Here is a 72089-nt window from a genome sequence, read left to right on the forward strand (position 1 = left end):
CCATTTTTGTATGTAAAATTATATTCAGACACAAATATTTTCCAAACTGAAATAACAAGTGTCATTTTCCCATGCTGTTAACTTACTAGAAGATACAAAAAAATAAACAAATAAAAATAAAGAATAGAGCAGATGGCTCTGGCCGTGGCTCCATATCATGGAAAAGCAAGAATCACAGACTGGATCAGAGATGGGCACTCCTACTACCGAGAAGGCCACGGCAGCAGATGGCCATTGCCACTGGCACTGTCTACACACAGACCCTCAGGAAATTTTCTGTGTTTGTTACCTGGAATAAGACTCCACTCCTAATTCTTTAATTTGTTCCTTAACATGGAATTTTTAGAATAATTTATACTTTTTATTTAATCTTTAGAGACTCTCCCTAAGGAATTGCTGAGTACTTTGTGGATTACCCTAGAGTATTTCATATGGTCTAATAATTGTCAAGGACAATTATTAACCAACTTATTTCTCTCTTTACCTCTTTCTTAAAACTTGTTTCTGCCGGGCGGTGGTGGCTCACGCCTTTAATCCCAGCACTCGGGAGGCAGAGCCAGGTGGATCTCTGTGAGTTTAAGGCCAGCCTGGGCTACCAAGTGAGTTCCAGGAGAGGCACAAAGCTACACAAAGAAACCCTGTCTCGAAAAACCAAAAAAAAAAAAAACTTGTTTCTGAGTTTTATCCAGAAGTATTGGCAGTTTCCAATAGACTGTTACTCAACTTAAAGCATGATGTCCTGCCACTTGTAACAACAAAGATAATCTTATGGATAGGACCCTGAACAAAATATATCAGTTACAGGACAAATATTCCTGGCTGCCATCTACATGAAGAGTCTAGAATAATGCAACCTTATAGAATCAAATATTGGGTTTAAAGGAAGGGAGGTGTGAGAAACTATTATTCATTAACATAAACATGGAATCTCAGTTATACAAAAAATTGTATTGCCACAAACTTACAAGAAGCATTTGTCCATAGTACTCTAGTGTGTATTTGAAATAGTAAGAATACCAATTTGATGTTAGCACAATAAAATGCAACATCATCATTTAGTAAATTTATTAGTAAAATATCATTAGTAAAAAATTTTAAACTTCTTGCGCTTTTCATGTTAATCATCTTTGAAAAAACAAAAGTGAAATCAACATTCATTTTAGAGGTTCCACATTTAAGTATGCACATTAACAGCATATTTTTCAAATAGAGATATTCAATTTTTTTCCATAGTTATGCAAGTTATTGGCTAAATATGACCTATGGAAATATAAAACATTTTTAAATGCTATTTGTTTAAACAGTTCCAGGCTGTGTGTAGAGACATCATTTCATTGTCTAAGGCTAGAAGATTACAGATAAAGGTGAGCTTTGACATTTTTCAAAAAGAAAGAAAAAAAGACATACAGAAAGAAAGGAAGGATCGAAGGAAGGAAGGAAGGTAGATAGATCTTAATATATCATATCCATTAAGAGTAAAATTTAATATTTCTACATTTTTCCAACCATATATTTTTTGTGGTCTGGGGAGATGGTTCAGTGGGTACTCTATGCTCTACAATCATGAAGACCTTAGTTCACAGCTCGAGATACACATAAGAATCTAGGCATGGTAAATCATGTTTATAATCCTTGAATTTCTAGATGTTTATAAGCAGACCCAAAGAGAACACTGGCCAGTCAGCTATGATGAAGTGAGAAGCTTTCTGTCACCGAGTGACCCTGCCCCATATGCAGTAAGTGACTCCATATGCAGTAAGTGTGCATATGGAGAGGAAGAAAACCAGAGTCTGCTCTGGCCTCTGCATAGGCGTGCCTATGAGCATACCCATACTGTGCAATACGTGCACCAAACATATATATCACATACAGAAATGCACTTGTGAACACACACACACACACACACACACACACACACACACACACCCCATATATATATTTTCTGTGAAATTAAAATATTTCCTTTTTTACATGAAAATGTGTTATGCAATTCTAAATAAAAATAATTGATACTAAATAGAATAATTGCATGATGATTTAGTAATATTTTGCACAAGGCAATATATGTATTACTTTAGTAATATAATAAAGTATATGTATTAGTATTTGATTTGATATTCTGATGATTTTATTGCAAGATAATAATAAACACTATTCTCTTTATAGTGTAAATTAAAGAGTAAGGATGTTAAATAATGATGAACATTGGAAGACAGGACAGAGCTTAGATAGGTTGCTGAATATCCAATGTTCCAAAGACACAGAAAGCATGACCATCAATGCATCTGACACTGCAAACTCACTAGAAGAGAAGCATGGAGCAACCGATAGTATTGCCTGTGTTTGCTCACATTTGGTTACTAAATGATATACTCAGAAAAAGTCCTCTGTACATTGGTATACAGAGAAAACATTAGGAAAGTAGACAAAATGTGTTCCCTCTCTACACATTCAACACAGAGTAGCTATATTCTGCTAGTTTGTGTAAGAAAATAGCCGGGCGGTGGTGGCGCACGCCTTTAATCCCAACACTCGGGAGGCAGAGGCAGGCGGATCTCTGTGAGATCGAGGCCAGCCTGGTCTCCAAAGCGAGTACCAGGAAAGGCGCAAAGCTACACAGAGAAACCCTGTCTCGAAAAACCAAAAAAAAAAAAAAAAAAACCAAAAAAAAAAAAGAAAATAGACCATCCCAAAAATGAGGTGTTATTTTCCCTTTGATAGCAAAGATAGTGATTACCCACTAGAAAAAAAGTAGGCACTAAGGACATAAAAACAAGTCACTACACAAGAAAAAAAGCATAATTCTGGAAGTTCCTATGGCAGAACTCAAGAAGTATATTATAATGAGTTTATTCACTAATATGCACAAGTACACTGCATTAGACAAATTTAGATACTAAATTGAAGCAATATGTTACCAAAAGTCAGTTGTGTTATGTTAGTAGAATCTCTTGAGCTATATATGAAAGCAATTATGCTTCCAAAAACAAAACAAAACAAAACAAAAGAATCAAACCAAAACTAAACAAAACAAAAACCTTAAGATTTCCAGATAGCATAGGGACATTTGAGCCTATGTATATACTATAGTTTTTCTAGTCATTGTGTGACCATGAGTCTGCTGACAACATACCAGAATGTGTTTTTAAAACAATCTACACAGGAACATAAGAAGTATAAACAGAAGTATTATACTGACTGGAAAGAAGAAATATATAAATAAATACACATAGATGATAGAAATCCCTTGCTAAAGGAATGTCACAAAGAGCAAATCAATTTCTCATAAGCACCCACAACTGTTTTTCACATGCATATAGCATACACACACAATGTTCTTCATGTTATAATGTATAGAGCTATTACACGAGATACATTTCTCTATTATTATGCTACAGTTCATCCCTCTTGTTAAGGGGAGCCAAGGAGATGGCTCAGCAGTTTAAAAGCCTTGTTGTGGAGTTCTACCCTGAGGGTTCATATGGTAGAAGTAGAGAAATGAATTTTGCAAGTTGTCCTCTTTTTCTTCACTTGTGCTGAGATATGTATATATATATATATATATATATATATATATATATATATATATATATAATTTTTAAAAAGGCAAATACGTTTTACTGATGTATTTATAACATTATAATATGTGTTAGTACAAAGGAAGGCAATTTTTAAATATATAATATGTTCGTTTGTGCATGGTAAACATTCTGACAAAAGACAACAAATGTTTGTCCAATTGTGGTTGGTAGAACTCAAGTATGTAGTATTTAAGAAAATATGCTATCTATCTTTCTCAATGTCCTCTGTAGGGCATATTTTACATCTTTGTTCCTCAAGCTGTAGATCAAGGGATTCAACATGGGGATGATCAGGGTGTAAAAGATGGAAGCCACTTTGTCAGTGTCAAAGGAGTGACTGGATTGGGGCTGCACATACATGAATATCAAAGTCCCATAGAAGACAGTGACCACTGTCAGATGAGACCCACAGGTGGAGAAAGCCTTGCGTCTTCCCTCAGCAGAGTTCATCCTGAGAATGGCTATGAGGATGAACAGGTAGGACACAAGAACAACTAGGAGAGAGGAAATCAAATTAAAAGCTGCCAAGACCAGAATAATCATTTCAATTTCATGAGTGTTTGAGCAGATCAAAGATATCAAGGGGAGACTGTCACAGTAGAAATGACTGATGACATTGTAGCCACAAAAAGACAAAGTGAAAATCTTTATGGTGACTAGAAGGGAAACAAATGTGCAATAGCAGTAGGGGATTGCCACCAGTACATTACACACCCTTTGTGACATGATGACAGTGTAGAGCAGAGGCTTACATATGGCCACATAGCGATCATAGGACATTGCAGACAGAATAAAAAGTTCACTAATTATAAACACAAGAAAGAAAGCTAGCTGTGTAGCACAAAAATTATAGGAGATTATGTTTATATCTACAAGAAAATTTATCAACATCTTGGGTCCCACAGCAGTAGAATAACCGAGATCTGTGATAGCCAGGTGTCTGATAAAAAAGTACATGGGTGTTTGTAGCCTGGAGTCCACTGTAGTGAGGATGATCATGCCCAAGTTTCCCACCATTGAGCTCATGTAGATGACCAGGAATAGTCCAAACAATGGGGCCTGTAGTTCAGGGCGCTCACTGATACCCATCAAGATGAATTCAGTAACCACTGTGAGATTTTGTTTTTCCATCAAGTTTTATTAGAAAATCTATCCTGGACAAAGACACAACAACAAAATCAGTACATTCCATTAGTATCACCTGACAAGTTATGCAAGGTAATGTTTTCAAAACAGAGCCAAACTTTCAAATTTAAAATATTTGAAATTAAACATACCTTTATAAATGAAAATATCTAGAAATAGTGTAAAATACATCAGATTTTTATGCAACTAATGTGACTTTACTCTCAGAATCAAATCTTTCAATATCTGTACATGTTTTGATTATAATCGGTGAGAATCTAATCCTATTGTTTTCTAATGGATAGATAATAGGTGAAGAAAAGATACACACTCACCTGTATACAAAAGAATATTGATAAAAAGTCAACAAGTTGTGACAACCTTGTTAGGTGAGTGAGTGCCCTAATGTGGATCATGGCATCAGTTATGAAATCTATTCATACACAAATGAAGAGATAACTGCTATTTTCCAGTTTAGCATCCTAAACACTTTACTAAAGTAACTAAAAATAAATTACTGTGCATTTGAATTCCCTGCATGTGCATGTGTATGTCTGTGAACATATGTTTGTGGATGCATTGCAGGTGTGTTGGTAGATGAGTGCTTGGAAGGGAAATGTTGGTGTCAACCTTTCTTAGTCACTTACACCTTATTTTATGAGACAATGTCTCTCACTGAATCTGAACTCCTCAATTGGATAAACTGGCTGGCCTTGAGCCCCGTGGGCCTACCTACCTTTGTCTTGTCAAAGCTGGGATTATGGGACACTGCACTTAGCTTTTATGGGCCCTGGGAATTGAAATCTTGTCCTCGTGCTTGCACAGCAGGCTCTTTATCAGCTGAGTCATGTCCCCAGCACCTTAAAATTCATGACTGAAAGAATACACCGGGACTCTGAAATGCTACAGCTCAGTTGCTTATTCCTTTTGAAACCATTTCCTCTTCCCATGAGGTCATTTCTATCAAGCCAACACTTGGCCTCATTTAGCTCCATTCTGTGGCTAATTTTACCTATAAAATAGGTACACAAGTATATTCATAAGGCTCCAAAAGTTCTAAAATTAATTTCTGGTGGATCAGTAATGTACATGAGAAATGATTTCCTTTTTATTAAAAAAAAAGCAGTCTACAGTTACAAAAACATGGGTAGAATAATATAAAAAAATATGCTGGTATATCTAGGACACAGGCTGTGGAGCAGAATATTGTCAAGAAACTGAAAGCTCCAAAGTCTCAAGGACATTCACATGCTTCTCTTATTAGAAGCAACCAGCAACCATCATGGCTTGTCATCCTGACACAGCTCCCCAGCTTCCTACATGGTACAGCATATATTCTGAATATCTGTAACGCTGTTTCAAGCAAACATCTTAATCTTCAGCATAATGGCATCAATCTCTAGGACTTTATTTCTTGCTCTACTTTATATTTGTGACCATCATCCACAGTGACACCTACAAGTTGACTTACTTTATGTTCAACATCCATAACATTATATGAATGTTATAACTACTCAGGAGTGCCTACTGCTTCAAATGGCTCCTAGGTCGAACGTACTATGTGTCAGCCACTTTCTATAACATTTCCTAGAACACCATAGCCACTTCATGCAGAAAAATAAGTCACACTAGACTAGTGGCTTGCAACCTTCTTAATGCCAAGGCCCTTTAATACAGTTCCTCATGATGCCCAACTATGGAATTATTTTGTCATAACTTCATAACTATAATTTTGCTACTGTTATGCATCATTATATAAATGTCCAATATGCAGACCCCTGTGAAGGGGTCATTTGATCCCCTAAAGAAGTTTCAACCCATAGATCGAGAAGCAGTGCACTGGACCACTTAGATACTTTGAGCCATTACATATTTTTAAAAGACAAGAGCAGGTAGAAAGGGGGCTTAAAGGTTATCTGAGAAGATATGTGACAGAAATCTGTTTTGTTTCTTCTTAAACAAATTCACTGGAAATTCATCAGTGTCCAGGTGTGTATTAAAGACAAGTGTCTGACTTAGACAAAAGTGCCTGTGAAATCTTTTGGGTCATTCCCAGATTTTTACAGATGATAAGTTACCTCAAGATAAACTGCAGGCCTGCTTAGCTTCCTTTGGAGAAACACTTTATGCACATAATCAAAGAGCAGGGAGAGGGCAAGTGATGATGGGAATCTGATACTGTAACAAGTGGTAAAGGCTGAGTCTACGAAGATTCAAAAATAGCTTCTGAGAGAAGTTCCAACTTCTGCTCATTCTAGGAGTCATGGGTATGGTTCCATTTTCACAAGGCTGGGATCAAGCCCACTCTGCCCTCCATTTGGCCTTCTTCAAGAACTGCAGCTTTAAGTCCAGCCCTGTTGTTCTGGAGAAAGCCCAGCTTGCAATGCGGAAGAGCCATCAGAAAGAAGAGAAGGTGGAGACCGACAGGACCAAGAAGACTCAGAGAGGCCCAGAGAGACTCAGCCCAGGTCTAGGCTCTTGCCAAAACCCTTATGCTCTAAGCAGAACAATCTCTAGGAGATGTATGAGTTTAGCCATCTAGGACTCCTAGCAAAAGAAAAGCCTTCATAGCACCAGGACACATGACTGCCACCATGTTTCTATTAATTAGTCTCTCTGGGGAAGACTAAGGATGTCTCCTATAAGTGAGGCATTCATAGCTAAAGAGTATCTCTGGCCTCTTCCACTCAAAATAAACAGAAAGAAATGAGCTCTGATGTTTACTGGCTATGAGCAGAGAAGGAGCCCTGTCAACTCTAAAGGGACTTAGATGGCTTATCTCCAGGAACCCTGTTAAAGTATTGGCTACAGCATTAAGTACAATTTCTATATGTAGTAGTTTAGAATATAAATCACTTTATCACAGTATCCATAAGGTATCTATTACTTTCATCCACAGATTACAGAGTAGGCAGCTGAAGCATAAAGAGATTATATTCAAAGGATGAACCCAACCTCATACACAGGGCTTGGGTTTGGAGTCAGGGATAGAACACTACAATTGATGGATGTATGCACAAAATATCCATATGATGCTGTGATTGTATGAGAGAGAGAGAGAGAGAGAGAGAGAGAGAGAGAGAGAGAGAGAGAGAGAGAGAGAGAGAGAGAGCTGAGAGAAGGTTCAGAGGGAAATAATGTGTCAAAGTGTCTGAGGAGGGGAGATTGACAGGTTAACTCCTTTTCTTACTAGCCCAGGAACTGCTATAGGGTAAGAGACAAGAATGAAGAATCAGAGGGAGAAGTGGAGAAGGTCTAGAGGAGGACAAGAAGAGGCCTTTAGAGAAGGAAGAAAAGTATAGGAAGAAGTCCTAAGCATTAGAAGGTGCATGGAGCACTGGCTGACCACAGGATGTAATCATCCACCATGAACACCATGACTATTTCTCACTGTGTACCTGAAAGTGTGCAGGTGGCACCTTACTCTGGAGCCACTGTTGTGGTCGGATAGCTGAAGTACAGGTTAGCAAAGCCCAGGAGGCCCAGAGCCAATGCATCTTAAGGGACGTTTTTGTGATAGGAGTAGAATATGACAATATGAGTAAGCCACTGCCTTAGGCATGTGGTGGGATCTTGCTGGAGTGCTTGTGGAGGTAACTACACAGTCATGATGGCCCAGGCATCCTACTTCCCAATATGGTCCTTAAAATTCCTTACACTGACAGGTGTAGATCTGAACATTTTAGTACTCATAATAGAATCAGATCTCCAAGTTTCATCCCTAGCTTTCTGCCAGATGACATACTGTGGCCTTCCCCTTTCCTGTGCCCATTCTGCTTGCCACTGGGTCATGCATAGCTTCCCTTGGAGCCTTCTTACCACCCTATCCTTTTATCTCAACTGCCAGTTCCCACAGGCGTTCTCTGTGAACCTGACACATGGAAACAGGTAGATGATGTCCACACTCTCCCTACTCTCCTCCAAATGTAACCTCCCAGTTTTCCCACTCTGTGTCTACCATCTGCCGTGGCCTCTCCTTCCTCTCTGTCCCAGGGGGACTAAGCAGATCCTGGTGGCACATCCTGCTTTCCTTTCTCCTGTAGACCACCTCAGCCCTTCCCACTTCTTTCCCATCTCCATCCCTGTCAGCTTCAATACCAAGAAACACATTCCAACAGGAATCCCCAGTGGGGATTCACACCTGGCAGGATCTCAGAAGAATTCTCTACCAGACAGCCCACAGCCACAGCACTCTTCTAAGAATCAGACAGGGAACTGAAATTTCTAAGAATAGAAACTAAGGAATGGAACACCTACCCAACAAAGACAAGAGAAGATATCACCATCCAGAACTAGGAGTAACAGAGGGAGGGGAAACCATAATCAGAATATGTTGTATGAAAAAAATATCTTTCAACAAAAGAAAAAAATGTGTATCAATAAAAATCTATAATGCATTATGATGGAAACTGTCTTTGCTATGTAAAGTGACAAATGAGGGTGTATACTTAAGAGTCTATGCTGTACCATAACTAGGTGTACACACTGACCTTTCTTTGTCCAAAGGATTGACAGAACCCTTATTCAATTCTAATATGACAACATTTCCTTGTTGAGTTGTAGAGAAACAAGGAAGATGATGAAATGATTCAGATACCTGTGACCCTTAAGCATATTTCTCAACCATCATGCGTATAATGGTTCTTGGTTTCATGTCTTTTCTAATTGATAGTAACCTGAGGAAACTTTCTTTAACCAATGTATGCATACATGCTTCTGCAGAGGGATGCTACATCCTTGTCAGGGCTGCAAAAAAGCAAATGTGAGAAACATGTAAAGCCAGACATTACATGCATGCAGCTTAAGCCCACAGCAAACACCAACCCATGCTCCCATACTGGATGACCAGAATTGGGCGGCTTCTTTAAAAAAAAAAAAACACTTACCTTTCCTCAAATATTTGGATATTATATAATGCAAGTTACGTTAATATAAAATTACTTTAAAATATTAACTTTTCCTTTGAAGGCATTTTAACTATATATGAGCTATCCTTCTCTGTAGATAACAGATGCATGTTATAGATATGAACCTTGAGGAATATGGAGGAATCAGAGGAAGCTGGGGGAAAAACAGATCATTATCAATGGACTGTTGAAATTCCCTTTGGACAAATTGGTGCAACATTTCAAAGACCAAAAAAAAAAAAACACCTGAAAATATATCTACTCCATTTCTGCCTCTCAATAGAAAACAAACAGGCTCATAAGGGGTAATAATAAAATGTAATATAATATCATAAGATAAAAATAGAGATCATAACTGGACAAAACAAGCAAACTAAAAGAAAAGAAGCACAAGATAAACCATAAGAAACAAAGACTCATTCAGTAGCATACTCAGGAATCCCATAAAAACACTAAACTTTTAAAATTATTTTGAAAAGATCACTAAAGAAGAAAATTCAGTAGCTTAATATTAGGAGAAATATAAAAATGGAAGACTGAAATTTACAGCTTTAAATTTTACCACATATATACACGTGCATGTGTGTGTGTGTGTGTGTGTGTGTGTGTGTGTGTATAAAAATAAAAACGCACAGTGGTTTCATATGTATATGTATGTATACACACATACATACATGTATAAAAACATATGACATTTTTGCATCAACTCTTCCTATCCTTTTTTATTTCATGATAAATAAAATAATTTACATTTATAAGCACACATATGTACGTGTATGTGAGCTTAAATATTTTCTAAGACAACACAAATTACATGTTAACGTGTTGCTCACTGTCTCATCCTATTACAATATGTTCAAATAAAATCTGAAAAGGGAGGCATAACGTGAAAAGAAGACAAATCCAGTTGTTCCTCAGATATCGTGGGGAAACAGAATCCACAAAACCTTCATCAGAAACAGTGACTTACATATGATGGCAAAACCAGTGCGAACTCAGGATTGCTTTAGATTCTGGACATGTAAACTGTCTGTCATTGTGACTTGTAATGCAGCTTCTCTTGAATCATCCATGTGTTCTTTAACAGGGCACTGTTGAGCGCAATTTAAAGATTTTTTTTCACCTTTTGTGACTCCCCCTAAGGAGACACCACACAATTTGCAGATTATCCCTAAAGCATTTGAAATCCTAATGAAATGCCAGGATGTTAGCCACTAATTATCAGAAACAAGGTATCTTCATCTGTGACTTTGTGCATTTAGTAATTGTGTATGCCAGCGATCCAATTTTCTTTGTCCAAAAGAAATGATATTGATATCATAAGATGTTAATATGCTATATTCATTGTAGAACATTTTTGAAAGTCTGAAATATGGAAAGTGTATTATCTATCGACATATGACTGGATAAATTAAATGTAAATACAGACAAAGAAATATCACTTATCTTTTAAAAAGTGCAATATGTGATAACAAGGACGAACCTGAACACTATGATGCAGAGCAAAATAAACCAGTGCAAAAGGTCAGGTACTGGGTGACCCTATGCAACAGAGGGCTAAAAAAAAAAAGACCCAAACTTGCATAATCTGAAGTTGAAGTTTATAACACGGCAATGAAATTTCGATTTAAAATACATTATATAGTGAAGCAAATCTCTACTGTTTTATAATAAAAGTAACATGAAGCCGGGCGGTGGTGGCGCACGCCTTTAATCCCAGCACTCGGGAGGCAGAGCCAGGCGGATCTCTGTGAGTTCAAGGCCAGCCTGGACTACCAAGTGAGTTCCAGTAAAGGCGCAAAGCTACACAGAGAAACCCTGTCTCGAAAAATCAAAAAACAAAAACAAAAACAAAAACAAAAAAGTAACATGAAATGGATTAAAAATATTTAATAGGTTATCATAACTTTGTATTTATATAAATTTATATGTAATGAGAATTTATATTTATAAGTTACCCAAGTTTTTCAAAAATATATTAAACTTAAGAAATTATGAAATTATGAATACTGAAAGTTCTGATAAATTTTTGAAATATAATAATGTGTGCATGTGTGTGTACTTGTGTATGTGTTCATATGTTTATTTATGTATGTGTGAGACTACAGGTTTGCATGTGTCAGGGCACACATATGGAGCTATTCATATTTCTCCTTGATTGAAACATTCTTCATATTTGTTCCCCATTGTGCATGCCAAACTAGTTTGTCCCTAAGTGCCTGTGTCTTCTCCTCTCTCTCTCCTTCCCATATCCCTGTCAGAGGAATGAAATAATATGTTGTCTAAGAAACAATCTACCCCGAGTCACCTTCTCAAGTTAATTTTAACAACACATTTGTATTGTCTCCTAGAGTAGAATAAACTTGTTTTCCACAATGAATAAGAATAATTTGCTATTTGTATTAGTCAGTCCATGTTTTTTTTTAAATTTATTTTAATTTTTGTTCTGTATAGGTATGTGGATATGTGGATGTGAGTACAGGAAATTTCAGAGGCCAGAGGCATCACATCCTCTTGGAGCTAAGGTTAAAGATAGTGTTCATCTGCCTTACAGAGATTCTAGGAACCAGACACAAATCCTCTGCAGAAAAGCAAGAGCTCTTAACCCCTAGTCTATCTCTCAGTCCTCTTGGTCTTTATTTTTAGATGACTATTTAAATCACAATAATAGCCATAAACATTAAAATCGTATTTTTAAATATAGAACTGTTCATAAACACTTTCACTAATTACATACTAAGCAAAAAATACTATAATTAGCAGAAATTTAGATAATGTTTGTAATGTACTCCCTAATGTCTTTCTCTATACATGTCTTTTTCTTCCCTGGATACCATTTCCTGTCTTTCATATGTTTGTTTGCTTTGTTTTTGTTTGTTTTGACTCTGTTATAATTCATTTATCTAGACACAATTTTCTAGTTCTGCTAAATGCATGCATTTAATAAAATTTTCTTACTTTTTTTTGAAAATATTTGTTGCAGTTCTGTTCCTACTAGAAAAGTTGAACTATTTTCTTTTTGCCATTTTCTCCTTATCAGTAAGTAGTCATCAACTTTTAATTCTATCTTTCTTTTTTATTTTCTTTCTGTCTGTCTGTCTTTATATTGTTGAATAGAGTTGGGATTTATTGAAAGACATCAATAGCTATTTTAAGCATAGGGATTAGGAGAAAGCAAGAAAGTGAAGCATAACTAAGAACTTTCCTACAGGCTCCTCAAAAGAGAGTCATTCAGTCTTAAATCTGTATCAATTCATGTCTAAATAAGAATGCTTATATGATGTTATATTTGTGGTTGGTAAATCATACTGAAAGTCCGTATATGTTGTATGTATTTGTGATTCCATGTTCCATAGATTAGCAACTTCTCATTTATTGATTCAATGTGTATATACCAATAAGTATTCTCTTAAATCATTGTCATTCATCATATTTCTAATTCATTTTAATGATGCAGGTTCTTAAATCATATATGTAAAAACTTCATTAGTCTTTATAATTTTGAATTGTCAGTGGATATCTTACATTTTAAAAGTATTTATTTGCATGAACTTCAGACGTTCATGAAATGAAATATGATCACAGCCACATCTCATTTCTCTTGCCCAACTACTGTCATATCACCCCAACATGCTCTCTTCCAATGCCGTGACTTTATTCTCTTTTCTTTAACCTACTAAATCCAGGTACTGTTGTCCATATATGTATGGATGTGGGGTCACCAACTAGAGCATGGGAAACCTAGCAGAGGTCACTTCAAAAAAAAAAAAAGAATGATTCTCTTTCCTCTATTATCTATTAACTGCTAAAAATTCTCATGAAAGCGTGGCTCCAGACCATTCACACCATCTTGCCAGCACTTTGTCTGGTTTGATCTTACATAGGTAATTATAACTACTGTGGCTTCAAGAGTGTCATTTCAGAAGACGGCATTCTAATTCATCCTTCTGTTCTTATGTTCCTTACTGCCTCTTTTTCCTCAGTGTTTCTTGAGTCTGGGTGTTGGGTGCTTAACATATATGTTCCATTGTTGTTGAGTACTCAGTATCATATTCTCAACATTTTGACCACTTAAGTATCTCTGCATTTGCTGCTGTTTACCACAAAAATATCTTCTCTGACTAAGGTTTACAGCATCCAAGGTGTACAGGTAAAAATATAAAATTTTATAAGTCAAATTGGAAGCATAACGACTTAGTGAGTGTATGACAACAGGTTCTACCTAAGGTCTATGAATCCATCAGCCATGGATTTTGGACATGAGTACAGGACCAGGCATAAAATTTCTTCCATGGATCAGGAGTCATATCCAATTAGAAAACAGTTTTTTTTTTGTTCTGATAGTCATTTTTCTATTGTACCACTGGGCAAATCTTGCCTGGCAGGTCATTGTTGCTACATGCAGTGTCGAGCTCTGTTTGATCACTGATTTCATTTTCTTCCTATCACCCTATATAATATTTTCTGATAGTGTAGAATTAGCCATCTTGAAGGGAGTTTCTCAGTCCATTTGAGATTGATTTACATATAGCATAGAGCTTATACATTTGATACTTTCGGCAATAGGATTGCCATGTAATCACAGCTGGCAACCAAGGGCAATGACAATAGCCTTTGTTGTTTTAGAGTACTGAGACCTCCCTGATCAATTATTCATAAGGAGTGTCTTATAACTTGTACTGTGATTTCCATTTCCTACATCTTCTCAGTTTGATAATTCCTGGCTAAATAATGTTCAAATTTCTAACTTGGAAAATCTTTTCCTCTGCTCATAATTCTGGGAGACAATCTCAGAGCAAACTCTTTGATCTTCTCACGCATAAAATCATTTCATGCCTTCTTCACCAATGTTCCCTGAGTCTGAGGTGAATGAGTTGTATTATAGATATGTGCATTGGAACTGGGCTCCACAACTCTACATTTTGATTAACTGTGGTTTTCTGCAATGTTCCCTTCTGTTTCAAAGAGAAATTTCCTTTATAAGGGGTTAACACTACACTTATCTGTTGGTATAAGGACAAATGTTTATAGATTGGTGTTAGTGATTATGCAGGATTAATAAATAAGTAACATGACTGCCCAAATGTGAACCGAACAAGGATGAATCCAGTAAACATGCCAAACTGAACAGAGAAAAGCTCAGGAGGCATTAACCATTCACTAAGAACTATAGGCAATTGAGGAAACCTGGGGTTAGGAGAAATAATCTTTCTCAGAAAAGAGCATACTAATTTGTTATCCAGTGCCAAATTGTCATCCCTGAAAACATACAGATAAGGAACATTATATGGACTGAACAACTTATATTTAGGAATATCTATGTATATAATATGTATATATACAGACATAGACTTTGAAAGAAGAAGGCATACACAGAAGTTTTGGAAGGAAGAGAACAGTAGGGAGATAAAATGTAATCAAATTATAATCTCAAAGTAAAAAATTTAAATAATGTAAATACATATACATATGTATAAAACAATATACACAGTCAATTATAACTTTCATTTTTTAGATATACACAAATAGTAGGTATCTATGACCATGGTTTACTTTTGTCACTATAGGGAATGAAATAATGCTCATTAGTCAACCCAGTGAAAACACACTATGCACATGACAGATTGCATAGGACAGAAGCAGGTAATTATAACTTGCTGGAAAATGACCTGTGATACTGGATCACTGAGCTTACTTAGGATTGCACATATGATCAGATTCAGTTTGTTAGAACATAAAACTTATTCATAATTTCAGTCAAAGAAACCAATAATATTAAAGATTACAGAAAATCATTTCCAGGATTTTGAAGTAAAGACTGCCTGAACAAATCCACATGCAATTTTGTGTTGTTTCCTATCAGCATATATATGTGCAGAATTTGTATATAAGCATATTAGTATGGACATTATAGAAATCTAATGGCTGAAATGGACTCTACTTCAATTAAAACAGCAGAAATGATAATTACCTATTATATTTACTGAAAATGTTCTACAATATTGTTAGATAAATGAACTTCAACAAATATTTTCATTATTACCCCATAATTGACAAACTTTTCCACTATTAGGTTTAAAGTGGAAACATAAGTTATAAATAAGTCATTTTTTCAAAAAGTTTTTCATTGCCTCCTTTACAACTTTGTTCCTCAAACTGTAAATGAGAGGATTCAGCATGGGAATCAAAATGCTATAAATTATCTACACTACCATGTCGTGCTCAAAGATGTAGTTGGGATTTGGTCTCATGAACATGAACATATGAGTGCTGAGACAAATGGACACTGCAGTTAGATGAGAACCACACAGAGAGAAGATTTTTCTTTTATCTTCAGCAGAGCATGTACTCAGAAGAGTGAACAGAATGAAGCTATAGGAAATTAGGACAATCAGGATGGTGACTGTCTCAATAAACAAAGCACAGAAGAGGAGAAGCTGATTGAATTGAATGTCAGAAGAAGAAATTTCCAGTAAAGGAGGGATGTCACAGAAAATATGACTAATTTTATTGGATACACAGATGGACACACTGAAAGTGGCCACAGTGTGAATAAGAGCATACAGAACTCCATCAGCATAGCAAGTGATGATAAGTGGCACATATACTCTTGATGGCATGCTTAGTACATACAACAGTGGGATGTAGATGGACACATAGCAGTCATATACCATGGTGGCCAACAGGAAGCATTCCATGGTTCCAAAAGTAACAGCCAGAAACATTTGTGCAGCACAGCAAATGAATGATATTACTTTCTTCTCTGACATTTATGACAATTATGGAACGGTAACAGAGGAATAGCAGACATCTCCTGAAGACAATGCCCTGAGAAAATAATACATGGGCTTGTGCAGCAGGGAATCCCCAATGATCAGAGCAATCAGTCCTAATTCCCCATGAGAGTGAAAAATGTAAATTGTTAGAAACAGGAAGAAGAAGATAACCTGCGCTTGAGCATTGCACATGAAGCCTTTCAACACCAGTTCAACGACTTTGGTGATATTCTGCAAAATTAACTCTAGCAGTAGTTGAATGTATCTCTAAACTATAGCTCTACAATAATGTAAATAAAGGAAGAGGAATGTAGTGAGTCTGAAGGACATGATCTATATCTACACTTGTGTTATATTGTTTGACGGTGGCTAAATTTCTCTGGACTGATTACAAGAAGGTGATATAATTGCACCTTGAATGTTTATAGCACTCAATACAGAAACAAGCACAATATATAGATGTCTATATAATATGAATTCATGCCGTTTCTCAAAACATCAGGATACCTTTAAATACACATAATAAATATGTTAGCTTTCCAAATCAATCACAAAAATACAAGTATTAGTGGCTTCTGACATCAGGAAAATATCAGCATCAGTACATTAAAAAGTAATATCAATGTCATATAACAATTTCATGGAGTCTATTCATCTATGGAAAAGAACAAAAATATTTTCTTTATGAGCTTGAAACAAATGTTAAAGTCAAATTATGTTTAAATGAATCTTTAAAATAATGCTAATTATAGGATTGATGAACCAATTGATTCTACTCAATCTATATATACTAAATTCAGTGAAATATATTTAAATTATGATTGTTTCTTAAATACTTTTATATCCCTGAATTATTCTTTAAAGTCTTTTTAAAGCTATATTTATCTTATATGAATAAATGTCTTTTTTTGTGTGTGTGTACCATATACATTTTTGGTGCATGCAGAGGCCACAATGGGGCATCAGATAACCCTGAAACTTACATTAGAGATGGTTATGAGCCCTTATGTTGGTGCCCTTAATACACAAACCCACACGCATACCCACACCCACATCTCCACACTCATACATACAAGCATGTGCATAGGTGTGCATGTGCACACAAAATACACACACACGCACACACACACACACACACACACACACACACACACACAAGCTCAGCTCTCTTTTAAATATGACACCTGTCTTTAAATACTACAGTGTGATATTGGTGGGTTATGAATCATAAGAGTTAAGATTTTCATGAGAAATATATTTCTCTCATTTGCTAATTTAAGAGCTATACTGAGTGTAGTTGGGAAGATAGTAGTAAAATTTTAAAGGATTTAAAATTATCTGTAGAAAATCATGAATCTTGAAAAATTGAATAACAGGGTTTAGTCCTAAAATGAGCACAAATATATTTTCATAAACCCAATTTGAACAGAAGAAATAAAACTCCAAGTACATTGGCATTCATTGACATAAAATAAGCTTTCAAGTATAAGAAGAATTCTAGAAGACATTATAGAACAATTACTTTAGGGATAAAATTTTGTGCAAGTTTTAGTAATTTATCTTATAGCAACTTCCATAGTTCATAATTGTCAAAGATAAAGTCTTGATAGCTGTCAATTTGCCCCAGAGTTCATTGAATTTTTCATTTGCCCATACCTCAGAAAATAAATAAAAGCATGAGCCTCAGATGTATCTGAATATTTATAGCCCATCAAAATGTACAAATATAATGAAATAGGAATTAAGATGAAAAAATTGCTATGTTAACTCAGGCATAGTTGATGTTCTGTGGTTATTACATCAAAATTTAAGAACATGGATTGGTGACTATGACAAATACTTCCTTACTCTCTATTGATATATGTGTTATTATACTTCTTTTGAACTCACTATGAATAGTAGTAGAATAAAGACACACAGGAACCTTTTTGTTTATTTATAAGAAGAATTGAGTACTCAGAGGCTGAAGATATTGCTTGGTTATTAGAATCACTGCCTGTCATACTATCATTACCTATCATACATAGAATCAAGCTCTGTGTTTGAGATTTAATATTTCAAAACAAATCAATACATATTTTTTATTTGTACTACTTCCCAAGATCTCTTGGTATAATATATAGGCAGAATTCTGAATATACCTGATTTTAACATATTCATAGAACTAGCAAGAATTCAAGTGGGCAGTAACCAAAATAGCTAGTAAATAAGATGTTTTACTTGAAATTTTAAGAATTTTGAAAAATATCCATTTAAAATTTTTCAATTAAAAATTTGGACAGAAACAGCCAGTTCTGATTGGATCAAGAGGTGAGTCTTATTCTCTTAGCCTATCACCCTAGCCTCTAGGCTTTAGGCCCAGGGACACAACAAACACCCCCATACCCCAACCCATTGCAGCCCTAGTTGCAGGCCAACAGGCAGGGCTCCTCAGGGAGGCTGGACTACCACTATCCCCCACTGGACCCACTAACCTATATGCCCCACCCCACCCTCCCAAATCCACTTAACCTCCAAGCCTGCAGCTGCTCCCTGAGACACAGACTTAACCAGCTCTTATTGGACCAAGAGCTCCTATAGGATCAAGAGCTGCTCCCTGAGACACAGACTCCAGCAGCTGCTATCTGACCATTTTTTCCAATTGGACCAAGAGCTCAGCTTGGACCAAAATCTCTGACTGGACCAAGAGTATTGATCAGACCAAGAGTGGCTCCCTCAGACATAGATAGTACTTGCACTGAGTGGAGGAAGAGATGGGTAGATTCTAGTACAAAAATATAGTTAACAACATAAAGATCAATACAGCACCACCAGAATCTAGTGGATTAACATCAGCAAGACCTGAACATTCCAATGCAGAAGAAGCAGAAGTAATTGACCTTAAAATGACTTTAAAAAGATGATAGAAGTCTTTAAAGAGGAAATTAAAAGTTCCCTTAAAGAAATAGAGGAAAAGACAAACAAAAAATTGGAAGAAACCAATAAATTCCTTAAAGAAAGGCAAGATAACCAAGAAAAAGCAATTAAGCAGGAGAAGGAAACAGTTCAAGACTTGAAAACTGAAATAGAGACAATAAAGAAGACACAAACTGAGGGAATACTAGAAATGGAAAAGCTGAGTAAATGAACAGGAACTACAGATGCAAGCATAACGAAGAGAATGCAAGAGATAGAAGAGAGACTCTCTGGAGTTGAAGATACAATAGTGGAAATAGATTTGTCAGTCAAAGAAAACATTAAAGCCAACAAAGTCATAACACAAAACATCAAGGAAATCTGGCACACCATGCAAAGACCAAGCCAAAGAATAATAGGGATAGAAGGAGAAGAACACCAGCTCAAAGGCATAGAAAATATACTCAACAAAATCATAGAAGAAAACTTTCCCAACCTAAAGAAGGAAATGTTAATGGAGATACAAAAACTTACATAACACCAAGTAGACTGGATGCAAAAAGAAGTCCCCTCATTATATAATAACCAAACCACTAAACATACAGAATAAAGAAAAATATCAAGAGCTGTAAAGGAACAAAGTCAAGTAATATATAAAGGCAGATCCATCTGAATAACACCTGACTTTTCAATGGAGACTCTGAGATCCAGAAGGTCCTGGACAGACATTATGCAGACACTAAGAGACCATGGATGCCATCCCAGCCTATTATACCCAGCAAAACTCACAATTGCCATAGGTAGAGTAAACAAAATATTTCATAATAAAACCAGATTTAAAAATTATCTATCCACAAATCAAGCCCTACAGAAATCACTAGAAGGAAAAAGTCCAACGTAAGAAAGTTAAATACACCCATGAAAACACAGGTAGTAGATAATCCCACACCAACAAATATGAAAGAAGGGAAACACACAATGCTACCACCAAAAAATAACAGGAATTAACAATCACTGATCATTAATATCCCTTAACATCAATGGACACAATTTGCCTATAAAAAGACACAGGCTCACAGAATGGATATGAAAACAGTATCCATCCTTCTGCTGCATACAAGAAACACACCTCAACTTCAAAGACAGACACTACTTCAGAGTAAAAGGCTAGGAAAAAACTTTCCAATCAAATAAACCTAAGAATCAAGCTGGTGGACCTATCCTAATATATAATAAAATAGACTTCAAACAAAAATCAATTGAAAGAGATCAAGAAGTACATTACATATTTATCACAGGCAAAATCCACCAAGATGAAGTCTCAATCCTGAACATTTATGACCCCAATACAAGAGCACCAAAATTTGTAAAAGAAACATTACTAAAGCTCAAATCGCACATCAAACCCCATACACTAGTAGTAGGAGACTTCCACACCTCACTTTCACCAATGGACAGGTCTGCCAGACAGAAACTTAAAGAAAAAATAAGGGAACTAATAGATATTATGACTCAAATGGACTTAATAGATATCTACAAAACATTCCACCCTAACACAAAAGAATATACTTCTTCTCAGCACCCCATGGAACCTTTTCTAAAATCGACCACATACTTAGTCATAATGTAAATCTCAACAGATACAAAAAATTGGAATAACTTCCTGTATTTTATTGGACCACCATGGCTTAAAGTTAGATATCAAAAACAGCAACAAAAATTACAGAAAACTTACAATCTCATGGAAACTGAATAATGCTCAACTGATTCACCAATGGGTCAAGGAAGAAATAAAGAAATTAAAGATTTTCTAGAATTCAATGAAAATGAATGTACAATATACCCAAACATGTGGGACACTATGAAAGCAGTGCTAAGGGAAAATTCATAGCACTAAATACCCATATAATGAAAATGGAGAAATCTCACACGAGCAACTTAACAGCACAACTGAAAGTTCTAGAACTAAAAGAAGCAAAATCACCCAGGAGGAATAGGTATTAGGAAATAATGAAATTGAGAGCTGAAATCAATAAAACAGAAACAAGGAGAACAAAACAAAGAATCAATGAAACAAAGAATTGGTTCTGAGAAAATCAACAAGATGCACAAGCCCTTATCCAAACTAACCAAAAGGCAGAGAGAGAACACTCAAATTTACAAAATCTGAAATGAAAAGGGAGACATAAACACAGACAATGAGGAAATCCAGAGAATCATCAGGTCATACTTCAAAAACGTGTACTCAACAAAATTAGAAAATATAAAAGAAATGGATCATTTTCTGAATAGGTACCACATACCAAAGTTAAATCAAAACCAGATCAGCAATTTAAATAGACCAATAAACCCTAAGGAAATAGAAACAGTCATTAAAAGACTCCCAACCGAAAAAGCTCAGGACTAGATGGTTTCAGCACAAAATTCTACCATATTTTCAAAGAAGAGCTAATACCATTTGTAAGTAACTGTTGCAACTCTGTGCGTTTGTTCCTGGGGTTTGGCACCAAAATGTGAGTTTTGCAGCTCTGGGAAGAGGTACCTGACTACTTGGGGAGTCAGGGGACATCTTGAGCTGCTAGGACAGTTCTGACTGCTCAGCCCTGGAGAGGAAGGTATTCTGACTGCTAGGGAGAGTCAGCCCTGGAGCTGCTAGGACAGCTCAGCAGGGAAGTCAGGCTATACCTGGTGTGGTGGGGGATGATCTCCATGAAGGATATAGCAATCCTGCTCCTCTCTTAGAGAGCTACTATAGTTGAGCTTTGTTAAACCCCCTTAAGTGGACTCCTTCCCAAATAAATCTCTTTCTAAAAAGAGTTTTAGGTGTGAAGATCTTCATTCACTGGCACAGAGAAGAACCTTGCTGAGATGTTCCATAGTGGACTGAGCAAGGAGAAGCTTAACAGAACAACCTTGCTGAGATATTCCATAGTGGACTGAGTAAGCGGGAGCTGAAAAAGTAACACTTTTCTCCAGCGCAGGAGGAGATTGTTACATTTCTGCTGGGGTTTCCCCTTTTGCAGAGTGAAGCAAAAAGCACCAGGCCAAGCTCCAGGAGTCCAGTTGATGAGAGAGAAGAGAGATTCTATGAGTAAGGGGCATCAAGGTCATTATGGTGAAATTTACAGAGACAACCAAACCAAACTAGTGGTAACTCATGAACTGTGGACCAATAGCTGTGGAGCCCCCATGGACTTGATCTAGGCCCTCTGTATAGGCAAAGCAGTTGTTTAGCTTGAACTATTTAAGGGGCCCCTTGGCAGTGGGACCAGGATTTGTCCCTAGTGCATGAGTTGGCTTTTTAAAGCCCAGTGCCTGTGGTGGAACACCTTAAACAATATTGGTAGAGGAGAAATGGCTTGGACCTGCCTCAACTGAATGTACCAGGCTCTACTGGCTCCCCATGGGAGGCCTAGCCTTTGAGGAAGTGGGAATGGGGGATGGGTTTGAGGGGAAACCTGGGGGCAGGAGGAGGAAGGAGAGGGGAATCTGTGGGTGGTATGTAAAATAAATAGAAAGTTTCTTAATAATAAAAAAAGAAGAAACAGCGATAGCTCTTGCTGGAGAGGATGAGGAGCAAGGGGAATATTCCACCAGAGCTGCTGGGAGTGCAACTTGTAAAACTTGTACAGCCACTTTCGAAATCAATATGGTGATTTCTCAGAAAATTGGGAATCAATCTGTACCTTAAGACCCAGACATACTACTCTTGGGCATATACTCAAAGGATGCCCAATCATACCACAAGGACACGTGGTCAATATGTTCAAGGACACTATGTTCATAGCAGCATTATTCATAATAGCCACTACCTAGAAATAGCCTAGATGTCCCTCAACCAAAGAATGGATAAAGAATTTGTGGTACATTTACACAAGGGAGTATTACTCAGCTATTAAAAACAGTGACATCATACAATTTGCCGGCAAATGGATGGAACTAGAAAAAAATCATCCTGAGTGAGTTAACCCAGACCCTAAAAGACAAACATGGCATATAGTCACTCATAAGTGGGTACTATCTGTAAAATAAAGGACAACTATGCTACAATCCACAGAACCAGACAGAATAGGTAACAAGGAGTCTCAGATCTCTCTGAGAAGGGGAAAAGGAAGAGATTTCATGAGTGGACTTTGGGCAGTACAGTTGGGAAAAAGAGCAATTGGGCTGTGAGGGCACGGAGGGGGAGAGTCCTGAAATAGACTACTGGAAATTTGGGGGTCAGGTTCAAACCTGAGGAAATCTTCCAGGAATTTTGGAAGATGACCCCAGCTAGAACTCCTAGCAATGCAGATATGTAGCCTCAATTTGCGATCTCCTGTGACCAGGCAAGACTTCAAGTGGAGGGATTGGGAAACCAACCCAGCTGAAGAATCTTTGAACTACAGTCTGCCCTGCTTATGGGTTGTTCTGGAGTTAGGGTGGGCTAGAGATTGAGGAAGTGGGCAACCAATGACTGGTTTAGCCTGAAACCCATGCCAGGAGAGTAAGCTCATCCCTGATACTATCTGGAGTACCAAAACCCAGAGGCTGGATGACCCCAAGACCTAGGAAGAACCAAACATAACTGGAGAAAAAAAAATGTCAAGTTAATGATGCCTAAAGATGCTCTGCTACACTCATAGATTGTTGCCTAGTCCTATTGCCATCAGAGAGGCTTCATCCAGCAACTGATGGAAACAGATGCAGAGACCCACAGCCAAACATTAGGCTGAGCTCAGGGAGTCCTGTGGGAGAGAGGGAGAGAGGGTTGTAGAAGCTAAGAGGGTCAAGGACACCAGAAGAATATCCACAGACTCCACTAACCTAGGTTCATAGGGGTTCACAGAGACTGAGCCAATAACCCGGGAGCCTGCAGGGGACTGACATAGGCACTCTGCATGTACGTTACAGTTCCGTAGCTTGGTCCTTTTGTGGGAGCAGGGGCTGTCTCTCTCTTTCCTCCCTTTCAGGACCCTATTACTCACATTGGGTTGCCTTGCCAAACCTTAAGCATGGGGAGGTGCTTAGGCTTACTGCATCTTGATATGTTATGTTTTGTTTATATCCATGGGAGGTCTGCCGTTTCCTGAACAGAAATAGATGAGGAGTGGATTGGGAGGCAGAAGAGGGGAGTGACCAGAAGGACAGGAGGCAGGAGAAACTGCTGTCTGGATGTAAAATAAATAAAATACTTAAAAACAGATAAAAGATTTTACATTAAAAATTAATTTTAATAAAAAGGAATGAATAACAAAATTAGTTGTTCATATACAAGTGTCATTATGCATTTTTCCTGGTTTTTAAAAATATTTTTCTTTTAGTTTGAGATTATAATATAATTAGATCATTTGTCCCTTTTCTTTTTTCCCTCTCAACACTACCATATGCTCATCATTGCTTTCTTTCAAATTCATTCCTTTTTTATTAGTTGTTGTTATATGCATATATATATATATATATATATATATATATATATATATAGTTTCTAAATATAACATGATCAGTCTGTAAAGTTACTCATATATATGTTTTCAGCGCCAACAACTTGGTACTAGATAACCAACAGCTGTGTTTGCCTCTGGGTAAGACTATTCTCCAACTCTCAACAAATGGACAATTAAAGGATTAAAGTTTCTAATAGACAAGATGAACAATGTACATGGATATGTGAGTTTTTTTCAGAAGTGAAGTTAAAAGGAAATGTCTAACAAAGTACCAGCAATAAAATATGTGCTTATACTTACTGTGTTCACGATAAAGAATTGCTTTCAAGGCTCAACATTAGCATCCACGAGGAAAAAGAAACTATATATTTGAATGTAAGTGGATGTGGTTAGAGAAAGGAAAGGAAAAATATTAACAATCTAAGCAAATAATCAAATTGTAGAATAAAGAAAGCCAGAGCCATAAAGAAGTTGAATTAGCCACGGCTCTCCAAAGAAATAGAAATATTAGAAAACCTTTGTGTTTGCACATGTGTGTATGCATTTTTTTGTGTGTATGCATGTGTGTACACAATATTTTAAGGAATAAGCCCATTAAATTTTGGAGACCGGCAGATACAACATTTTTGAAAATTTATATTCATGTATGTTTTTCTATGCAATCAAAATCTGTATCAACTGGGAAAAGTTATGTTTAAGTAGTAAGATGAGTTTTTCTTTCAAATTATTCTACTTTGCATGATTTGATTGTGAGTCTGATGAAGCAAAAACCAGATATTAATTTTAGTTTTTTTGAGTTCATTAAGTTTTACTTGCATCTGAGTGATGAAACTGGTATTACTTGGGGGAAACTATATTAAATACACTATGTTAGTGACTGATACCTGGCAATGTTAGGTGGGAAATCTTGAGATCAATTGGAGAAGACATGGATTTCTATGCTTTACGCCAGATACTTTGTTAACAGATAGATACATTGGGGATAAAATGTGAATCTAAAAAGAAACAAAGAAAGAAAGAAGCTAATACTAGTATAGGACCCAAATGTGAGCTATAACTATTTTAACTATTTGAAACACTAAAATGACTAACTCTATGAACAGAAAATTTGAAATTCAATTTTCCAGCAGAACAAATATTCATGTATTGCACTGGACATGTTATCTATATACTGCACCTGTTTTATCTCTTCTGCCATCATTTCCTATCACTCTCATCGTGTCTTTTCTCTTGTCTTATTCTTCTCATCTAATTTACATACCATTTAGAAGAATGAAACTTTAAAGCAAAGCAAATCAACTATATTAGAACGTGCTAAATTCCAGCAGTGTCACTGTATCATTTTCCAGATGGCTGCGAACTTGATGGTTTATAGGTCATTAGAACTAGAGTTGAAAATTTGGCTTTTATGAGTGATTTCATTTTCCTATTTGAGAGGATATTTAGTTTAAACAGACAAAATTGCCTCCATGTAATCATTTTCAGGATTTTCTCTGTTTTTCTAGAATCATTCACTTGTTTACAGTTGAAAAAACAAAACCTGGTAAGTTTCTGTCCCAGTGAAGAACATGGATCATCCCAGGGGCATCACGATAGCCTTTAAGTGTTGGCAAGATGGCTTAAACATTTATATGCACTACAAGAGCATGTCCTAACTGACAAAGCAGCTCATTTTTGTAGGTAAGCAAATTTTATTTTCATGCATAAATGTTTTAAACGTTCTAATGGATTTCAAGTTCTAGGACAAGTCTGAAAACTTAAAATTGATATGGAAGACCCTTTCAAAGAGAATTCTGTTGCAACTGAATCAATGTCTTCTGAGAAGAGAAAGGGAAAAGATGAAGTATTATTTACATATTTTGCTATACTGTAGAAGTTTGTTTTAATGTTTTTCATTAAAGAAAACAATTAGTATATAAAATTAACTTCCAGTGATTTTTTGTATAGAATATTTTCTGAATCACTTATTTTCTTTAATTTTGATTTCTGACATAGTTATTTGAATCTTAAATTTTTTTTATTGGCAGTGCATTTAGATATAATTCTAGCTGTTTATTTCTGAACTGTGCAGTTTATTTAAATTGTAGTATCTTTCATTCAATAAGTCAAAGGGAAGTGTTATCCTCTTTTATTTTTATGTAGTGATATTTCCAGTTACAAGAGTAGGCAATGAAGACATAGTATGGTCATGGAGAAGATATGCAGTGTGCAGACAAGGAATTGAAGTATTGAATGCCGCTTCATCTATTAGATAATGATCTGACAAGGGTACATTGTATGTCTAGATGATCCTCAGTTTCTTTTTGTATAAGATTATATCACACTATATATTTTTATAAATTATTATGTAAATCAAATAAGAGAAATGAACACATGATTTATAACCTGTTACAGTAGCTCCACATCATATAGATACTTTTTGGTATAATTTTCCTCTTGATTTTAGTATTTTCAATATTATTGCCATAGATTTGATCATGAAAATTGAGAAATTTATTTTTAACTTTTATTTATTGACTGAGAGTATTGTAGTTAAAGTGCCTTATTCAAAAATTTTTAATTTTGCATCTGTATTAAGTAAAATTAAAAGACTATTTAAAACAGTATGACACAAAAATTTCTAGCATCTTTAAGTGTAGCTTAAGAGAAATACATTTTTCAACTTTGATCTTGTAAAAACTAGCATGCTTTGGTATTTTCCCTGCCATGTCTAAAGTTCTTATAGTTTCCCTGTCTAAAGTTCTTATAGTTTCCCACTCAATGCTCTAATAAAAGCGATTGACAATAAAATTTACATCAATTCAGAAACCATACTCTTGTTTTCCAATCAATATCAGAACAATATTTACTAAAATTTTTTTGGTCAAAATATTGTAATAATTTAAGGAAATATATAGTGTTGTGCTGACATATTGCCAGGCCCCAAAAATGTGACAGTGATAGACTAATCTTCTTATATGCTAATTTAAAGAGACATTATATTTAATTTCAAAATAAGATATTATGATATATGTGTTTTTAATGTTTGTGTTTTACTAATTGTTCAATGCTTTATTTGAACAGTCACTTCATATGCCCTTAGCATTTTGTTATATGAATAAGATGTAGGATTTATAGTTCATATATATGAATACTGCAAATTATTGAATCTTTTATTCTAGAAAATATAATGGAGCCATAAAATCTTTCTCTGCAATTTTCCATGTTCATGTGGCAAAAGGAGTCAAGTGTGACTATTAATTAACATTTTCTAAGTATACGTTGTCTATCACTGTAGCCTGTCTGTGAGACTCTCCCATCAGGATTTAGACTCTGAATGCAATTCTTAATCCTCTATAAGTGCTTTTTCTTAGACCTTTGATAAGACAACAAAGTCATAGAATTACAATATAGGTGACAGTCTTCTAGTGTATAGCAATTAGCTTGTATTTTGTTATGTTTGTTTAAGAAAGTATTAATAATTTTTGAAAGATCCTTTGCAGATTGATTATTTCCATTATGTTTCTTTTAATTTGATTACTTAGTTGCACCTTCCCTATTTACTAAATATTTTTTAATAAATTCCTTTACCAATCTTGACAGATAAAGAAAAGGGAGAAAAGAGAGATTATAGGAATAGTTTAAGTGTATTTTTCTAAGTCCATGAATACATACCTTGCATATTTGTGTAATTAATTAATCAGGTGACTTTATAGACTAATTTATTAAAGTAACCACCAAAACCAATGTTTTGTATTAAAATACCTCCACACATTCTGGCTTTAATATTTAAGTTTTTTGTGTTTACACAAACTAAATTTGGTTACATTTTTATATTTTATTCCACAATCTTCTAAAAAGTGAAAAAACATTTTTTGTTGTTTAGTCAGATATTTACAGAGGTAATCTATATACTAGAACAAAACATTCACATAGACTTTGAAGATCCATCTGGGACAATGTACCTACATGATTTCCTTCTGATTCTAAAATTACATAAATTCTATTTCTTTCTCATACAGATATGAATGTTCAGTTTAATTTGGCAAGCTTTAGCACACTCTATATTGTTAATATGTATATTTACATGACTGTACCTATGTGTACATGCTTTTAATATTTTATAAACTCTTAGCCTATGACAGGCAGGAAGAAAAAAAAAATCACTGTGCAGAAATCACCCCATGAATGTTTAGTAGGTTCAATGAGTTGTGTTTTCTTGATATTTTCAGTAGAGATGCAAGGGATTTTTTAAAATTATTTTTCTTTAAAATTTTGGTATGAATTTCACTTTAAAATTTACCTGTGATAGGAGTTTGGCTTCTCGTATTTAAAAACTCAAAATATGAACAAATAATGTTTGATGTATTTACAGCACATAGAAGACTACTACACAGGTGTGTACTTCCCATTATAATAGTTTGAGTTTTCTCCTTTATTCACGAATCTTTGAAAATCAAAAGACCTGCACAAACAGAACCCAGTCAATGATAACATCAATGTACATGTTAAGTGGAAGAGGAGAAATTTTCATGGGATCCCATACCTAGACAGCTCTACAAGTAACTAGTTAATGATGGGAGGAGAATTAGCCTCTTCCAGGTACAAACCTGTCATAGGTTGTCCGATGTGGAATGGCCATGCCTGAAAGCATATACACACAAACAACAAAAATGGCACCAGAGGTTGTGTTTACATATTTACATTTGTAAGAACAACAATAAAACAAAAGTAGGCTATTAAGTTGAGAGTGTTGGTAGGAGGACATGGGAGAATTTTAGAGGTAGGATACCTAAAAGGGGCAAAGAAAGAAAGGGTATATGTCTGTGTGATGCAATTCTAGGTCACTTCAAGATATCGAAATACATACATACATATACTATTTTAAAAGAAAAAATGTATAATAAAAATGAAAATTTAAAAACAATATAATTTGAAAGGAATGATGGAAACCTATTTGTATAAAAATCTACTTTAAATGCTGGATTTTTAATTTTACAAATTAAACAAGTAAGTGTAATTATCTTTTTCTTTTAACTCATATAGTGAAATTTGTCTGCTTTCATAAAAACTACTTTTCATTGCCAACCTCATTATTACCAAGGAGGTCACTATGCCCTAAGAGCCAAACATACACAAAATGAGACAGCTTTTATATGGGACTTTTCATGTGCAATATATACATCAAAACCAAAATGGAAAGATTAGCATCAGCTATGGACATCCACAAGATTCCCATACAGAATGTGACAGAAGCTACAGTTTTTATACTCTTGGGCTTCACAGATGACTTTGAACTGCAGGTCTTCCTATTTTTACTGTTTCTTGCTATCTATCTTTTCACTCTGATAGGAAACTTTGGACTGGTTGTTTTGGTTATTGGGGATTCTCGGCTACACAACCCCATGTACTATTTCCTCAGTGTTTTGTCTTTCTTGGATGCCTGCTATTCTACAGTTGTTACCCCCAAAATGTTGGTCAACTTCCTGGAAGAAAATAAATCAATTTCATTCCTTGGATGCGCAGCACAGATGCTTCTCTTTGTTACTTTAGGGACCACAGAATGCTTTCTGTTGGCAGCAATGGCATATGACCGCTACGTAGCCATCTACAACCCACTTCTGTATGCAGTGACCATGTCACCCAGAGTCTACGTGCCACTCATTATTGCTTCCTATGCTGGTGGAGTTCTGCATGGTGCAATACACACAGTGGCCACTTTCAGTCTGTCCTTCTGTGGATCTAATGAAATTAGGCATGTCTTCTGTGACATACCTCCATTGCTTGCTCTTTCTTGTTCTGATACACACACAAATGAGCTTCTCCTATTATACTTGGTGGGTTTGATTGAGATCATCACCATCCTGATTGTTCTGATCTCCTATGGATTCATACTCTTTGCCATTCTGAACATGCATTCTGCGGAGAGTAAAAGAAAAGTGTTCTCTACATGTGGCTCCCACCTCACTGGAGTGTCTATTTACCATGGTACAATCCTCTTTAGTTATATGAGGCCAAGTTCCAGTTATGCTTCAGATCATGACATGGTAGTGTCAATATTTTACACCATTGTGATACCCATGTTGAATCCTATAATCTACAGTCTAAGGAACAAAGATGTAAAAGATGCAATGAAGAAATTATGGAGAAAATTTGGTTCATAAATAATATACACTTTTAAAAAAGGACAGAGTGAAATTAAGTTGTTAATCCAAATTTACATGAAATGTACATGGCTGCAAATTATAAATATTTTATGATTTTAATTATTAGTGTCTTACATATTAGAAATTATTAGTGCCTTATGTATTAGAAATTATTAGAAAACATTAAAAACATTAGAAATGTTTTAAGAACATTGATCATCTTTCTCATGTAGCATTTTTCACAAATGAATTCTTTCTTCTTTATAGCAAACTACATTGATGAAATGTATAATGAATATTTTTATGTCAATACTGTTCTTGAACATAATTGTGTGGTTTATTTTTGCTTCTCATAAGTAGAGGCTGGGTATTCAGCATCCTGTGATTAAATGATTCCCATTTACCTTACAGCAAACTGTTAGCATGCATTATGTCACATAGTCCCAATTCTAGAGTCCTTATGGAAGAATTCCTTTTTTTAAATAAATATTTTTATTTTATAATTAATTTAATTTTACATATCAGCCACGGATTCCCCTGTCCTCCCTCCTCCCACCTCCCAGCCTTCCCCCCGCAGTCCACCCCCAATTTCCACCTCCTCCAAGGCAAGGTCTCCCCTGGGGAGTCAGCCCAGCCTGGTAGATTCAGTTGAGGCAGGTCCAGTCCCCTCCTCCCTGCACCAAGGCTGAGCAAAGTATCTCAGCAAAGGCCCTAGGTTCCAAAAAGCCAGTTCATGCACCAAGGACAAGTCCCAGTCCCACTGCCTGGGGACCTCCTAAACAGTTCAAGCTCATCAACTGTCTCACTTAACCAGAGGGCCTGGTCCAGTTCCATGGGGGCTCCTCAGCTATTGGTTCACAGTCCATGTGTTTCTGGTAGTTTGGTTATTTGTCCCTGTGCTTTTTCCAATCATGGTCTCAATATCTCTTGCTCATATAATCCCTCCTCTCTCTCTCGCCAGTTGTACTCCTGGAGCTCCACCTAGGGTTTGACCATGGATCTCTGCATCCACTTCCACCAGTCACTGGATGAGAGTTCTATCATGACAATTAGGGTGTTCGGCCATCTGATCACCAGAGTAGGTCAGCTCAGGCACTCTCTCGATCACTGCTGGTAGTCTATAGTGGAGGCATCTTTGTGGATTTCTGGGGACCCTTATGGAGGAATTCTTAAAGCATATTTACCAGAAAACGTTCTCACAGGATGACTACTTGAGAAGTGATTTTGTGGGGAAAATCAGATTTCTTCCAATGAAACACTGCTTTGCCTCCCGCTTTATTTTATTCTTTGAAATAATCAATAAAAAACCCTAATCATAACATTGTAATTGAACAATGTTACTTTTAAAATCATTTGATACATTCATTCATGGTGTGTATGTGTGTTTGCATAGCATGGTACCTGGAGGAAAGTCAGAAGACAGCTTGGGGACAAGGGTTTATTCTTTCCTTCCACCATTGGTATCACAGAGACAAAATTCAGATCGTCAGGGGCAAGATTTTATCTGTATCACACACCTTTATCCACTTAACCGTTTCATAAGCCCACACTGGCTTTTTGTTTGTTTGGTTTTTCCTGGTCTATGTTTATCCTCATTTTTTAAAATTATTTCTTCTATATTTTGAGATTGTAGTATAAATTACATCATTGCCCCTTCCCTTCCCTTCCCTCCCGAGGAATCCTCCCACATATCCCTCTCCTCATTCTCATTCAGATTCATGACCTCTTGCTACAAAACCACACACGCACAACACACACACACACACACACACACACACACACACACACACACACACCAGAATATTTATTTTGAAAGTTAAATTGTGAATTTGAGATTCATGAAAATGATTATGTGACATTGGTTTCTCATTTCACTTGATCAGTCCATTTATTTCCACTGACAAGTGGAAAAAGTGTACTGAATGAGTTGATCCAGTCCTAGAAAGTTAAATGCTTCATGTTCTCTCTAACATGTGGGTCCTAGTTATGTGTGTAAACATGGATGTGCATGAGAGGAAATTAGAAAGGGGCCAGTGAGGAGGAATGCCTTAAGCAAAAGAGATATGAAAGAATAAAGGTAAAATGTAATGCAAGAGAAAATGTGACAGAAGAGGGAAATCCAACAGTTAACATCCAACTAAAATATACTAAAAAAGAATTAGAAGGAAGAGATCCTGACTGGCTGAATAATGATGGTTCTAGAAACTATGGGTTATTAGTGTCAGTTGTGTGTAGCTGAAAGTTTTTATTTAATAAGACCATTTCGAAATGTGTCTACAGATGTGGAATACACCCATAAGTGTCACTGGTTATAGAGGCCCCAGAGGCTCCAAAAATAATATATGCTCTTGCTATTTTTCTTGATTGCCCACCAGAAATAGATAAGACTCTATTACTGAAGACATCCTAGGCCCTACAATATGTAATACAGAAAAATCAAGCTGTACTTATTCTGAATAGTTTCTACTTGCTAGCTTAATCAGTGCTAGAAATTTCTATGTAGGGTAATAAGGAAGAATAGGCATCACTGAGATCTATAGTGGTACTGTGTTCCCCCAAATATTGTGCACCCTAATAAATTTATCTGGGGTCAGAGAACAGAACAGCCACTAGACACAGAGGATAGAAAATGGTGGCACTCATGCCTTTAATCCTAGCATTCCAGAAGCAGAGATCTACCTGGATCTCTGTGTGTTCAAGGATACAGCCAAGCATGGTGACTCATGCCTTTAATCCCAGAAAGTGAGCCTTTAATCCCAGAGAGTGATGGCAGAAAGCAGAAAGGTATATAAGGCGTGAAGACCAGAAACAAGAAGCTTTTAGCTGGTTAAGTTTTCAGGCTTTGGAGCAGCAATTCAGCTGAGATTCATTCTGGATGAGGACTCTGAGTGTTCCAGTCTGAGGAAACAGGATCAGTTGAGAAACTGGTGAGATGAGCTGTGGATTGTTCGGCTTCTCTGATCTTCCAGCGTTCACCACAATAACTGGCCTTAGGTTTGATTTAATTAATAAGACCTTTTAAGATTCCTGCTACAGAGATCCACCTGCCTCTGCCTCCCAAGTGCTGGGATTAAAGGCATGTGCCATCACTGCATGACTGACATCAACATTCTTTTTTTTTTTTTGGTTTTTCGAGACAGGGTTTCTCTGTGTAGCTTTGCGCCTTTCCTGGAACTCACTTGGTAGTCCAGGCTGGCCTCGAACTCACAGAGATCCTCCTGGCTCTGCCTCCCGAGTGCTGGGATTAAAGGCGTGCGCCACCACCGCCCGGCCAACATCAACATTCTTAAATTGCTGTTAACTCTACAAACTACAATGCCAACCTAACATGAAAGATGTACTCACCGATGCAATAGTGTTATGACTGTTATAGACTTAACTGACTGCTCTCTGATCAGAATTAATCAGAGAATGAGTCATTAGTCTACTCTTAAATACTGAATTATTTACTGGTTAGTGAAAGATTCTGGGAGAGAGGAAGACATTATCTTCACTTGTGTACCGTAGGTGGGCCCATCAGTCTCCACAATCACAGAGTGCTTTGTTTAATCTCATTATGTTCTGAAACAAAAGAGCAAATCATGAATTTCTCAAATGGTAAAAGGTAGAAAATCCTGACAGAGAATTTACCAACATGTCAGAAGTTCTTATCTAAGACCCTTATATAATTAAAAATCCCTTAAAAACAACCTCACAATTACATGCTATAGTAAACCACATGTAGTATTAGACAATATGCTCAAACTAAGGTATTCCAACTTTTTCTAAAACCCATACACTTCTCACATGAAAACTAAATGTAACTCATCCAAATAGGCTGAAATAATCTCTTTGTTTTCCAACATCAATTCAAAAGTATATTTAAATCCTATGGAAATGAGACACAGGACACATTTCTCTGAAAATATTGTTTCTCCGCCAGTATCCCAGAGAAATAAAATATAGTATATGCATCCAAAATAAAATGGTAAGGATGGCTAGTGACATGGGGAAAAATAAGAATGAAGAAATGTGTAAGAAGCACCAAGTAAGTCTAATACCCAGTTCTCAAGCAACAATAAAGTTAGACTGGAAAACAATTTTTGGCTGTGTCCACTAGGTCCTAATAAGGCTGGCTATTGTGCCATTCCACCCTCGGGCAATCTAAAAGTCATGCTTAACATAGAAGAGCATATCTGTCAGCTCTTATGTACTGAAGTAGTATGCTATGGCTTTCCCAGCCCCAGGCTTCCGTATCACACTGATGACTTGCCAGTCCTCAGATCTTCAGAGTTGTTCTGTTTCTGAGTTTCTATTAAGCATTATCATAGTGGAGGACCTCTCCTAGCTCTAGCACTATGGCTGTTCCTTTGTTCCATCATTTGGATTACTGTAAAGAAACAGCGATGCATCTATAGGCTTTTCACTCTCTGAGAATAATTATAATAATGAAGGTGTTCATGTCATATAAAATCACCTTTATAATAGGATGGAAGTTACTTTATCATATTAACTCATGTTATAGAACAAATGTGCCATAGAGTCATTTGTTCAGAGTGGGATGCAGAAGGCCGTGTCATGAATGTGAACCATCGGCTTTTTAGAGCATTTAATATAATTGGAACTTTAAATTCAGATCAGGACGTATATTGTACATACAGATTTCATTTGACAATGATGGAGTGCTTTTGAGCACACTAAAATTTATAGTTTGCTGGATTAGCAAATGACATTTTCATCATGGGAAGTTCAAGTAATATGGGGTCAGCTCACTCGCACCCAAACTTAGATTTTTAAAACCCCTGCTCCTGACTTTGAATAGTGCCTGCAGCAGATTGGCCTGGAGCATCTCTGTTCCTGCCTCCTGCCTCGGCCCAGCACATACTGCCAGGTGGGCCAAGTGCATCCCCGTAGGCTTTCAAGCTGCATGTGGTAGTGCTCCCCAGTGTCCACCCAACCCTGTTTTAACAGTGGTCCAGTCTTTTGAGCACCAGCTAGTATTCACATGTACCAAGTTGGAGGCTGGCCTGGGTGGGACTTTAACTCATAGGACAGTCAACTCCAGGAGCCTGAGTCAGACCTGAGTTAGCTTGAGCCAACCTACTTTGGTGCCATAATTACCACACCTACTGACGAAACCTCATTATTTATTTATACCAACCACAGAATCCTCTGTCCTCCCTCCTCCCAACCCCCAACCTTCCCCCCCAACCCACCCCCATTCCTACCTCCTCCAAGGCAAGGTCTCCCATGGGGAGTCAGCAGAGCCTCCTACATTCAGCTGAGGCAGGTCCAAGCCCCTCCTCCTTGCACCAAGGCTACGCAAAGTGTCTCAGCATAGGCACTAGGTTTCAAAAAGCCGACTCATGCGCTAGGGACAGGTCCCGATCCCACTGCCTGGTGGCCCACATCCAAAAATTTTTGCATGAACCAGCCATCAGAATATCAAGTCTATCTGCAGGTCAACCAAGATTATTATTATATTTACGACAATCTTCTGAGGATTTTAACTGAGGTAAATTATTTGATAACTTTAAACTTTAGATTGATAAATAAATAAATATAAAGTTTACAATTTGTAAACCATTTCCACACCAATGGCAGGAAATATGATGTAGGCAATTAGAAACCTGCTCATTTCTGCTGTGGATGGGATGCTAAGAGAAATAAGGAACCTAACTAGGATGGACACAGTTTTAGCTATAAATGTTATTAGTCTGGCAATTTATAACTTATCCTTTAAAAAGTGGTTTGATCATAACGTCAAAGACGAGAAACTGACTAAAATCATAATGACTTTGCAAAATGGTCATGAGAAATTTGCAGAAAGAACACAGGCTTTGGAAGGTAACAGTTTGTCACCAAGGAAGACAAAGCAGCCTTGACAGATAATGTAAAATCTTTAGAAGTATATACAAATGATGAGAACAAGAAACTAACTGATTTAATGAAGGCTCTAGACGTCCTCACTGTTCAGGAGGTTCAGACCCTGCAAAAGTCAACTACTAATAGATTCCAAGCCTTAGAAGAACTTATTATGACTGATAAAAAGAACATTCAGATACAGACAGAAGAAGTTAGAGGGGAGTAAACCTCACTTTTACATTACAAAATTAGAGATGACCTGCCTAGGGTTGTTAGCACACCTACCATGATTTATCCTGTTACTGTTTATAAAAGGCCAGCAAATAACAATTATCCCAAAGGATATGCAGACTGAAAATGTCAACCTATATGTCCAGATTTAAAAAAATATTAAGGAAGCAATAGTTTCCTATGGTATGCATTCAGTATATGTGAGGCAAATGTTGAGTATGTGGTCCTCTTGAAACAGAATCACTCCAAACGACTGGAATCAACTAGTCTCAGCAGTATGAGAACATGATCCTCAGTTAGAATCAAAAAGCTGGTTGAGAGAAGCTAGGGCCTTTGAACAACAAAATAAAAGTAAAGGTTTTGAGATTTCCCAAGATCAAATACTTGTCAGGGGCCATTATGCTGATGCAAATAGTCATGCTATATTTGATGAACACACCTTGTTCCTATGCTATATAGCAGCCTTAAATGCTTGGTACAAAATTCAAGAATCAGGAAAAAGAACTCAGTCATATATTAAAGTTATACTGTTATGCCCAGATTGGGACCCCAAAGATAACCACCACAGACCTTAGGTTCAGAATGCAATTAGCATGGTTTATTTCTGTTTGTTCACAAGCAGCGGACAGGGAAGCTAGATCCAAAGCACTCACTCGTAGTTGTGAGGCCAGGAGGAACTTGCTTTTTCTTTGTGTGGCTGGCTTTTTAAAGGCAAAATCCACAAGCCCTTCAGGGGGGTTGGGGGAGTTTTGCACGGGTGCAACTCGGATTGGTTTATTTTTATCTCTGTTCTCTTTTAATTGGGTGAGGGTATGTAACCTTTGAATTTACTGGTTGGTGGTTACAATTTATTACTTTGGGGGCAGTCCAGCACAAGTCCCAGGCTTTGTCCTTGAGCCACCATGGGGGCTGGCTGGCCAAGCACGGACTGCACATAACTCTAAGTTGGTGAGGGGCCCCAGAAAGTAAACATCTGGCTGAACTTTGAACAGTCTTTTGTTCATGGCCCTCCCAGAAACTGCTTGCTCAAGTCTCAGGAAACTGAAATTGAGGCCTGATCTCTGAGAGAAGACTGAGCAGCCTGTTATGGCATCTGCTTGGTCCTTTCAATACAAGGCTCAAAAGAACCCTTCACTGACTTTTTGCAGAGATTGACTAAAGCTGTAAATAGAATGAGATCAGATCCAGAAGTTAGATGAGTACTAATTGAATCTGTGGCTTTGAAAATGCCTATTTATAGTGTAAAAAAATAATTGGACTTTCAAAGGTCAGATAGACAAATATATCCAATACACAGTCAATATTTAGTCTCTTAACTATGATGATGAGACTTGGATAGGAGAGGGGATTTCCAAAGGTCTAATAAGACTTCAAAATGTTAATGTTTTAATTGTGGTAAACCAGGCCATCTATGAAGAAATTGTAGACAGGGCATTCCTAGAAACAATGTTTTTTTCTAGGGATGACCCAAATAAAAGGCCCTAGCCTTCTGGATTACCTAGAAGTTGTGCAAAGGACAACATTGGACCAATGAATGCAGATCAACAAGAAACAAGCAAGGCAACACTTTACCATCCAGAAATGCCTTGGGGGGGGGTGCCTCTCACAGTCTCCCATGTCAAATGTGGTCCAGTCATTCCCAGTCACTGTGGAGGAAACTCCTCCCCAGAACAATTAGAGGATCCAGTGCCTATTGTAAAATAACATACTGCTCTGGATGGTAGCACAGCAGTATGGAAACCTAAAAAATGATTTTGATTTAAAGCATTAACAATTTTTTTTTTCAGAAGTTTGGAAACCTAAAAATGATTTTGGTTAAAAGCATTAACATGATTTTCCCAGAAGTCTTGATGTATATAGATTAGAGAGATGATTTTAACATAATGAGAACAATTTTTAACTTTATACTTAGAAACAACCAAAGGAAACTTAAAATCTTGAATTTTAGACTATGATAATACTAGTCAGTGTTTACCAGAGCTCGACTGATAGTTTATCAGAATTTTATTGATTAACGTTAAAACTCTGAACTTTTTAAATCTCAGTATAACAGGAGAGTAGCAAGAGAAAGAAATCTGAAACATTTTTCATTATTTTTACACACCTCAAATCAATTTCTTTTATCTGACAAACTTTGTTCTTGAACTTTAATACTTTTCTTTTCTTTCCTTTTTTGAACTTTTAAGGATATCAATATACATTTCTCTCTCAGAGGAATTAGTCTGTTCCATTTTTATACTTCTACTTCTCACTTCCCTTACCAACCCTTTTATTATATTGAGTCTGCAGCATCCTTAGTGAGGTCCTAGCTGTGGTGAGAATTAGGTAGTTGCCTCTTCTTTTTGGAAAATCCTCAGGAGGTGCTTCCATCTTAGACAGTCTCCAAGAAGAGCTGTGACTTTACCCTGGAAAGTCTTCTTGATTGTCCTTTCAATATCTCTGTTCCTGATGTACTATGTATTGATGCCTGGAGAGCTAGCCTCCAGAAGCACAGAGATTGAAAGGAATTCACAGTGTTGGCATGTATTAGATTTTTCTATCTGAGGAAGTCAAAACTTAACTCTCTGGAGCCAGTGAAAAAGGATCTCAATCCTTTTTTTATCTTTTCTTTTTTTTTTTTTTTTAGTGTGTTGTACTATATCTATAATGAATCTTTTTTATTTAGGCTCATTATGGCTCATAGCTTTTTAAAAGTTCTGTTTTATACCTATAAAGAAATCTTTTTTCTTAAACTCTTTAAGGACCATGACTTATTTATAGTTCTTAACTTTTCACCCCATTCTAGCTCCTGGTCTATTTATTATCCAGGGGTCTCAAGAAACCCTTTGGGTGAAGTCCAATCCTTACTGCAAGTAGATTACCTCTTCAGGTCTGTGTTCTGGGTGCCAGTATGCAGGTAGCCATCCCTGGTGGTGAGCATATCTCTGCAGAGGATATAAGGAGTTCATGAGGGAAGGAAATGAGCCAAGCCATGGTAGCAGGGAGAATCTTGCAGCCTGACTAACAGTCAGAGTGCTTCTTTATTTATACAGAATTTAGTAAGCAGGGATACATTCATGATGTTCTAAAACATAGATCTTATCATTTTTGGTTTTGGACATGTATTTCACTTCCTTTTGTTCATATTTTAGTCATCATTAATAAACTTTGACAGAACAGATTTATTATTTACAATCCTTTTTCCTCAATTTTTGACATCATTAATAAATAGAGTTATCATTTTTATTCATTCACCCTATCACCCTATTTTTAAGAATCTAGGGGCAAATGACAGCCTGTTCTCAGGCTGGTAGCTCTGGTTGCTTCAAGGTTGCTAGACCAAAATAAAATCTTCAAGCTACCCTGAGCATTTCACCATGTCCCAAGCAGTGTATTATTAACTCTTAATGGTCAGAGTGCCCAAGAAAAATCCTCAGGCCAAAGCTGCTGCAGCAATTATTTGAATAGACTTCAGATTCAAACTGGGAAACTGAGTCAGTTATGGGTTCCCACAATTCCTCCTTTTTATTTATTTAAGACTCCACTGAGTCTCTCTTAGGTCTTAGCCTGTCTTAGGTCATACCTTACCACACTCCAATCTTACCCATCATGGGAGCATGAATTCCATCATTCATGTTCTGTCTTAGGGTAAAAGGAAGCAAAGAAAACGTACCTGTCTTTGGCTACCAGCCTCTGGTATCAAGTCAGAGAAATGTGTAGTTTTACTCTGTGGAGATCCAAGCCCAATCTCTATAACTAGTTCACAATCAGCTTGAAAATCATAGGCAAACAGATTATGCCTGCTAAGACACATGCTCCAATAAGTACAACACTACCTAAGAGTGAAGTAAATGATGACCTTAATGAAATAGCCTTTTTAAATTGTTCTAAAATATCATCAGCTGTTTTAGCTGCATCAAAATCCAATTTAGCCTTTTTTTAATTTCTATAATCTCTTGATGTAATTTAGCCAAATCTAAGGATTCATTAGAATCCTGCCAAATTCCCTTAAGATGTGACTTAACTCTTTCCCATTCAGTAGCACTTTTATAATACACAGAAGATGTAACACAAATCCATTCATAATTAGCATGACATTTCAAATGTACTCAAGTTTTTAGGCTTTAGAGTTCATCTTCCAAAAATTGTACCACATCATATAAAGCATTCAATTTATGTTCCATTTTCACATCTATATCTTCTTGAGTCTCTAATGTCATAGAAACCATCATAGACAATTGATTAACAAACCCTGCTGTTTGAATGGATTGAGATAAAGCCACTGAAGCAACAGTAGTAGTAGCAAGCATAGTAAAAAGAGCTGCAATTCCTGCTATAACAAATCCAGCAACATGATTTTGTCTACTTAAAACTTTCTTGATTTTTTCAATCATTTATAACCCTTTATCATCAAACCATGAATCACTCATATATACTGGTAATATTACAAAAGAAGGTTCTTTTAACACTATTATATGAGTGTGATTATCCATTTGAGAAATACAATTAGTCAAAATGCAATTAAGACATGATACATTAAACATAGAAACAGTCATAAAAATATTTGCTTCACCAACTAAAAGAACATAGGACATTTTAACACACGTTAAAATAGTTCCTTTTAAAGGATAAACAGGTTTCAAGCAATTAGAATGTCCTGCCACTGTTTCCATGGTGGCAAGTCTCCAAACATAAGTTTGTAGAGATCCAGTACTGGAATATAAAATTCCAGCTGACAGTCTTTGGCCCCAAGATAGAAGTCTTTATAATCATCCTGATTTTTGGACCAATCAAGAAAATACTATTGTGTACCTGTGATGTTATACTTTAAAGGAACAATGCCAACACATCATCTCAATAACAAAGTTCTGTTAGACTCTTGCAGTTCTTTTGTGCATGGAGGAAATCATTGAGGGAGTGAAATATTGCTTATTCACTTACCTTAAGGAAGCAATAACTTTGTATAATGTGTACATTGTTTATGATGTCCCAATACTCATTTTGGAAACACTCTAAGACATGCCTCCAAAGTAATATTTTTTTTGTAAAACACACAGGAATGCCTCTACCATATCTAATACAAGAAAAATTGTGAGCCATCTGGAACTCTTGGGTGGCAGGTCTATCTAAAAGCCTGGTATCATTACTGCATCCACAATTTATTTTCCTTCCTAAGTTGCAGGATGTAAAATTGGTGGATCAGGAACATAGACCCAAAAGGTCTGTGGCATCTCTAGATGGTCATTAGCAACATAAGGATCAGCATCTCTCTGCTCCATACAATGCACTCATCTTTCAATCAACCAACAAGCTTCATTTTCATCCTGTGAAAAAAAACACAGACATGCCCTCATCCCCATATTAAACAGGATCAGAGCCCTTCCATAAACCAAGGATCTTTCCATTTAACTTGAGCAAATTTTGTGGCGGTGCCTTCATGCCAGAATTGATCAGCTGAAGATTTTCCAGCAGCATCCACATTTAAAATATTTAAAACAAGAAAGGCCTGATTCAGTATATTATGTGAAGACTGAGAGTATAATTCACTTTTTTTTAATTTTTAAAGATGTATTTTGAGGCTGCCATGAGCTCTTTCAATGATACCTTGTCCTTGAGTATTATAAGGAATACCTGTTTTATGTTCTATTTGTCATTGAGAACAAAATTGATAAAAAGTTTTACTAACATATCCAGATCCATTATCAGTTTTAATAACTTTTGGTATCCCCATATAGGAGAAACATTTCAGGCAATGAGCAATTACATACTTGGTGGCCTCACCAGTTTGAGCAATGGCCTTTAAAAATCCTGAATAAGTATCAATTGTCACATGCAAGTATTTCAATTTTCCAAATTCTATAATATGAGTGACATCCATTTGGCATAAATGATTAGGAAGAAGACCATGAGAATTTACTCCAAAGTGTGGTACAGTCAAATATTGAGGACACATAGCACATTTCTTAACAATTTGATGATCAGTTTCTTTTGTTAAACCAAATTGTTTTCTTAAGCTTTTACTACTTTGATGATGCAACACATGTGATCACTGAGCAAGCTCAACTTGAGATAAAATGATCAACTGAGTAAATTAATCAGCTAAAGCATTACCTTCAGCCAAAGGACCAGAAAGATCTGAATGTTCTCTAATATGTCCCACAAAATATGGCAATTTTCTTAGATGAATGACATCCTGAATTTGTTGAAATAACGTGTTTATTTCCTCATTAGTAGTTTTAATATAAGAAATAGTTTCTATAACTTGAAGAGCTATATAAATATATTGGACATCTGTATATAAATTAAATAAATTATCTTTCAAAACTTAAAAGATCATTGCAACAGCTCTCAATTTGACCATTTGAGTTGAGGCAGGAGTAGTTTGAACTACATATCCTTTACAATTAATCATATAAGCTGCTTTCCCAGTAGAAGAACCTTAAGTAAAATCCAAAGCAGCATCTTTCACAGGAGTATGCATTACTACTTTAGGAAAAATAAAATAATGGATCTGAGCAAACTGTAATAATTGGTCAGCAGGATAATGATTATCAATTTGACTCAAGAATTGAGCAAAAGCAATTGCCCAAGAATCATTAATTTGAAATAACCAATTAATATGTTGTCAAGTGAATGGCACACTAATAGTTTCAGGCTCTTTGCCAAAATATCTTCCGGATTCAACTTGACTCTTGTGCATGCTACAGCTTCATAATATGGATATAATACTTTAACTGGTGAAGCATGAAGATATAACCATAAAAGAGGACCATTTTGCCATAATACTGCTGTAGGAGCAAGTCTGGTGGGCAGGATATATGCTTGCCAAGGTTGATCATAATCAATATAATGTACCTGTTGATACTGAAGAGCATTCTCAACCTGTGAAAGAACCTGTCTTCCTTCTTCAGTTAACTGTCTAGGTGAATTAAGATCACTATCTCCTTTTAAAATATAATTCAAAGGTTCTAAATCACCAGTAGATAACTTTAAATAAGATCGTAATCATTGAATTTCTCCTAATAACTTTTGAAAATCATTCAATAATTCTAACTCTTCTTTTCTAATTTCTAATTTCTGAAGGTTTAATTCCTTGGAATATAATATATATCCCCAATACTGGAAAGGTGGCTTGAACCTTTTCAGGGGCTATGATTAATCCTACTTGAGCCAAATCTTGTATTTGGCCATAGGTAGCTAATGAAATTCCCTCATCCTTATAAGCATCCTTGTATCCATATAATGAATAATATAAACTTGTGAAAACTGAGTCCTAACTTGTTATATAGCTTGAGCTACAAACTTTTGACATAATGTCAAGCTATTAGCCATTTCTTGAGGTAAAACTTTCCAATGAAATCTTTTCATTGGTTCCTTAAAGTTTACAGAGGGAAATTGAAAGAAATCTTTGATAATCCTGAGGAGCCAAAAGAATTGTATAAAGACAATCTTTTAAATCCAATATAATCTTCTATGTATTACTAGGTATTGCCATAGGGGAGGGCAATCCAGGTTGCAAAGCACCCATCAATTGCATAGTTTCATTCACTCATTCACTTTTCTAAGATCTTGTATTAATCTCCATTTACCTGACTTTTTTCTTTATAACAAAAATAGGAGAATTAGAAGGCTCTTTATGACCATTATCCAGATATTCCTGTAATAACTGCTGGGCTGCTAATACCTTTTCTTCTGTTAGGGGCCATTGATCCACCCATACAGGATCATCAGATTTCCAAATTAAAGGGTCTGCATGGGGTACAGACTGTTCAATGACCCCCTTTAAAAATACCCTAATCCAGCTCTATCAGGCCTTTGCTGTGGAAACAAAGGAGATACACATCCATCATTCCCTTTTCATAAGACTTGATCTGGCAATAACCCTTGATGAAACATTTGATTGGTGACTACTTCATTAGGCCTACACAAATAAATACCCATCCAACTCATAACATCTCTTCCCCACAAATTTACAAGCAGTTGAGGAACAATGTAAGGTCAGAAGTTTCCTTCATTTCCCTCCTCATCTTTCCATATTAATTCATTACTACTTTGTTCAGGATTCTGAGACTGACAATTCCTTGCAATTGTGTCATGGTTTGTTGTTTAGGCCAGGCAGATGGCCATTGATTAGCAGTAATTATAGACACATCCACACATATGTCCAGAAAACTTTTTTCCATTTATTTATTTTTATTTTTTATTTTATTTTTTTGGATTTCATTTTACACACTAATCAGAGATCCCCCTCTTCCCTCCTCCTGCTCCCCCCCTCTTTTCCCCCCTACTAACCTCCCATTCCCCTCCACAAGAAGGCAAGGCCTCCTAGGGAGAGGCATATCCAGTAGAAGCAAGTCCAAGCCCTTCCTGCTGCCTCAAGGCTGCACGAGGTGTCCCATCATAGGTAGTGGGCTCCAAAAAGCCCACCTCATGAACCAGGGATGGATTCTGATCCTACCACCAGCTCCCCTACCCCCAAGCAAATCAAGCTACACAATTGTCTTGCCATGCAGAAGGCCTAGTCCAGTCCCATAAAGGCTACAAAGGCATTGATTCAAGTTTCATGAGTCCCACAAATTTGGTTTGGTCATCTCTGCAGGTTTCCCCATCATGATCCTGATGCACTTGTTCATAGAATCCCTCTTTCTCTCCAAATGGACTCCTGGAGCTCTGCTTGGTGTTTGGCTGTGGGATGGTCAAACTGGAACAGGGATTGAGTAGTAAAGCAATGAGAAAGATACCATGATGGAGGGAGATTTCATGGGGATAGAGAGAAACCCAGTGCTACGAGGTTGCCAGGAATCTCCAAGGATTGCCTCAGCTTAGACTACTCGAAATTGTGGACAAGGTGCTTGAACTGAACTGGCTTGCCCCCGTGATCAGATCGGTGAGTACCCTGTTATCACAGAGCTTTTCTCCAATGACTGATGGAGGCAGAGGCAGAGATCCACAGCCAAACTTTTTCAATTTATAAATAAAATTAGTTCTGGACATTGTCAGTCTATAGCTTGTAACCAATAAGCATCAGAAGAACCAAATCCTGCTTCTGATTTTTTTCTCGTAGAGCTTGATTTTTTTGTTTGCAATTGTGGAAGAAAAATCAATTGAGCAAGTCTCTGTCCTGTCTTTATAACAGAAATTCCATTGGGTAAATGAGTCATTACTTTAATTTCCCCTTCAAAATCAGCATCTATGACACCTGGAGGAACAAAAATTCCTTGCATAGACGTACTACTTCTTCCAAGCAAAAGACCACCAGTGCCTTTTGGCAGAGGCCCATAAACACCTGTAGGCAGGGCTTGAACTCCCATTTCTGGAGTCAATACTGTGTAGGAGGAGGAACTGAAGTCCAATCTTCTGCTGCCTGGGGTTGCTCTGTAGAGGTCCTGGATGGATTTTCTTGTTGAGGAATGAACTGTTGGAGTGCCCCATAACATTTTCTCAGGGCCTGAGGCTGGCTATTTTGCCCATTTCCCGACAGAGAATTTCCATGCACATCTTTTATTGACTTACATTCATTTGCTCAATGTTTCCCTTTCTTGCATCTAGGGTATAATCCAGGTTCCATCGGCTTTTCCTTATTGGGGTATTGCCTAATCTGATATCTCATCTGATCACACCTGAAACAACTTCCAGGTAGTCCAGCAATCCTCCTTTTATCAGGAGTCTGTTGTCTTTGCTGAAAAAGCACATCTTTAACTGTCTTTCCCTGCATTGCATCAGCCATAGCCAGCCCTTGAGTATAAGAAGGACCAATATCAGAGCATAGCCAAATATAAGCAGAAATATCTCCTTTCTTTCTAAACGGTCTTACGGCAGCTTGACAAGCTGCTTTAGCATTCTCATAAGCCAACTGTTTTACAAGCAAAAGTCCAGCTTCATTATCCTCTAACATCCTTTCTGTTGCTGTCATTAGTCTGGAAATGAAATCTTGAAATAATTCATCAGGTCCCTGTTTTATTTTTGATAAATCTCCCATTTGCTTTCCAGTGCCAGGCAATTTATTTTAAGCTTTCTTTGCTGCAGAACTGACTTGAGCATACACTGCCACATTAAAATTTAACTGATTATCCACATCTCTATAATCATCTTTATCTGCTAACTCTCAAAAATAACAGAGTTGAGCTCTGTTAATGTTAGCTGTACTTTCATACTGCTCATGGAGTTCTGTTTTCCATAATAAGTAATCTCCTACAGATAGTCAAGCTTTAACTAAGTGTTTCCAATCTCCAGGAGGCAAGACTTCAGTTGGCATAGCCTCTAAGATGGCTTTAGTGAAGGGTGCTGATGGGCCATATTGAGAACAAGAACACTTTAACTCCTTAAGTTGTTTAAAAGGAATAAGAATATGCCTTCTGACTATGTTTCCTTGAACATTCTGCTGTTCCATAACTGGAAACATCTTAAACCCATTAATATTCTCTCCTTTATTAGCTGCTTCCTTTTGCTAGCTTGTAATGGACTAACAGCTAAAGTTTGCCAGGAGCCTGGAGGCTTCTGGACCATTGCAATCATAGGAAGTTTATTGACCTTAATAGTTGTATCTTTAGAAGGGTCTAAACCTGCTATCACTGTAGGAAGAAGAGTGCTTCTTTTCAAGGAGGAAACTTGAAGTGTTTCTAACTTTTTACTCAAAGGAGCTTCTAATTCTATGAATTCTGCCTCCTCCTCCTTAAATTCTTTACTTGTCTACTGTTCAACAGTTATAGTCAGAAGTGGAGAAGAAATTTTTGCAGCTTTTACTTTTAATTCTGTTTTATCATCAGCATCTGACTGATTATCCTCATCAGATGACTTCTTAGAGGCATCTATATTAAACAGCTCCTCTGGTGGAGCAGATGATTTATTTTTTCTTGATTTAGGTAACATCTGTCTGTTAGGACAAAGATCTAGACTATACCATATGAGTGTCCAGAGACTAAAAAATATCCGTTGGAAGTTTTTCTGGACCATGCTTATCATAATACTACTGTATTGTAACTCCAATATGTCTCCAAATATCTGTGTCCAAAGTACCCTGCTCAGGAAACCAGGGACAAATCTTCTTTACAAATTCTAAAAATTTGCACAGTTGCTTACATCCTACTTTAGTACCTCTAGCATTTAAGGTATCTTTAAGTAAATATACAAACCTCTGTTTTCTATTTGTATGGCCTGTACTTATTTTTTACACTTATTCGCATTTTTTTCTTACCCTGAGTTTGCTTTTTTATTTACACTTATCACTTTTACTCTAGAGTTGTACTTATCAGAGCTTCCACTTTTCTCGAGTGCACTCCTTTTTTCTTCTATGGTGTTCCATCGCAGAAATCTCCCGTGCTCAGGCCTCACAGTTAGGTACCATCTGTAGGAGCCCACGGATGGTCGACTGGGTATTTGGGTGGAGGTGTGGGGATTGTAGAGACAATGAAGAAGACAGAAAAGAGTTGAGAGGACTACCAGTCAATGCCCAACAGCCCTGAGTTTATTTCACAGCCAGCTTATATACAGTCTTGAAGGACAGAGGTGAAACAATGCACAGGACAGGCATTCAACCATTATCTATCCTGCTGACATCAGCAGCCTGCATCTAGCTAGATAGTATGTTCCTTCCTGTGGGCTAATCAGGACTTTCTCACAGCCCTGAAGCAAGTAAGTTTGAACGCTATTGACTCAGAATAGACTTCAGATTCAAACTGGGAAACTGAGTCAGTTGTGGGCTCCCACACAGAGGCAGAAAACCATACTGTGTTTCTCTCCAATATATCTCTTATGTTGTTTGTTTTTCATGGTGTGACTTTGTGGTCACTTTGCACCCAAATGCCAACATGCTCTTGTGAAAGAAAAAGCCTTACATTAGTCCACTGACTTAGATAAGCTCGCCTGGTGACTGTGCTCCCCCTGGGCATCTGAGCCTCACTGGTATCCTATCCCTTGTAGATGAATTTCTAAATGGTCTTATTAAATAAAAAACACAGAGCCAGATATAGGGGTGAAAGCCTGGGAGAGATCAGGGAAACAGAGAAAGCCACAGCTAACCTTACTTTACCAACTCAGCAGCTTCTAAATGCCGTGACTTCCTGTCTACCCATTGTCTATATGTCTTGCACTTCTGCCATGTGATTTGCTCTCTCCCCCCAACTACATCACTTCCTATTTCTGCCCAGCTTTGACACTTCCTGTCTGTCAGTACAGACCTCCAGACCCCTATGGTTAACTAGTATGGGAATTTAAGTCATGTGCCACCACACCTGGCTCAGTTTCCAGTGTGGCCTTGAACACACAGAGATCCTGCGTGCCAAGTGATAGGATTAAAAGTGTGTGCTAACATTGCATAACTTCTGTGTTGTGGCTGGCTTTTTCCTCTGATCTCCAGGCAAGCTTTATTTATTAAAGCACAAATAAAATATCACCACAATCCCTCATTTCCAGTCTGCGAGCAACATATTCACCTTTTAGTGCACAGATTGCCGGGCATATCAGACACCAGTAGTAATTAGGTCAAGTTTCCCCTTTGATCCATGGAAAGACTTCGCTGAGTACTAAGAAGTGACTTAGTGTCTGGCACCCCTCTGGTACTCTTGGAGGATTAGGGTACCCTATCCATGTTCTTTAAGGCTATGGCTGGACCTCTTCACTGACCCCATCCCCTCACCCTCAGAGCTGCAGTCTTGCAGCTTTCTTAGACCTGACTGGGCTATTATGACCCTTTCCTTTTCATTCTCCCCCTTGAAGCTGCCTATAATCCCACAGCTTCTCTGTGCTCTGATTATACTATGTGACCCATTCCTGTCCCCTTCTTATGAATGAGATCTCATTCCTGAGTTTGAGTTTTATTGTATTTGATAGGCTTTTGGACCTCATACAAAAGCCCTGGTACCAAGCTCTGAGTCTCCTTAGGCTGTTAGCTCTGGTCCCCATAGAGTGTGGTGACAATCCACTAAAGAGCAGGATCTTGTTCAAGTCATCCCTAAGTCCTGGGGATGCCCTTAACTGCAGGCTATTGTGTTCTTTCCCTACCTCATTTGTCATCCATGGGAACAGTGACATACACTGAGGCGGTAAGGTTGACAGCACTAGGCCACGCCTTAAGCAAACAAAGAGTTCTGACATGCACAGTAGTGTCCTGACCCAAAGGAGCCTGAAACCGGACCCCCAAGATGACAATTGCTGATATAAGACCCAGAGCTAAACCAAGAAATGCCACCAGCAGCTGGAAGCAAAGCCTACTGAACAGCACACACATAAATACCTCAGGCCTTTGTTTAATAAGCCAGATTTCTTGCATTTCTCCCAGAATCTGTGCCATTGACTCTGTGTCTGCCCACCCACTGCCTCTGGGATCAGAGACAGCAGGATCCCAGCAGCAGAGCCAGCAACAATACATATCTTCTCATTTCCCATTAGCCTCTCCACCTGGCACCAGACTTGATGGACTACAACTGTATTCACTTTTATAATAAAACCTGGCTTCAGTATTCCTTAGATAACTAATCCAATTTCCCCCCTACTGGTACCTTAGATCACAATATTATTGGACTTTTACAACTACTGGGAGTGATCAGGGGAATGGAAAGATACTCTGTACAACCAAGATTTCTCTTATCTCCTCTCCAATCCCTGTTTTTTTTTTCTTTTTTTTTTTTTTTTTTTTTTTTTTTTTGTGTGGTCCATCCTCCTCCGCCAAGACTTTGTGAATGTTTTGCCCTTTCATGTTACTGTTGATGACTCTGTAAGATCGTTGCAGTTATGGGAGCCAGAATCTGACAGGGCAGATGAGGGAGAGAGCAGAGGAGTAGGCACCAACAAACACGTTGGCTGGTATATCTCTCAGCTTGCTCCTGAGTGTTCTCTGTAGCTAGAGCTCAAAAAATGTTCTTATCTGTAAGCTTTCTTTGTTCTTAGCTTACTGGATTCAACTCTACAGGGATTCAGGGATCTTTTTGGCATGGATAATATTAAATGGTTGTTTTATGCTGCTCCACTTCACTGGAAAGCTGGCTCTGGAGTTGGTTTACAGCTCCCCCTCCTCTATACCAAAATGTATTTCTTTAAATGTTTCCTCCACAATCTGTCAGGTGGCAGATGGGCTACCTGAACGTTGTTGGTTGTTTGGGTGTTTATGCTCTCTTACTCTTTTGGGGAGCCCACCACCCAGCTCACAAATAAATGCTTATCCTTCACTTGCCTTATTACTAGCCAGCTTTACTTAAATTATCCCCATCTACCTTTTCCCTCTGGGCTTATACCTTTCTCTTACTTCAATATATCTTTTTTATTAAGATTTTTTATTCATTTTACATACCAACCACAGATCCCTCTCTCTTCCTCCTCCCACCCCCCAGCCTTCCTCCCCAACCCACTCCCCCATTCCTTGCTCTGTGAAGGTAAGGCCTCCCATGAGGAGTCATCAGAGCCTGGCACAACATTCAGTTGCGGCAGGTCCAAGCCCCTCCCCCTGAATCAAGGCTGTGCAAAGTATCCCATCATAGGTAGTGGGTTCCAAAAGCCAGCTCATGTGCTAGGGATGGATCATGATCCTACTGCCAGAGGTCCTATTAGGCAGATCAAGCTATAAAATACTTTAGTATGTCTTATATTCACTCTTACTCAATGTCTGACTGGGTGGATATGTGACTGACCCCTAGCATCCTCCTCTCCTTGTTCTCTTACTCCTTCTCCTTTTCCTCCCTGATTTCCCCTATTTATTCTCTCTGCCTGGCAGCCTTGCCTATCCTTTTCTCCTTCCTTGATATTGGCCACTCAGCTCTTTATTAGACCATCAGGTGGTTTAGACAGGCACAGTAACACAGCTTCACAGTGCTAAACAAAAGCAACATAAAAAAATGCAACACATCTTTGCGTTGTTAACAAAAGCAATAGGAAAAAAACGCAACATACTTTAAAATAATATTCTACAACACCTTAATATGTGACAGAGAAAGGGAGCAAAATAGGACAAATGGATAGACTATTACCAATGGGGATTATCGCTACTCATTTCATACTCTTTTTGATTTTGTTTAATTCTCTAAAACTTTGGTAAGGCATGAATTTTAAGATTAATAAGACTATTATGCAAATGTTCTGGACATTAAAAATTTTAAGTAATATTGGGTATGATTAAAATCTGTAAAATGTATAACAAAGTGTTAGTTTGAAACTGGTAACAGGGAGTTGATAGTTAAAAATCAATATACAGGTAATCTTAATGGGACCATGTGATGTGACACGGTTTGAAATATAAGGAACCTGTGGTTGGCAGCCACCTTAGCTGCTCTCCCCATCCACCACAGTCTGAATGGAGGCAGCCTTGTGGCTGGCAGCCATCTTTGCTAGGGTTGGAAAGCATGGATACTGTGTGACTTTACTACCATCTAGATTAAAGGTGAACACATGGTATAAGCTAACTAAGGAGGCAACAACAGGTCTCCAAGATATTTTGGATTGGGATAAATTTTTGTGTGATGCTCCTTGTCCTTAGAATAAGAAAATTAGATGTTGAAAAATCATAAAAAACACATCTTACTAAAAATTATGATTTAAAAACAGCATCTTATACCACGAATGCCTACACCTTCTGTAAAGAGTTCCAATATATTACCCCATCTTACAACCTGACTTTGCATGACATTTACATGTTTCTCACCAACAACCTTCTTCCTGAGGAGAACACGGGATTCTGAGACCACGCTAGGGAACTTGAAGATGAAATCCACCAAAATAATGCAGTCCACCCAGTTGAGGCTCAGGTGGTCCCCAACCAGGATCCCCAGTGGACCTACAAAACCACAGGAGGCATTCTAGTTTGAGAATAATGTATGACTTATATCCTGGCTGTTATATTATAAAAAAAATCCCACTCTCCAATGTCTCAGGGGACTCAGGCTTTTTATTTCTGGCTTCTTAAAAAAAGGCCTTTCACAATGTTTTAGCACTCCCATACTCAGAGTTAAAAAGAAAAAAGAAAAAGAAACCTACTGCTTAGTTCAGTATCCCTTGTTTATTAACTCTGCAATTGCCCTATACTATCCTCTACCTCAGGGGTTTCTCATTTCTCTGCACTAGACCTCAAGGATGCCTTCTTTTCCTTTCCTCTTGATCCTCAGGCTCAAAATATTTTTGAGTTTATTTAGACTGACCTGGACACTCACCTTTGTACCAAACTCATCTGGATTGGCCTACCCCAGGGGGTCTGAGACAGTTCACAACTATTTGGCCAGGGTTTGTCCTCTGAGTTACTTTCTTTTCCCTTCTAGAATCTAAGCTCATGCAATATGTAAATGATCCTTTTCTTTGTAGTCCATCTCTACAAATTAGCCAGGTTGAACTCTCTACTATACTAAACTTCCTGTCTATCCAGGAATATAAGGAATATAGTCTCACCCTCTATGGTCCAGCTATCCACCCATCAAGTTACTTATCTATGGCTAGCTATTACTGCAACTCAAAGTCCATTACTACATATAGAAAACACTCAATTGAGTCACTCATAGTCCCCACTACCAAGGACTAAATTCTATCCTCCCTGGGGATGGCTAGGTTCCTATGCTCTTGCATCTCCTCTTATTCCCTGTGGTAGTTTGAAAAAAAATGGCCCCTAAAGGGAGTAGCACTATTAGGAGGTGTGGCTTTGTTAGAGTAGGTAGTGTTTTATGGAGGACATGTGTCACTGTGGGAGTGGATTTTGAAGTCCCCTTTGCTCAAGCTGTGCTCAGTGTAAACATAGATTTCTTCTGCTGTATGTGGATCAAGATGTAGAGATCTCAGCTCCTTCTCCTGTACCATGACTTTTTGCACAATGCCATGTCCTACCATAATGATAATGGAATAAACCTCTGAAATGCTAAGCCACCAAAATTAAATGTTTTCCTCTATACGACTTGCCCTCTTCATGGTGTCTCTTCATAGCAATAGCAACTCTAACTAAGACACTTCTTTTTGCTTCCCCAGAATGAAATGGCCCTTGGCCCCTCACATGAGCCTCTCTTTGCACCCATTGTCAAGACTTTTAATAAGCTTCAGTGGACCCTCCCAATCAAACTACTAATCCCCAGGCAAAACTAATAGCTCCTGTACCCGTGCCTTTCAACTAGCAAAGTGACTTGGCCACTCAGAACTAAGCTCTAAGCTTTTGATTGAACTTAAGCTGCTGATTTGTCTTTCATGCTATATATGGGTCATGTATTTCTGCAGGCTTCTACCACCCACCATATTTGATTCCAAATTCTAGAGTCCACAACTTCAGTTGCTTCTTTGCTTCACCTACTCTAACCATTCACCTCTCCTTGCCTGCTTGGTAAGTGTCCTCTCTCTGGCTCCTTTGAGCCTGAAATGCCTTCTGGATCATCTACCATGTGGCATCTCCCTGCTATGCCTTCTGAGGCCCCACCATATTGGCAACTACTCTCTAGTTTCTAAGATACTTACTCCTCTCCTTCTATTGGAAACATCTGCTTCCTTGACTCCTCCACTAGGAGCTGCCTGCTAAGTCCTGATGCTTCCTTAAGGCCCTTGAGCCTCTGTGACCTTGCCACCATGCCCGCCCCCAGCTTCCTCCTGGGAGTTTAACTGCTTCTCTATGTCTTCCTATGCTTCTTTCTTGTCTCCCAGCTCTCACTTTTATCTTATAAAACTCCTTTTGGTGCAGGTCATTGTTTGACTTTTTCTCTCTAATTCTACAGTGTCAGATTTATTAAAGCCTCATTCTGTTACTATAGTATGACTTCAGTTCAGCCCAATGACCAAACTTTGCATGTTCAATTTTTAAATTCTCTCATATGGTGACACCTTCTGCCAGTTCAGAAACAACTGTTCTGAGAATCTTTTGTATCTAATCTTGGTCTCTCTTCATCTAATTCCTGTCTATACCTGTACATTGCAGCTCTTCCATATGGATGTTTAATGTCCAAAGAACCCCAGTCTCTAGCCAATAGTCCATTCTAATATGCTCAGGAAATTGCTCTATATCAGGGCTAATCCCTGATTAAGGGCTGATCCAGTTCCTTATAACTTCTTTATCCATCTCTCCATCAACAGGACTTGTTCCCATTCCTGTTTTCTTTATGACCAAATGGAAGATTACTATAAAAAGTGGCTAAAAACTTATAGAGGTTGCTCATATTGATACCATGGGACAAGTGTGGGCAGTCCTAATTCCCCTTGTCCTCTTTACATACAGGAGAGACTTTTCAACCTCTACATTGAAGACCCATGGGACACCAGATGGGAAGAGGGTGTCACTGGCAAACTGTATTATCATGTGTTCAGCAGGCACCCCGATAGCATGATCAAAGTGTACAGTATGCACCATACTCTCCAAACACCTAAGTGTAGAATAATATAGAAGACGTGATTCAGCATCCATCAATGGTTCATACCTCCCTAATGTCTTACCTCTTGGAAACACTGATCTCATCTCTCTGTCCTCTTGGTCACTCTATCTGTTGTTTCAGACCTAAACCTGTGTATATCCACTACTAAATTATACTCTGCCTGGCCACTAGAGAGTATCCTAGTTGCGAGTTCCTTCCAAGTCAAACTCGCATCACTATTCATGGCCTCACCCATCATACTATTATATTCATTTACCTTGCCATTCACTAATTGCTCTGAGTCAAATATCACTACTATCCATTATCTGTCTCACATCTTTCTCTGTGGTATCATAGACTGCTTTAATTCCTCAGAGGCACACTTTATGGGCACACTGGATTCCTCAGACTATAATAATACTCTGATGCAGAGCTCTACCACCCAGTCCCTTTGTACAAATATCCCCAATCCCTGGATCATCTGTTGCACTCAAGTTTATCCCTGCCTACTTGCTGCGTTGTCAGGGACTTATGCTTTGTTGTTTCTTTTCCCAAAGTTAGGGGTACCCAGAGAAGAACTCTTGCCAGTTCCCATTCCAGTGTTTATAATGCTTGACATGACAAACAAATTAAGATTAAGGTGTTACCCCTTCTTGCATATCTAGGTATATATAACAACTGGAACATTTGGGCCAATTACTTCCCTGTCTACTATTAGTTTTTCTCTTATTTCATCCGGGATCCCCAGTGGGTAGCTGAGACCATCCTCAATCCCCATGGCCAAATAGACTCACTAGATTCCATGGTGCTACAAAATTAGCAAGAGTAAGATCTACGAGCATCAGAGAAATGTGGTTTTTGCCTCTTCCTCAGGGAGGAATGTTACTTCAATGTCAATTAATAGGGTATAGTAAAAGATAAGATGCGACAACTCCAGACAGATTTCCAAAATCACAAGGAAGTGCTCAATGCTTCTGGCTGGTGAACTGTTCATAGTCTAATATGGAATGAGATATTGCCTTTCTTAAAAAGATATTCCCTTTCTCCTTCTTTACCTAATCCTACTAATTGAACCCTGTCTTATAAACTTATAAACTTCTTCTCTACATTTCTTAAACAAATATTCAAAAGATTTCTAAGGAGACTTTTAATCAGTTGCTATTATAGGATTATCAACCCCTAACTATGGGACCAGAGGCACCCCCCCCCCCTGTGATTATGCCATGCTGGTGAAGATCAAGCTTGCCTCATGGCCTTCAATGCCCCCATAAAGCAGGAAATGGATTAATGATAATTTTGCCCTCCTCTCCTCCCTCATTAGTTACTAATAGTGATCGAAGATGGCAGAATGTAGGGACCCTGGACAAGGGAAAAAGACCCTGTCCCTGACTTGACCCAGAGCTCCTGATGCTTGGCTATCTCACCCCAATGACTCAGCATTATTGGCCCAAAAGCAACAGACCTTGCTATGCTTTTCCAATAACTCAATGCAATATGCTTGAAAAACCCCAGAAAAGCCATCTCCTTCATTTAGCAATCTATTGTCTCTCTTTCCATACACAGGCAGCCATGCCCTGTGTTTCTCCCCAGTAAAACTCTTGTGTGAGGTTTGTTGATTTGTATGACTTTGTGGTGTTCCTTGGCTCCCAAAGGCCAAGATACCCTTGCATTAGAAAATCTTTACATTAACTGCCTATCATCACCCTTCTATTCATTCCTCCAGTACAACCCCACAGTATCACTAGTTCTGTAGCAGACTAGTCTGTAAGCAGATGATTAGCTTAGTGGAATAAAGGGCTATCTTCTAAACAGATGTAAACAAGCATGAGAAACAACATCTGGATTACTATCCTGAATATAAAACCTAGGTAGGATAATAAGAACCTGTCACTGTAGTGCTGGGGAAACAGAGACAGACCAATCTCAGAGTTGTTGCACAGTGAATCTAGACAATGATTGAGTACCAAATTTGAAGAGAGATTTTTGTCTCAAAAAACAAACAGAAAATAATGAAGAAAGAAACTTTTAATTGACCTGTAGACACCACAAAGGCATGCAAAAATCTGATTATACATATATACCATCCTGTTACACACATTTCAAGAATAAAAAGTAAATCTGAAAAGGGCAATAATGATAATAACAATAATAAAACAATAAACATGTAAGAAATGAAGTAGTGATGGAGAGGAGAAGACCATGCATGATTGGCAGAGTTGCCTCAAATTCAGTGTAAGAAGATATCTTTACCAAGAAGAGTACATCTATTTAAAAAGACTAAGAGTTAAATGATTTTTTCTGTCTCTCATTCTTGGATGTGGGCAATAAAGAATGATACTTTTTCTAAGAACCTCACCAGAGTGGTAGATGTCAAAAGAAATCCCAACTATAACTTGAGTAGGGTAAAGACAATGGGCATTGCATAGAAGTGTGAAGAGGCTTATGAAGGGAAAGACAAAAATCTACCATGTGTTGAATTTTATACAACCATGTTTTAATTTTGGTGTTATTGACTTTTAATATAATCCTGACAAATATTAACATCTGGATTTCTTATTTCTGAGGAACTAAAGAATGAAATTTTTGTACTGCATAATACAATAAAGAAAATATTCATATCTTCAAAGATTAAAGACAACAGAAACATTGTCTGTGTTAGCTCAACCTTAAATTATGATTAAATTGTTATTGGCATCTAAAAAAAATATTTAACTGGAGGTTTTCGGTGCAATTTTATGGTAAAGTCCTTGGTTTATGTGCATAAAGTCCTGAGTTTATACTCCTGTGTCCTGGAAGGTATGGGGAAGAAGAGAATGAAATGAAATAAGGTACCAAGGCTTCATGAAATTGACCAAGCTAGTCAGATACAACCATGGTATTGTATACAGCTATAACCCGGAGAACCTAAAAATTTTTCCAATGGAGAGACAAGTTAATTTGTTTTTAAAGCAATGATCACATGTTATGTATCATATATTTAGAAATGTTTGCACACATATACATAAGATTCAATGTTAAAAATAAATATTTAGTGCTTCAGAATATCTCTTAATTTAAAGAATCACTCTTTTAAAATGTAGTTAGTTCTAATGAAGTCTTTTGATGAGTGTTACTTCAATATACTTAATATCCACATAAAGACAGATTAGGAAAAAGACATATATTGAGGAAAACAAGGAAGACAATGAGAAAACAATCTACAGAAAAATCTGCAATGTACAGAGAAATGCCTAAGTAAAATTTAATTGTGCAAAATTTTAGGTTTTAGATATTTAACATTCAGACATAGAAAAAATAAGATTGTTTTGTGTGTTTGTTTGTTTGTTTGGTTGTTTTGTTCTGTTTTTATTTTTTTGTTTTTGTTTTTTTTTTCTGCATAAGCCAGATGCTGTATGGTGTGTTCTTAAGATAGTCCTATCAAACTACAACAAAGATTTTAGCAGATTTGTATGTGATTGTGTCTGGAATATCTGTGTGCACACATACAGATTTTAAGAAACAAAGGGATGCCACATCTTTAGATTTGTAAATATCATGTAGAAAGTTGAATGTGATCATTATTTTAATTTAAAAATGAATATGTAACAAAAATGAATAGTTAAAAATAATGATTATTAAACTAAAAATAGATGAAATTTTGTGTTCTTCAAAAATTAAACACAGAAATGATGGCAGATAGTTCAGTTTATAAAGTGTTTCCTATGGGAGGGTAGGGATGTTGTGTTTGAATTCTTAGAAAACACATAAAGCCAAGGGTGACAACATGAATCTTTAATCACAGTGCTTTTGGCTAAGACAGATAATGGACATGGAAGAATTACCTTGAATCTTGTAGGTCCGCTAACATGGTATAAGCAACAACAAGCAACAATGATTTTATGTTTGAATGTAGTATTAAAAATTGGTGAAAAAGTACAATGGAAAATATGTAAGAAAATATAACAAAACTGCTTATTAAGAACGTATCATAAAGAGACAATGAAAAATTAGTTTAATTTTTTAATTTAATGTTTAATATGAAATTTTTTTCTCAAAACTCTTCTCATTGCCTCTTTTACATCTTTGTTCCTCAGACTGTAGATGATGGGGTTGAGCATGGGAATCACAATGGTGTAAAATATAGACACTATCATGTCATACTCCAAGGAATAGTTAGAACTAGGTCTCACATACATGAAGAGGCTTGTACCATAACAAATGGACACAGCAGTGAGGTGAGCTCCACATGTAGAGAACACTTTCCTCCTCCCTTCAGCTGAATTCATCTTAAGAACTGACAACAAGATAAAAGCATAGGAGACCAAAATGATCAAAATGGTGACTAGTTCTATGGAACTCACAAAAAAGAAGAGCAGTAACTCATTTACATATGTTTCAGAGCAGGAAATAGCAAGCAGAGGAGGTATATCACAAAATATATGCCTGATTTCATTGGAACGACAGAAAGACAGACTGAACGTGGCTACTGTGTGGATAACAGCATGCATAATTCCACCAGCATAGGAAGCAATGATGAGTGACACATAGACTCTAGGAGACATGCTCACTGCATACATAAGTGGGTTGTGAATAGCTACATATCGATCATATGCCATTGCTGCTAAAAGAAAGCATTCTGTGGTTCCAAATGTAACAGCAAGGAACATCTGTGTTGCACAGGCATGAAGTGAAATGATTTTGTTTTTTGACATAAATCCTACTAACATATTAGGCGTGATATCTGAGGAATAGCAGGCATCCACAGAAGACAATACACTGAGGAAGCGGTACATGGGGTTGTGGAGTTGGGAATCTCCAATGACTAAAATAATTAGTCCTACGTTACCCATTAGAGTAAAAAGGTAAATTGCTAGAAAGAGGAAAAAGAGAATGACCTGAAGTTCCATGTTGTCAGTGAGTCCCTTGAGAACAAATGTGGTAGCTTCTGTGATGTTCATCATGTTGGAATCTCATGAAGCAACATTGAAGACACTCAGTTTATTACTCATAGCACTATGAAAACAACAGATAGTAGTTTAGTCAATGAACATAGACTATGTCTTTATGTACTCAGTGGTGTAGGAGACAATGGCTACAATGGTGGTATAATCATATGTGCCACTTACACACAATGAAGTAGAAGATAATGCTGTATAATATTGTGGAGATTGACACATTACTTAAAATGTTATATTGGCACAATGTAATCACCATCAAAATTTCAATGACATTCTTCACAGACTATAATAAAACAATCCTAAATTGAAATGGGAGAACAAAGTCTCCCTCTGAACAATACAAAGTTGTTCTCCCAGAAAGCAATTGTGAAGTTATCGCAATACATGATCTCAAACTACATTCCAAAACCATAGTATCAAAGACAGTATATACCACTACAACAAACATATGTAAACCAATGGGATACAAAGACACACACACACACACACACACACACACACACACACACACACACACACACACTTATATATTATAACGTTGTAACTTTTGACATACACATTAAAACAAAAACAAAATCTTCAATGGGTGGTAATAGAATAATAGGAAATTCACATGTAAAAAATGAAATTAGTCATGAATCTCTCATTTGGCTCAAAAATCATTCTGAAAGTATCAATAATTATAATATAATAAATAGGTTACTGAAAATGCTAGAAGAAAATACAGGGGAAACACTTCAAGACATAAGCAAGTGCATTCTTAAAGAACTATCATAGTATAGAATATTACCTCTGCAGCTTACAAATAGAATTATGAGAGCTTAAACAGCTTTGTTAATCAATGGAAATAATCCTCAGAATTAGTGATATCTATGTCCTGAAAAACTCTAATATTTGCTCATTATTTTTAACTCAAGAGATTATTCCATAATGAAATATCAATGAATCATGCCTTACACACAAAAAGTGGGAGTTAAGAAATGAACAGATAGTTCTCAAGAAAGAAAAATGACCAAACAGTAGTTAAAATACTGCTCAACATTCTTAGGCAGGAAAGAAAATTCAAATTGAAATTTATTTATGATTCTCTCTCAACACAACCAGACAGCTATCAACAAGAAAGCAAATTGCAGCAGGTACTGGAGAAAGAAGAATACTTAAAACATCTACTGGGTGTACAAACATATGCAAACACTATGGAGATTTGTATGATGTTTCAGGAAAAGCTGAATGTTGACTGCCATATGATCAAAATGTGCCACCCTTGCTCATATATCTCAAAGGGTTCCAGGTCCTACCATAGAGATAAATGAACACCCATGTTTCTTGATTCACTATTCATAAAAAGAAATGGAACCAGCCTAGATGTCTATCAGCATAATAATGGATAAAGGAAATATGGTAATATACATATACATAATAAAATTGTACTCTTCCATAATTGTACTTTTCCATAATTAAAAGTGAAATTATATGTAGGAAATGGAAAGAGATAGAGATGATTATATTATTCAAAATGGACAATATTTGTTCCCAATTACATAATCAATACTTGTTGTCTTGTACATTTCCTAAAAGTTCTTGATTTTCACCCCTTAGATGAAATTTGATTTAAATGAGATATAGATGAACACATTTTAATAATCCATGAAATAATCAGTACTTAGAGGGTTTCACACTATGTACAATAGCCAAAATTATGGTACAAAAATTTTTCATCCTACATTATAATTCTCAAAAATGTTCTGCAAGTGACCTAAACTTTCTCTTACCTGTGGAGCCAGAAAATTCATGTTTATTTGTGCAAACAATAGGCTTAATTTAAAATGCTTATATCTACTAAAACAAATTTTGATGAAGCCACAGGAGATGAGCCTTGGGGAATATATGCCAATTAGCTTTTGGTTCAATATAGTTGCATAATAAAATGTTAATATCTTAGAAAAACACCACAGTTGTCATTATAATAAATATTTTAAAATATAAAAATTTATCTAGTGTCTGATTTTGAATGATATATAGAAACTCTCCTGAAAATTTTGGATTATTACCAAGGAAATCTTCAGAGATGGGAAAAATGTGTGATATGGCCTTGAAACTTTGTTGAAAATTTCACTTCCCTGAATATTGATTTCCTCACACTTGTGATACAAGATGCTTAATGTACAACTAATTGGTATATGTGGTAAGCTAAAATTATGTAAAAATCATCATTTCTTTTTAAATATCTGATGAATGGTTTTAATAGGCTTTTAAAATATGATAATTTTAAAACTCCCTTGAAATTATAACCTAAACTATTTCATATAAATCAAATATAAATATCAAATTTAATAGTATATTCTTATACTAAGTAATTTAAAAACTGCAGTATTTAAAGAGGAAAAAGCATAAAATTCAGTCTTCATAAGTCTCACAATAATACTAATGGTGAATATTAGCCTAAACTTACAGAGATATAGTCATATAATATACGATACATCATTTCTATGAAGAAATGCAATGAACAGACACAACATTGGATTATATGAGAAGATATTCCTTACCATATAAATGCATGTACAGAACTATGATAGAGAAATTTGACATTGGTAAATATGATGGCATGAAGCACTTTGCCTCTTTATCAATATTTGAGATGTTTCTTAGAATAGATAATACATTATTCTCATTTTAAATTTAATATAGCTAGGCATGCTTACACACGCTACATGCTTATAATCTATGCAATTAGAAAGTTAAATCAGAAAGCCTGTACACTTAAGGATATTCTGGGCTATATTATAACACCAAGCTCAAAGACAAACAAATGTAAATGTTGAGTTAGTGAAATGATTAACTGTTCAATTAAATATTGAGACTCATAAGCAAATTTCAAGGTTCCCTATACATAGAGATAAAATTAAGAGTACCAAACACCACAAATACCATAAATTTAAAAAATGAGAAAAAAATAAAGTGTAATATGGTCACTTGTTTGAGGATATTTCAGGAAGAATGAAAAGTGCATCCCTGCAAGGTCACCTTTGATCCAAAAGCTTATCAAAGTGTCAGTGCATGAAACTGAGAATAATTAACAAGAATCTTCATTTAAGAAGGAAAACATGGCAAATATTACTCAGGAGCAAAGAATGCTATACCTACAAGCAAATATTCTACAAGAACAAAGAGACTTAAGGAGTGCAAATATATAATAAATTTGAGTGGAACTGAGGCAGACTTGGCAAATGTTAATTGTTATTAAGAAACCCACAACATTCCTTAAAATATTCCTGAAAATACTGGTAAAATTATCCACAATACAATAACAAAGCAAGTAAGAGGGCACAATAAAATGATTATGCACCATGATCAAGTTTGAGTCATCCTAGGATTCTAGTATGATTCCATATAAACTAGCCAACAGAGATCATTGATAAAGCGTAGCACAAAGATAAAGGGCAAAAACTATATGGAAATTTCAGTGGGTGACAAACAAGCATTGGATAAAATTAAGCATTTGTTCACTGATTAAAAGACAAATTTGGTATAGAAAAAATATGCTTCAAAATAAGGAACAATATTTCCAGGTTAAACAGCTAACACAATGAGTGAAGGAGTGGTTAAAGTATTGTAAAGTTGGCTATAACTTAAATATACCTAACTTCAGCATTTTTATTCCTTGTAATACTAGTAGTATACTGGTATTACACATATTAGCATATACTACTATATAGCACATAATAATAGCACCTACTCTAAATAGTAGAGTTTACAATAATATTGTATGTATTATACTATATATGCATAGTGTATAATATGATACACTATATGCAACTTTTTTTTTTAGTTTTTCAAGACAGAGTTTCTCTGTGTAGCTTTTGAAGCCTGTCCTGGAACTCACTTTGTAGACCAGGCTGGCCTTGAACTCACAGAGATTCACCTGCCTCTGCCCACTGACTTCTGGGATTAAAGGCATGAGCTACCATGCCCGGCTTGATACACGATATGATATGATATGATATAGTATAATATATAATAATACTAGTAGCCATAGTCCAAACAATCAGGAAAGAGACCAAGACAGGTCACCAAAATTAGACAAGAAAATGTACAAGAAAAGGAACACAGTGCAAAAGTAGTCTACAGAAATTAATAACTTTGCTGTGTGTTATCACAATCATCAAATAGAGACCAAGAAAGAATTTCCACTCATAACTCCTCCAAAAATGCTCAGGGATAAACTGAAGCAAAGTAATTATTTGAGGTGATGATCAATAAAAGTATCTCTTAAACATGAAACAAAATAGATTATTTTGGTTCGTATTAAATCTGCTGTGAACATTGATAGTCAAGGTGTCCATGATATTTACAAGTGGAGGAACCTCAGGGTTTAAATCTCATGGGATGATATCTAAGGTGCAAAAAAATGAATATAAACAAAGATTTCCAAATTTTCCCAAAATCAGACCATAAGCTAAGGCAAATAGGAATCAAATGATGATCTATTGATTAAACAAATATTCAACAAAATGTCTTAAAATAAAAATAAATGCCAATAATCCAAGAAAAAAAGGAGTTTAGGAATTGCCACTCTATCCTCCTAAATGGTTATATTTTATCCATTCCCACTGATAATTAATGAAAATTATTTTTTTATACATCCTTGAGATTTGATGTTCTTGGTGTTTTAGATTCTGGCATTGTATTAGGTATGTAAGGGTCTCCCTCTTTACATTTTTAATCCCTTAATGAACTAAAATTGGATCACAGTTGCATAGACTCATTTGTTCTACTCCCTCTAATGGGATTTCTGTGAATAGTTTTTACTTAGAATTCAATCAACCTCCCTGTTTCCATCTTGCTGAGATTCAAGAGTTATTGGATATTTTCAATGGCAGTCCTTTATCAGACCTGTGTCTTCAAAATATTGTCCATCGCTATGTGTTTTTTCCTTAGACATCTACGTCTTTTCCACAATATTTAAATGAAATTTGCATCATTATGTAGATTAGTGCATAGTAGGCCCAAGATAAGAAATGACCTCATAGAAATAATGTGATTGAAAATTAATTGCACAAATCACTAATACAATAACATACTAGAACAATGTATACAGTGGCCTAACTTTTTTGTTAAAATATCATCAAGTTCATGAATTTATACATTAATGATGAAAATGCATATGTGAACTCTTCCGTTCAACATTTATTAAAGCTGTATCTCTTACAGCACTTTGAGTTATAGCACATTAAACATTAAGTGAAATTTGTTAGTAGTCATTATTGGATGCCTATGAAATTTGACCACAATCTATTATTACCTGTTATCTTAAAATGAACATGTATCCAAAATATTAGACTCATAAAATAGGTTAAATTTTCAAAAAAGCAAACTGAATTTCAGAGAATTTATCCAAGTACTTAGTTATTTTTGGAACTATTACTCTTCTTTGATTGTATTTAATTAGAATCATATCCATATCTTTCCATGATGAAATATCACTTCATAATAACCATTTCTGATTAATTTCTTTATCTAGCAATTCATTGTTCAAAGGATCCCCCTTGATTACTTTGAAAAACTCAAAATCACCTGTGTACTTACTATCCCATAGAGAATCAGCACGTTCTCTCCCTAGGGCATCCTGTGTACTTTAAGAAGAGCCCAAGGGCCTGATGTGAGAAGGAAACAGATTGATGTTCACAGCCTATCTTCTCTGATTGAAAATCCATTTCCAAATGTAAGAGGATATCTATTTTGTGAAATATTTAGAAGTCCTATTTTTAGATTTTTAAACTAAAGAATTTGCCTTAATATGTAACTGTAGGATGGGATTCCACTTAGCACAGTGTTATTTGACAGATGAAATCCTTGTCTCCCAGAGAGAATAGGGAGGATTTTCTGTTGACATTGGTCAAAAGAGTTATTAATTTAGAATTTTTTGATTGAGAAATTCAGATTCAGAGCAGTAAAATTATGGGACTGATCCACAATTTGAAACAAATAGAATGTAGAAAAAAATAAAATTTCTACCAACCATTAATCTAATTTAGGTAGGTTTTGTTGAAGTTAAAGAATTTTAGTGAATTTTAAATCTACTTTTTCACTTTAAGACATTGATGTATTGGTCAATTCAGGTTTATTTTGGGGGGGTATTAGTTTGATTTTTAATTTCATGTCTAATTAAGCTTAGTTGCTTTGTAAAAGAGGCAAAATATAGTAAAACTTGATTTTCTGTTGTTTCTGGGATATAAAGATTTCTGAATTTTGACATAACACTGAGTTATTTGCAAATAGCTTTCAGTATGGACACTAAAAGGCCTTGGCACAAATGCTGTTTGGTAATAACTGTGAGTTGGTCAGATTTGTTGTCTAGCTTTGTCTCAGTTTTCTCATCAATGCTGAAGGATGTATTTTACAAATTGTCCCACGGATCTCAGAAGACAGTACACACACAAAATGTCACCTCTCCTAGCATATTTAGTAAGGTGTTCCTTGCTATCAATGTACCTTTCTTTGTTAACTCTGCATTTCTATATTATTAAATAATGCTTTCTTACAGAGAGCTGAGGAACTGATTTCACTTTTGTCTTAGAGATTTATTTATATTTCTAGCATCTCTCTAGGGATATTAGGTAGATGTAACCACAAAAAAACCCCAATTGCCTAAACTACCAGTTCTCATGATTATGCATTAAACATGGTCAGTAAATTATATAGTGAAGACTTTCCCTGATTGGCACAAATGTGGTTTATCTTGATGCCTTTCTTTGAGCACCAACTTCTGTAATAACTACATCGGGTATTGCAATATGGTATTTAAATTTGAGGATTTTATTCATTGCATGAGAACTCTTACCTATTCAGAGAAAGACCATGAATTATTTCTGAAACCTATATACCACATAATATATCCACTTTGCATGTATATTGGTCATTTTAATTGAGATTTCTGTAAATTGTATAATAAAGTTGGAAAAAAATCAGTGTTATAGGTGTGGCTCAGTATGTCAAATCCTTGTTTAACAAATATAAAACCCTGAGTTTGACATTCAGCATCACAGACAATTAGACATGGTGGCACATGCTTGTAATTCTAACTCTTCAGAGGTGAAAACAGGGGTGTTTTGTGTCTTCCTTGACTACATATTTAGTTCAAAACTATTTGGCCTACATGAGGACCTTAATAAACTAAAATAAAATGACCAAGTATAGAATTTACAGAAGAAAACAACAGAAACCACACATGAGTATGTTAAAATGCTTGTTTTAAATAGGAAAAGAGAAAAACAAAAATCAGAATAAATTTTAAAAATATCATTGAATCTGATTTAATTTTAGGTGAGGTACACATAATCTCCAGAAATGCTTATGTTCTATTATTGATCATTGTAACTTATGTCCTAATAGAATGCAATAATTATCAAATAATAGGAATCAAAATGTTTTTCTTAAAAAGGTGGTCCTAATAAGTTTGCAATATAAGACTAATGCATCTTATTCTCAAGTGTTTTGATAGTATTAACTAAAAGACATTCACATTCTCTTGATCAGATTCAATTCAGTCTCATTTTGTGTCATTGATCCCAATGCTAAGATGAAATCATTAAGGCAAATCATTCATTGAATCTTGTGTGAATCTAAAGATATCTTCTGGGTTTCTGAATTTGAACAAAATGTAATAAGAAAGGTGGTAAAGAAAAGTCTAGCAATAAATAAAATAACACTAAGTATTGTATTAGATGATTTTAGGAACATGAACTTAGCCAAAATACAAAAATAATTTCTTTAACTTACTTAAACAGAGTAATGAATCCCCTCAGACTCAACTCCTTCATTGCAGTTGCTGCCGCCAAGAACAAAATCTCCATGATGTCTATCCAAACACAAGCATGAGAATATGATTGGATAGACACAGTTTTCACAGGATTTTGCCTTTGTAAACTGATAACAAAAGAGAAATGTCAAGGATTCCATCTGATAACTATGGTCAGGAGAGCAATGTGACTGAGGTCACAGAGTTTATACTAACAGGCTTCACAAATAATGAGAACCTGCAAGTCTTGCTATTTCTGTTATTTCTTGCAATTTATGTTTTTACTCTGATAGGTAACTTGGGATTGGTCTTTCTGGTATTTGGGGATTTCAGGCTCCACAACCCCATGTACTATTTTCTAAGTGCTTTATCAATATTAGATGCCTGTTATTCAACAGCTGTCACACCAAAGATGTTGGTCAATTTCCTTTCAAATGATAAATCCATCTCATATCCTGGATGTGTAACACAGATGTTCCTTTTTGTTGCTTTTGGAAACACAGAATGCTTTCTCTTGGCAGCAATGGCTTACGACCGCTATGTAGCCATCTACAACCCACTTCTATATGCAGTGAGCATGTCGCCCAGAGTTTACCTACCACTCATCATTGTTTCTTATGTTGGAGGTATTATAAATAGTTCTGTCCACACAACAGCCACTTTCAGTCTGTCCTTTTGTGGATCCAATGAAATTAGGCATGTCTTCTGTGATGTTCCTCCTCTCCTGGCTATTTCTTGTTCTGACACCCACATCAATCAGCTTCTTCTCTTCTACTATGTGGGCATTGTTGAGATCATCACTATCCTGATCGTCCTTGTTTCCTATGGTTTCATTCTCTTTGCCATTCTCAAGATACAATCTACTAAAGGGAGAAGGAAAGTGTTCTCTACATGTGGAGCTCACCTCACTGGTGTGTCCATCTATCATGGAACTGTCATATTCATGTATGTAAGACCTAGTTCCAACTATGTCTTAGAGCATGACATGATTGTGTCCACATTTTATACCATTGTTATTCCCATGCTCAATCCCATCATCTACAGTCTGAGGAACAAAGATGTGAAAGAAGCAATGAAAAAGTTCTTTGAGAGAAATTGGTTTATGAAAAAATTTCATTTTTAATGTTGAATTACCCTAAACATAAGGCTCATTGTAAGTAAATATATTTATGATCAGCAGTTAGAGGAAAAGACTCCTGATTTTAGTTAATAATACTCACATTTTTAAAAATGTTTATCAACAAAGCAGAAATAAACTCTCTGGTACTGAATGTTAAAATTGTTGGTGTACAATGTCATTACTATAACCATAAATATGTTCCAACATTAAAAGAATTGTATATACATTGAATATTTTTATATAATTTGTTTTATTGCTTGGTTTTCAGTTGTGATCATGTACACAATATCCTATACTTTTGAATATCATCATATTTAATTATTGTAATAAAGATTACTATATTTTAATCTCACTATATTTTAATTCTTAATTCTTCAATACCTCTCTGCTTTAGTTATTAATTCACAATCTACACTTATAAATTCAGACAGAATGAACTGACTGTCACTGTTTTATCTGTGTCTGTCTCAAGTCATAGATGTTTCTCTATTTACAAAAGTGCTTCATTTCTACTATTCAGTTGCATAAATGGAATACATTCATCTTTAATTAGTGACTGGGTCTAATGGTCTTCAAAAGGAAGGAGTGCACTGGGCAGAATAGCCTCCCAAACAATATTCTGTTGCTTTTGTTACTTTGATTCTGTACTGTTATTTAAGATCAGACTGGTAATTTCTCTAGCACTGTTATTGTGTTCAGGATTACTTTGATTATCTGTAGTCTTTTTTGTTTCTTTATGAATTTCAGAGAAATTGTTATATTTCTATAAAAATGACACAAATATTTTGATTGCTATTGGCTTGAATCTTTAAACTGATAAAATAGAGTTTTTCTTTTTTAAAATTAAGAAGATTTTTATTCATTGTACATACTAATCACAGATCCCCCTCTTCCCTCCCCCAACCCTTTCATTCTTCCCATTGCAACCCATGCCCCATTCTCTCCTACAAGAAAGTAAGGCCTCTCATGGGTAGTCAGTAGAACCTGCTACAATCAGTAGAGGCAGATCCAAGGCCCTCCTTCAGCCTCAAGGCTGTGCCAAGTGTCCTACTAGAGGTAGTGGGCTCCAAAAAGACAGCTCATGCACCAGGATGGATCCTGATCCTACTGCCAGGGGGCCCCTTAAGCAGATCAAGCTACACAACTGTCTTGCTTATGCAGAGGACCTAGTCCAGTACCATGGAGTTTCCACAGGTATTGGTCTAAATTTCATGAGTTCCCACTACTTGGTTTGGTTGTCTTTGAAGATATCCCCATCATGATCTTGATGCCCCTTGCTCATAGACTCCCCCTTCTCTCTTTTTGACTGGACTCCTGGAGCTCAGCCTGGTGTTTGGCTGTGGATTTCTGCATCTGCTTCCATCAGTTACTGGAGAAAGGCTCCATGACTACAGTTAGGGTATTCACCAATCTGATTAATGGGGTAAGCCAGTTCAGGAACCCTCTTCACTATTGTTAGTAGTCTAAGCTAGGGTCATACTTGTAGGTTTCTGGGAACTTCCCTAGCACCCAGTTTCTCCCTATCCCCATGATGTCTCCCTCTATTATGGTATCTCTTTCATTGCTCTCCCATTCCATCCCTGTTCCAGTTTGACCATTCCATTCCCTTATATTCTCATCTCCCATTCTCTACCCTCCATTACCCCGCCCCCAATTCCCAGTTTACTCCTAGAGCTCTCATGTATTTTCCCTTCCCAGGGTGATCCATACGTCCCTTTTTGGGTCCTCCATGTAAGATAGTTTCTCTGGAGCTATGCGTTGTAGTCTGATTATCCTTTGCTTTACATCTATTATCTACTTACGAGTGAGTACATACCATGATTGTCCTTCTGAGTCTGGATTGCCTCACTCAGGAAGATATTTTCTAGTTTCACACATTTGCCTGCAAATTTCATGATGTCATTGTTTTCTATTGCTAAGTAGTACTCCATTGTATATATGTACCACATTTTCTTATTCCATTCTTCAGTTGAGGGGTATCTAGGTTGTTTTCAGGTTCTGGCTATTATGAATAATGCTGCTACGAACATAGTTGATCATGTGTCCTTGTAGTATGATTGAGCATCCTTTGAGTATATGCCCAAGCTGGGTCTTGAGGAAGATTGATTCCCAATTTTCTGAGAAACTGCCATACTAATTTCCAAAGTGGCCGTACAAGTTTGCACTCCCACCAACAGTGGAGGAGTGTTCACCTTGATCCACATCCTCTCCAACATAAGTTATTATCAGTGTATTTAATCTTAGCCATTCTGACAGGTGCAAGATGGTATCTCAGAGTTATTTTGATTTGCATTTCCCTGGTGACTAAGGAAGTTGAGCAATTTCTTAAATGCCTTTAAGGCCATTTGAGATTCTTCTTTTGAGAATGCTCTGTTTAGCTCTGTAGCCCATTTTTTAATTAGATTGTTCAATATTTTGATGTCTAGTTTCATGAATTCTTTATATATTTTGGAGATCAGCCCTCTGTCAGATGTGGGGTTGTTGAAGATCTTTTCCCATTCTGTAGGCTGTCGCTTTGTCTTATTGACCATGTCCTTTGCCTTATAGAAGCTTCTCAGTTTCAGGAGGTCCCATTATTTATTGCTGCTATCAGTGTCTGCGATACTAGCATTGTTTTTAAGTGATAGTTTCCTGTGCCAATGTATTCAAGACTACTTCCTACTTTCTTTTCTATCAGGTTTAGTATAATTGAGGTCTTTGATCCACTTGGACTTGAGTTTTGTGCATGGTGATAGATATGGATCTATTTGCAATCTTCTACATGTTGATATCCAGTTACGCCAACACCATTTTTTGAAGATGCTTTCTTTTTTCATTGTATAGTTTTGGCTTCTTCGTCAGTCTTTGAGTACATATTGTTTTTTCCATTTCCTACTGTCTTCTTGTATTCTGTCTTCAGGATTTTAATACTTCTAATTAGAGGTGTTATAACACATGTAGGTTTACTGTTAAATATTTTTTAGACTATTAGGAATGGCATTGTTTTTCTTATTTCTTCTTTAATATGTTTGTCATTGGTTTATGGAAAGGACACTTGTTTTTTTTCTTATTA

General features: G+C 36.6%; 4 protein-coding genes and 1 pseudogene across 4 annotated transcripts; 2 read left to right on the forward strand and 3 right to left on the reverse strand.

The window, feature by feature from the left end:
- Positions 1 to 3770: 3770 nt before the first annotated feature.
- On the reverse strand, positions 3771 to 4712 carry LOC128101636 (olfactory receptor 8K3-like). Its single transcript, XM_052724925.1, has one exon. It carries the CDS (start codon positions 4710 to 4712, stop codon positions 3771 to 3773), a length of 942 nt encoding a protein of 313 aa, XP_052580885.1.
- Positions 4713 to 15717: 11005 nt separating this feature from the next.
- Positions 15718 to 21853, reverse strand: LOC128100892 (olfactory receptor 1086-like; annotated as a pseudogene).
- Positions 21854 to 29884: 8031 nt separating this feature from the next.
- LOC128102221 (olfactory receptor 5T3-like) lies at positions 29885 to 30853 on the forward strand. The gene has a single exon (XM_052725794.1). The coding sequence runs from the start codon at positions 29885 to 29887 to the stop codon at positions 30851 to 30853; it is 969 nt and encodes a 322-aa protein (XP_052581754.1).
- A 28333-nt stretch (positions 30854 to 59186) lies between these two features.
- On the reverse strand, positions 59187 to 64462 carry LOC128102217 (olfactory receptor 141-like). Its single transcript, XM_052725792.1, has 2 exons — positions 64435 to 64462; positions 59187 to 60130 (listed from the first exon to the last, which is right to left on the reverse strand). The coding sequence occupies exons 1-2, from the start codon at positions 64460 to 64462 to the stop codon at positions 59187 to 59189; spliced, it is 972 nt and encodes a 323-aa protein (XP_052581752.1).
- Positions 64463 to 68062: 3600 nt separating this feature from the next.
- LOC128100893 (olfactory receptor 1094-like) lies at positions 68063 to 69040 on the forward strand. Its single transcript, XM_052723637.1, has one exon. The coding sequence runs from the start codon at positions 68063 to 68065 to the stop codon at positions 69038 to 69040; it is 978 nt and encodes a 325-aa protein (XP_052579597.1).
- Positions 69041 to 72089: the final 3049 nt, after the last annotated feature.

Source organism: Peromyscus californicus, unplaced genomic scaffold (assembly GCF_007827085.1).
Source record: "Peromyscus californicus insignis strain IS unplaced genomic scaffold, ASM782708v3 Scaffold_7__1_contigs__length_154581171, whole genome shotgun sequence".
NCBI classification, from domain to species: domain Eukaryota; kingdom Metazoa; phylum Chordata; class Mammalia; order Rodentia; family Cricetidae; genus Peromyscus; species Peromyscus californicus.

Excerpts from the sequence above, each read along its gene's own strand:
- LOC128102217 (XM_052725792.1), bottom strand. The coding sequence starts at position 64,462 with ATGGACACCTTGACTATCAATGTTCACA. Across the intron at positions 60,131-64,434 it reads CTTGACTATCAATGTTCACA|ATTCCAACATGATGAACATC; the intron begins GCAGATTTAATA and ends TTGCTTCATGAG.
- LOC128102221 (XM_052725794.1), top strand. The coding sequence starts at position 29,885 with ATGGAAAGATTAGCATCAGCTATGGACATCCACAAGATTCCCATACAG.
- LOC128100893 (XM_052723637.1), top strand. The coding sequence starts at position 68,063 with ATGTCAAGGATTCCATCTGATAACTATGGTCAGGAGAGCAATGTGACT.
- LOC128101636 (XM_052724925.1), bottom strand. The coding sequence starts at position 4,712 with ATGGAAAAACAAAATCTCACAGTGGTTACTGAATTCATCTTGATGGGT.